The sequence below is a fragment of the Nuphar pumila genome, chromosome 12, assembly GCF_984573655.1.
Source record: "Nuphar pumila chromosome 12, dmNupPumi1.hap1.1, whole genome shotgun sequence".
Taxonomy (NCBI): domain Eukaryota; kingdom Viridiplantae; phylum Streptophyta; class Magnoliopsida; order Nymphaeales; family Nymphaeaceae; genus Nuphar; species Nuphar pumila.
The window spans coordinates 4,182,464-4,254,552 of NC_143260.1; the positions used below are offsets into that span (position 1 = coordinate 4,182,464).

Consider the following 72,089-nt stretch of genomic DNA (forward strand, 5'->3'; position numbering starts at 1 on the left):
TCTTTTTTTAACTGTTTCATTGATTCTATCCTTTATGCTAAATCAGGTTATCTAACTAGTGTTTGGTAAGTCTACAGGAGGATCAAGGGCTTCAATTCCTGAAGTAGAAGCATTCTGTCATGAATATATCAAGTGGTCGATACATGCCTTGCTTCTCGAATCTTTCAACTGCTCTGTGCCCTCTTCTTATATACCACTGTCATTCCCCCACATTTTAAAAAACATGGTTGGTCAACATGGAGAACTGTTTGCCAACACCACAGCTGTTTCCTCAATACCTATGGCAGTGAAACTGCGTTCGAGCAACGCTATCCTACCATTCATAGAGAGAAGACTTATTGATCTTTGAAGACATGGGATTGCAAGAGGATCCTTGGGGTGCCAGGTGATTCAGAGTTGGGGCTTCCAGAGGGATGAATTAGAAGATGTGTCTGAATCCATGTCAAAGACGGTGCAGCAACTAGATGGTGTTTCAAAAGGATCGTCTGATTCAGACTGGCTGTTGTATATTTGATTATAGAAGTTTTTAAATTGAGTGAAAGCCATGATGCACGTTCCCTGTGTTCTCCATTAGCACGGTGTTCATGCCTGGTATGCGGATTGCCTTGCTGTCTAATTGTAGTTGGAAACAAGCCTGTGGAACACTTTCGCTAGGAAGAGTGAACGAGAATGAATTCCATCGACATTCACTAACCAAACATGAGAGAATGAGTGGCAAGGAACCAACCCTCGTTTGCAAAGGTGACCGAGTTTTCTCATGAGAATAAGAATCACAAGGGTCCTCCTGTGGTTGTGATTCATATGACTACAAATGAGTCACGTGGCCCAGCAAACCGAACTTTAGTCTAAGCTTTAACTGCTAATCTATGATTAGCATATTCCCTCCATGAACACACATGTTTAAGGTGCATTGAATTGATATTATATAGTTAAAAACAGTGCAAACATAGTTAAACTTGATAAACATCTGTGTTACAGGATTTAATCAAACCAGGTTGGGTTCAAGTCCAGGCTTGGTCCATCCATGTTACAGGCAAAGTGCAGGTTCCAAAGACGACCAAAGCTCAATGGACATTAAAATTCAATGAAGAACCGTCTGAGGATTTCTTCTGTTTTCTTTTCTCTGGACCTGTGCAGCATAAATTGTTCCTAAAGAACACAACAAATAAAAGGAAGATATTGAATAAGCATAAATATGGATTCAGGAAAAATGTTCCTGCCCATCTTCTGCCAACAGATGCAACATTTTGTGCTATTTCTGTGCGACACTCAAGTTGGATTAATCAGCTCTCAGGAAAAAGAAAAACACAGGCATGCACCCATCCATTGCCATGAGGCGATCTCAATTCTCAATCTGCAAGGACATGCTTGGGTACATCTGCCAACCATTGACCATTGTCATGACCTGCACCAAATGCATCCACGAGTGCAACCTGCGTGTTTTCATCAATCATTATGATGGATGGCACACCACTGAAGTACATGATAACTCCTCATCAATCACCCACAAGCCCAAATCCTTGAGATGACCTTTGACGACATTCACATTCACATCAGGAGACCAAAATATCATCTTCCCTTCAGCTCCCAAATTGGTTTGGTTTTCACGATTGTGGGTTATTTGATAAGAAAAATTCGAAACATCAATACCTTGCATTGTTAGACCATTTTCCTTCCAGAATCTAGCAGCCAAGTACCCAAAATGTTGTTTGTTTGGAGGTAGCTCACCACCTATCAAAGAATCTGGCAATGTTGACAGCTTATGGACAAATTTCTCACCCAAGATTTTCATGATCGACGCTGAGCTCTCAAAAAATGATAGCTCCAGGTCATTTGCAGTAGCAAATTCGTGCACATTACGAGTGTAGTTGGAAAACAGATTGTTAATAGGAAACATATTTCCAGTGATCAACCAAGCACTGTAACCAGTCTCAACAGACTTCCTGATCGCATAGGTTGTAACCAGAGCCTTTTTTCTTTGTCCTGATATTGAACTCCAAGATCCTGGCAAAACATGCTTTTTGACATCTTGAATCAGTTTCTTAGTATTAACCACAGGATGTCCCCTTCTTGCGAGATCATTTAGAAACTTGTAATCGTCACCTAATATGATGTAGTTTTGAATATTCAGACTTTCAAACTGGCACAATAAGTTCCTTGAGATTTCTGGTGCAACATTGTACAAACTCAAGAAAATAATGGTCCTGCCCCTCTGCACAGAGTGAAGAAGAGAACCCAATTCATCAAGGGTCTTTACAGTTCTCCCTGGAAGTACTTCTCTGAAGCAAAAATCAAACCGCTTGAGAGATCTCACAGGCCTCATGTCCCATAGGTCGATGTCCAGGCTGCTGCCATTTATCAAGTTTGAGTCAGGTCCAACCTTTCTTCCATAATTTACACCAGCTTCTCTGTGGGAGATGCTCAGGGCTCTTTCCTGCAAAAGGTTGGTATATAAATTGTAGTAACCACGAGTGTGGATGAATTTTATGAACCATGGAGTCCATATTCTTTCACCGATCCTCTTATACCATCCTGTTGTTACCATGCCCATCAGAATTGGCTGGATATTTTTCACCTTGTGAATATCATACCATAGACGGAACTCTTTCCATGGTTTAGGGAAGAGAAGCTGACCCCAGGTTCCAACCATCTGATATAAGAATATGTGAGTGCCGTCATCCAACTGCAGTTTGTTCCCATGTTTTCCTGATCTCAGTGAAGTAATAGAAGGTTGGCAGGCATGCAACAAGGTAATTCATATACCATGCAAAAGATAAAACCTTGTATAACAATGGGGATCAGCTAAATAGCAATATAGAACAGTAAGAAATTCTATGTTCACTACGAATTTTGACATACAGCTTTACTGTTAAAGAAATGGACTTTCATCAGAAGTACAGAAAAGGACATGCATTAGAAAGAAAGGAGTTAAAAACAAAAGGCTTTTTGCAAAACGGTCCCTGTCTTATTGGCCTTTTGCAAAAAGGTCCCTCCCTTGTACGTTTTGGCAAAAACATCCTTCACTTTCTGTTAACCCTTGCAACAACGTCCCTAAGGTTAACAGCAGTCTGGTTCCCTGATGGTAACCGTTAAAGGTAGAGAAAATGATGGTCCTGCCTCATAGAAGGACCATTTTGAAAACAACTAACAAAACAGGAACTAATTTAGAAACACTTGAAAATGGCTGTATAATGCAGCAAAATAACTGTTCTCAATTGGTTCTCAGGTCTTAAATCCCTGGTAGCTTCAACCGTTAGAGGATCTATATCATGCTGAAGTTAACCTACCAAAATCAAAAAAGAAAAAATAGAAGTCCTATGAATAAATTCTTCAAAGTGCTAAATTTTAAAATTCTAACTGAAAAAATATAAAAGAGAAAAGTCGGTTCATGTAAGTCATTACCCAAACACAAACCATAAAGAGAAAAGTACTCAATTTGTAAATTTCTATAGCACAATATCCACCTGCTTCACGTGCACCTTATCAAACACAATCTAAAGAGAGTTTTCAAGCTCTCAGATCTTCATCCAATCAATGGACCAAATTTCCACACAACATGGCAAACAGTGGGAGAAATATTCCATTCCTCATATTGGCCGTAACTACCAGTCAAGCGAAACCAGTACCCTAGCATTGGAGACACCATTGCAATGTCGATAAGAAAACCCCATACTAAAGCATTTCTTCTCTACTAGCTTCTGGTATTGCAGAAACGAACAACCCCTAATTTAAAAACCTAAACCCCATTGAAAAACCAAAAGCAGCTATGATAATATTCCAATTTGTAGAGAATCCACGCCTCTTTGATGTGAGAGAGAGACGGGAGGTGTTAGGCTTTCTCACTTCATGAGAGAGAGCTGACGAGAAGCCACCGAAGAATGCTGGGTTAGAGAGAGGGTTATTGGTAGAAGATGCCACTGTCGGATTTGGGGATTCTAATTCATGAGGATATAATAGTATTTTAGCATAGCCATCTAACCATGGTCAATGTCTGACCATTGTTAGTCTAACAGAAGGACCAACTTGCACTAATGGTGACAAAGGCAGGGATGTTTTTGCAAAAAGTCAATTAGGCAGGGACCATTTTGCAGAAGAAAACCCAAAAAAAAAAGTCCAAGAAAGATATGCTGTTTATAAAGGACCCAAGATTCTATTACAACACCAAACAAGTAAAGCTACATTTGACTCATCCACGCCTTCAATTTGACAAGGAAACAAGGATGGGTTGGTCAAAGCCGTGTTGGCTGACTTGCAAAGATGGAGCCCAAATACAATGTATAACCAGGCAACATAGCGTGACATGTATGCACCTCAGTACACACAAAACATATTAAGATCAAGTGGAAGCGGGAAACGATACGGGCAGCGGAAGCAATAAGTGAGAAGCAATGCATTTTAAAATGTACAGGAAGCGGAAAGCGAGGAATAAAACAAAAAATCAATATAAGATTTGAAATGGAACACAAATAAAAACTAAAATAAAAGTGACTATTCTTAAATTTCATGATTTTTTAGTGTAAGAATTAAATTTTTAACAAAATCTATAAATGATAACTGCCAATTTAGAGAAAGCACATGGAAGTGAGTGAGAAGAGTGGGAGGAAACACATAAAAGACATGAAAAGTAGAATGAGAGAACATATAAGAAGAACAAATAAAGCGTGTGGAAAGCATAGGAGAAGTGTGGGGGAATCAAGATTCTCATCAAGTTTCAGAAGTGACGAGTATCGTGCTTCCGAAGGGAGTTTTCGGAAAGCGGACTTCCCACCTATCTAAGAAGCTTCCGGTAACTCTGGTTAAGATAAGGTGATGAGGGCACCTGTATGCAAGCTAGCACCTTATGGCATGACCAAGATGAGTTGGTGAGTGACTAAGGATGAGTAGCAAAAGCCAAGCAAATCACGGAGATAACTGACAGCTTATTGGAAATGGACAAAAATTGTGCATACAGGGCCCTCCATTAAATCAGCACATTCATGACACTATTGATCCTGCCAACCTAGATATGGCTGTCCTGGTATTTTCATCTTAACTTTGTTTCGCACAGGACACATACCATGCATGACCACTGCCAAGTTTTTGTACATCAAAATCTTACATGGCTGCCTCTGACTTCCTTTCTCCTAGATATATAGATTAGTGGTGCAAATTATTATAGTTTTTTAAAACCCAAAGACTTGTGACACGACCCAGCATAGGTTTACTCATGACTTTGCCAGGTCAAGACAATATTTTATATAAAATATGTATATACTATGTGTTTTATATTGTATTACTAATATATTATACATAATATGCATTGTAATATACAGTTAGACACATGTATACAAGGTGATTTTTTATAATATGTTTATTATATAACATTGTTTAACAGATGTGTGTGTGCGCTTTTATCTATCTATCTATCTATCTATATATATATATATATAGAGAGAGAGAGAGAGAGATAGATAGATAGAGAGAGAGAGAGAGAGTTTTAGGGGTTCACGGGTCATTAACTGGGCTAACACAGTAAGGAAATGAGTCGGGCTGAGTCAACTGAGCATCAGATTGAATTGGCAAAGTTTTCAAACACTTCAAATTATCATTTCTTCAGCTCAGTCTTAGGCAGTTCCCTTCAATTTCTAGAACTCACAACAATGGCAACATAATACAGTGATAACAGGATTTAAAAAGTGATTAAGGGTGTGCCTGCCTGTCTGGACTGGGATAGCACGAAATTCAACTGTTTAGGAGTTGAATGACGATCAACATACAGACCAGCATACCTACAACAATACGGTCAGAACTTGGTGACTTCAACTCACTAAGATTCAGGCGTCTCAACACAACCTTCAAGAAAAAATTCAATGCCATGCAAAACAAATGGGATGTTTGAATCCCTATGAAACCCACAACAAACAACAACCTACTTCATGTGGGCCTAGCGTTGAATGTTTTGGACTTGGACACAACCATGGTGTTGGTGCAAGGTGTTCACCTACATCACTCTTGGCATGTCCCGTTCTGAGGCATACCATGGTCACCCTGTAGTCTGTCTTGCCACACACCAGTGGCAAACAGATCATCCAAAGCTCTGACGGAGCTGGCTCCAGCTTGAACCCAGTTCAGGAAAAGATAAAGGCTCTGTAAATCCCAGGCACAGTAACAAAACTTGTCTTAAACATAGTGGCATTCTTCTACCACAATTTTCAATAAAATCAAAATATTAATCCGATTTGTCTATGCTCTGATAAAAAAAACAGATAAAGTTCTTATCTAAATTCAGTTAATTTATTCAACTAAATCTCCACTTTTTCAATTAATCTAGTCAACTAAATCGCCAATTTAGATAACTCTCATGGTAACACCATGACAAAAGATGTGGAACAACATTGTTGATTGAATTCTCAAAGCAGCATTTTCTTAACAGACAAATCACAAAGCGAGTAACAAATTTCACAGGAACTAAACAAAAAAATGCAATTGAATCATATGAACCACCAAATGATAATTTTCTTCAACTAAATCTCCAGTTGTTAAAGTAAAAGTTTGTCTAGAGCATTTTTCAAACAACGTCTATTGGATTAATGGAAACAGCGCCGAAATAAAAACAAATCTGTCAATCAAACAATTCCCAGATGGAATTGCAATAAAAACGATCTAAAACTCGTAAAAGCTAAGTTGTGGAAAGAAAAAGAGAGAATCACGTAATGAACGAACTCATAATCGTAAAAACTGAATATCAGAAAATAAAAAGGGAAGGGGAAAAAATATGTGCTCACCAGCAACGAACCTCGGGCGTTGCAGAGACGCACCATAGATCGAAGGATCGAAATTCGACGGATCGTAATAGTAAGTAGTGATCAGCCCCCTGAGGTACCTGTAGTAGACCGGCGAGAGCTCCAGATCGTCCTCAACAACGAAGGCAAACTCGTCGTCGGAGCTCGGCCACCACGCCTCGAGCCACTGCGCTTGGAGCCCGACATTCGCGGTCCGGTAGTGGACCAGTTTGTCCCCGAACCTCCACTCAAACCCATCGACGAACCCGAGCATCCGACTGGCATCCTCGAGCCTCTGATCCAAGACCCTAGAGTCGTTCCCCGCGTCGGAGGCCCTGAAATGGTCGACGAAGACGTGGAGATCGACTCGATCTCCGCCATAGTCGGCGTTCGCGAGCGATCGGAGGCAACGAGCGAGGGAATCGAGCCGGTCGTAGGCGAGCACCTTCACGACGAGTCTGAAATTAGGCTTAGAATTAGAATTAGGGCTTTGGGTTTGATCGGAGCTGGGGTTTGGGGAGATTAGTGTTTTCTGGTTAGGGTTTGGGGGTCGGAGGAGGAGGAGGCGGAGGTCCGGGCGGGGCAGAGAGAAGAGGGAGATGGCGACGAGGAGGAGGAGGAGTAGGAGAGGGAGGGAGATTCTCAGCGAAGGCATGCCCTTGGAGGAGGCAGAGCGGCGGAGCATCGCTCGGTCTGCGAGAGCCAGGGAGTGGGAGATCGACAGTAAGGGGATATGGTTTACTGTGCTGGATCCAGCATCGGAGTGCCTGGTATTCCGTGAAGGATCGCGAAAGCCGAAATGATCGCATGATTTCTTGTTGTATTTGCCAAAAACAGCCCTGAATTTAATCTGCAGCCACGTTTGAAGAAGAAATTTGGCAAAGCATAGAGCAGGTGCTGGGCTGCGTGTGCCTTTTGGAAGGTTCCGGGATATATATATATATATATATATATATATATAACACTTGCCTAAGTTTCTGTTTTGTAAGACAAAATGATAAGAAATCCCAATTGAAATAATTAATCTTAATTTAATATTTTTTCTTTTGATTGATCAGCCATTTGACCATAAATTCATCATCTGTGACATCTACTCATCTCGTGATTACGTGATTACAAACAAATAAATTAATTGAACTGGTATAGTAACACCAACTCTGTATTGTAACTTCATTCATAGATGAAATTCTCTTTCATGGAAAACTATGTGACATATAGAAAGAAGAATTGGATTTTGAAATCAATCCAACTTGGATCATTACTTTTCCTTTTCAATTTAATTCATTTTGGAACGAAAAACAATGACTCTTTCTTATTTTTACTTAATATAATATATCTCAAAAGAAGAAAAAAAAAGTACCCCACAACTTCTCAAAGCAAAGAAATAAAAATTGTTATTTCATATACGACTCAATTTCAAGATTATTAATTCTTGTTATTTGTATTTGTATTTGTATTTGTATTTGTATTTGTATTTGTTATGGATTCCACATTTTTTTGCCTTTTCACATGATGTAGTCTTTTTGTAGGTGGGAACCTTTGGATTGAACCTAATGAAACAACAGTTCAGTTCGATTTATTATACAAACACGACTCCTTGACATCCCTACTCAGATCTAACCTATTAGGATGTTCCCATCTCCAAATCAAATTCAATTGAATATGTATTCAACTCTAATCCAATTAATTTTATGTGCAGAGATTTATGCATGAAATATGGTCATTTTAAGACAATTTCTTGTGATTTTTGTTCTTGAATATAAAGAGAATACAAAGAAAAATCTCAAAATTTTGAATAATGTAAAAAACACATGATAGAAAAATAGCTTCGAGTATCACCTTTTTTCTAATAATAATCTAGAAAAGTGCTTCATTATTTAGAAAATAAGCAAAAATAAACTATCTAAACCACATAGATGGATTACAAAAAGGGGGCGGCTCTCAACTCTTGCTTTGTGAGCCCCCCTACCCCCCTTTGCTCCCCACTTGGCTGTTAGCCTAGCCCACTAGCGGTTAATAAAATAGCAAACATAGCATGATATTCACAAAAAGTTGGTTTGTTGCCGCTTGTCTGGTAGGAGCAGCTAGTGCACGTCACCTGTGTTGGGACGTTGCAAGTTCAAATCCCAATGGTATAGTTGTATAAATGTTAAGGGTCTACTTACCTTTCAAAAAAAAAAAGATGACATTTTCAGCACCGCTTGATGCTACCTCTCCCTTTGGCATCCGTACATGGCAATCCTCCCCAGCACGTACATTCGGGCTCCTGGACCTTCCCATGAGCTAAGCGGTTCCCATGGTTCCTCTTACATGATTGAGCCCCAACACATGATAAACTAGGCTTCTATCATAGTCACAAATGTGTTCTTGGCAATGAAATATCTTGGGAAATTTTCAAAATTCTTGATTTTCTTGAAAAAATATTGGTTGTTAAAAATTATTGTAAATAATATATAAGAAGAGAATATTAGTAAAAAATTATAATAAATACATGTGGATTGGTGAAACATTACCTTAATGTCAATAAAATATGCTTAGTATGAAGTTATGTGGATTAGTGAAATATCATCTTAATGTAAATAAGATAAACTTTAGTATGAAGTTAAGAGGATAAATAAAAAAAACAACAAGAAATAGTCGGTTTCAGCCTCTATTTAGGAGGTTATACCCCTTCTGTTCCTCACTCATTTAGAAAAAAACATGCCAATGTGGATAGCTGCATGCTCATTCACATACCCTTTTTTTGGTAAAGCAACAACTTTTAAATATTGTTTTGAAAAGTGGGCTCAACCCCTTCTTTTCTTATTTTTTAAAATGTCTTCTTGACATATAAGTCGTGATAATATTACAATATATTGAAAATAGGAGAGATTTTGAAAATCTTACAATAATATCATGATTATTGTGTTTTATAAATAATTTGCAATCAGAGATTTTCAAAAACTGGACTATATTTGTGATTATGATTTCTATTTGGCCTGTAAATGCTACATGTGCAGTTCTCACATGGAATCTGGTTCTCACTTTTTTTGAAGTTGCACCTTCTTCAAATCATTAGAAGAAAACTGACAAGCTAAAATAGTACCAATATATGGTGTTGCTGGTAAAGGCTTTACTGGCGCGGCCTTTTAGTGCTAGAAAAAGTATTTTTTTTGTCATTGAACAACCAGAAAGCTCTTTTCTAATGTTATTTTAGCACCAAAAAAAGCTTATTTTTGACATTTTTAGCATAAAAAATATTTTTAAATTTGTTGCTAATTTAATTTTTCTCATATAACTTGTTCATTCATTTCATTCATTCATAAATGAATATGCTCATACATATATTCATTTTTTGAATTCAACAGTAACCAACTCTTTCATTCATTCATTTATCACAAAATGAATATGTTTATATATACATTCATTCAAAAATGAATTTTCCCATACACACATTCAATCAATTCATTTAAAATGAACATGCTCATTCATTTCATCAATTCATAAATATATATGCTTACACATACATTCATTTTTTGCATTCAATGTGCACCAACTCTTATAATCGTTTATTCATTCATCACCAAATGAACATTGTATGCGTACATTCATAAATAAATATACTCATACATATATTTATTTTATTCATTCATAAGTGCATAAGCTCATACATATATATATTTTTTTACATTTAGTATAAACAAACTCTTATAATCATTCATTCATACATTCATTAAAAATTGATCCTGCTCATACATGCATACACAACTATATATATTTCTTTGTTCAATCATCCATAACTCAAATATTCACATTTGAGAATCTGCAAGAAACATAACATTTAAATGATACATACACACAAGTATATATATTTCTTCATTCAACTCTCTATAACTCAAACATTCATATTTTAAGACCCGCAAAAAATCAAAAAATATAACATTCAAAGCATACACACACACAACTATATATATATATATTCATTTAACCGTTCATAACTCCAATATTTATATTTGAAGTCCTGCATGAAACACAATATTTAAAGCATACATATACATAGTTATATATATATATTTTTCGTCAACTCTCCATAACCTTAATATTCACATTTGAAGCCCTATAAGAAATAGAACATTGTAAGCATACATACATACACAACTATATATATTTCTTCATTCAACCATCCATAACTCAAACATTAATATTTGAGCTTAAAAACTTAGTATGTTAGAGAAAAATCATAAATTCACATGTTAGGCAATGTCAACTAACAAAAAAAAAGTTTTATTTTAAATATGTATAAACAATTTTATAGTTCATAAAATAAGAAAACGATGGCATCTCATAACCCGAAGTTTTGTAGTTGAAAGTAATGCATCAATTGTAACCTTTGATGAGAAGAGATGTAAGGTGAACGTGTTGTCAAGCGCTCATTGAGAATACTACATTACTTGAAGATCTTCCTAAGCTTGCACCTTTAGTTTTTTTAATATTTTATGTATTCCTTCAATACCCATGCTTTCATTATATCAAGAATGTCAAACTTTTTATGCAATAACAATATATGTATCTTGCCTATAATTGAATGAATAAATTTTAAATTTTTAAAAAATATATATATAAATATATATATATATATATATATATATAAGTCTAATCATCCAACTTGTAAGAATCTAGTAATACATGTCAGGAAAAAAATATAAAGGTATGTGGTCAGGATCTTGAGCAATTGTTTCTATGAAGATACTTGGCACTTGTGCCTCTCGCCTTATGGGTTAGCTATACGTATTAATGTCAACCTTATGCTTTTGTTTATGCATCAATGCTTCTAATAAAACACGACTAAGAAACATATGTTAAAAACTTAACAATAAGTTAATAATATTTATGATAAAATAAACATTTAAAGTAAGCATGCATTCAATAATATATTACAAAAATATGGATATCACAACAAACCACAAACATATCATTAAATAAATAAAAACTTATCACAATCATGTAGACATTCTTTTATGAGTATGTCAATTGGGTTTTTAATGTTTGTTTCAGAGATATTTATCAGAATCCAATCTATATCAACATCGTCATTTACACTTTAGACAACTTGAATAGCACGTGGTTCACCAGCCCAATATGATTTTAGCTTATCGTCATCGTGTCATGCAATTAACCTAAATGTTTGTTGCACATATCAAATAAATCCTGATGTTTTATTTTAATGACAATATGTTAATATGTAGTAGTAGGATTTTGCACATAAAAGAATTGTTCTACTTGAGATGCAAACACATAGGGTTCATCTTTCATACAATGCAAATTTATGTTGACAAATGTGAAACCAAATTCGTCCAACTTTATCTTTTTTGAACAAGGACTGAGGGCATCATACTATTGACACTTGAATAAAATAAATCAAATATTTTTAGGATATTCAACTTTAATGATATCAGCAACATATCCATAATAGATGATATCACCAAATGTCAGGTTTTTATCTCTTGCACTTGAATAACTTGAAATTTGAGCATTGACAACGAAACACTATTTTGGGTCTTCTTTCTTTGTTCGTGTCATTTTTTATGAAACCAGAAACCATTTATGACAAAATCTAGATATCTTCTTACAACTTTTTTATGATACTGAGAAAGTCATATTATCTCGTTTTCGTACTTTATCATTGGTAACTTCATCATATAGTTGATGAATCTATTACATTAAAAATGCAATTACACATCTTATTTCATGGACATAATAAAGAATATGCATGAAAGGATAATGTAATAGCTTCTTACGTAATCCTGAAACTAATCTGCAAATTTTGCCATATGAATGAGCTCAAGTTTACACTAACCCCTCGAGAGCGGACTCTGAAGCAATATTAAGTGTTGCCTACAAGTCTAAAATTTTGCTAAAACATTATAAACTTATTTTTTAAAATTATAAATAAAAAATAAATAATCTAGTTGGAATCTTGCAATGATGTGATTACCATGCATGATACGGTGGGAAAGGAGGTTTGGATCATATTTTTTGATAAAAAAAATTGTTTTCTTGAGTTGAAAAAAATGAGTGCATTTACTACTGTCCATTTTTCCATAACAAAAAAAAGCCATATTCAAGTTGGATGATGGCCAATCAAAAGATGGTTCTCACTAAAACAACATGTAGATCACATTCATTTGCACAAAGTAATGTGTATGTATGAAATGATACTTGATTTTATAGGGATCAATTCTTGAAGTGTTCAATTATGACTCATGGGTGGGTTTTTAGAATGTTCAAGAAATCAATGGTCTAAAATCTCTGTAAATTTTTGAAGCACCAAAATTCATTTTTTTTTCATCCAAAACACATGATCCAGGTGTGCTTTCCTCATAAATCGACCATGCGCACCGCATTTATGAGGTCAGAACTGCAAAAAAGAATACCGAAAAGCCAAAAAAAAACCATTTAACACGTATCACTTGGCAAGTATTAATTTCGCAGCTACCCATTTCTCCTTTGCACATACAATTAAATGCAGCAAACTTTAACCCTTCATTAAATTATCAAACATAATGACGGTTTCCTTTTATTTTCCTTTTGCTTTATTCTTATCATTGGTTTCTTGTGTCCTTCTACAATACTTGCCATATCCTTAGTCAATCAAGGAACACTCACCACTGCTACAAAATTACAGAATTGCCCTTATAAAAAAAATTCCTGGGTTTTCTTTATTATATCTTCAGAAACAATATGGACAAAGGCGTAGCTAGGGGGGGCAGGACTGGGCTGTAGCCCAGTCCTGCCTCCCGAAACAGTTAATTTTTTTTGTTTTTTTTTTTAAAAGCCCAGTCCTAGCCCAGCCCTGATTCCATATGAAATAGATTTTTATCCATTTTTGTAGCCCAGTCCAGTCCTAGCCCAGCCCTGACTGCAGCAAATAGTTTGATTTGTCCATATGAAATAGATTTTTATTAATAATTGTAGCCCTTTTTATTTTATCTAAAAAAAAAAAATTTCTGGGGCGCTGCCCCCGAACCCCCAACTATCGCACAAATAATTTTTTTTTTGCTACACCCCTGTTTGCCCCCCCTCACATGAATCCTAGATGGGTAACTGGAATATGTAAGCCAGCAAAATATGTAAACTGGCTGAGATTTTTATAGTTTTTTTTTTCTAAAATTTCACCATACAGATGCAATGTAGATGTTTGGTTTTATAAAAACAAACTCTTAGATCATCCCATTACTGTGTATAAGAAGAATCTTTTAAGGCTTCAAAATATATATAGATCAAAATTTAGTAAATATTTAAGCATACAAAATCACATTTCTTGATCCGCTCACAATCATCCAATAGTCAGTTCCAAGCAACGTTAGATTTGCAAAAAAACCTATGGAAATCTTGGTTCATACTAGTTTACATATTTTGCTAGTTTACAGATTTCAGTTTTCAACATTCTCAAAAGTTTTCAAGATGTTATGATTTATCATGACATTAACACAATTCTTTGTGTTCAACATTCTCAAAAGTTTGGAGATTATGTTCTTGTACTTTTTCTTAGTTCTTAAGCTTGGACACTCTGATATTTCCCTGTAATTTTCTCGAAAAAGACAATTTATGAAACTGTCATGATTTTCCCTTGTTGAGAAAATCTCAACAACGATATCTGTGACATTATTCAGCAGAGATGAGATTTGAATCTCTGTTAGATTAACAATATTGAGGTTTGTTATTCCCTTGATAAAGTTTCTTTTTAAGTCAAGAAACATGTAAATTCATGGATTGACTCAATCATTCAGTTTTAAACCACTTTGAGCATTGGAAACCTTCTTCATAGCGATGTGCCAATTTGAGAAGCATCCAAAGCTTGTGTTGAACTGAATTTGTTTAGCAACACCAGGTCAGACAAAACGAATATAGGCAAGATCTCCTAGCCATTGGCCTCATCAATACAATCATAACTAAGAAAACTGTTGCAGTTAGAAACCAACAAAACTTGACCTATCAATACATTGGATGCCTTATATTTGCAAGACAATAAAATAAAAGACTAATGGATTTATGTTTGCATGGCTAAACCCATGGGCGCTAGGCAGGTGTGGTATAGGTTTGAATCCCATGGGTGTCACCCCTAGTGCAAGCCGAAGCATGCCGACTTCCTGGGACAAGGGGTAAACCCACTGAGTTTTACGCTGCCAGGACAGCGATTATAGGCAGGTAAAGCCAGCACAACTAGGTTTCTGATTCTGAAGGTAGTTTCTTTGTGTAAATATATATATATATATATAAGAGGCAATAAAATAGAAAACACAAACTAAACATCTTTCTATGTAAGGCGTGTTAAACAAACCTATCTCAAAGCCAAGAAAGTTTTAACTCATTAGCAGGTTATAAATGTTAGAAGAAAACAAAAAATTGCATCTCATTTACAATGGCTTCATTTGGAACCAAGTAATAGGTGTTTGTCTTTATTAAAAACCTATTGTTAAGTGTTAAGTCAGCTATTTCTCAAGGGTAATTTTCAAATGCCCACCAAATTTTTATTATCAAAATTAATATACCCACCACGATTTTCACATTTTTCAAATATCACTCAAAGTTCTCTCACCAAAGACAAGTTACAGTTGGAGAAAAATGGGCTTTCGTTATTTCTGCAAGGGTAATTTAGCATTTTCATTATATAAGTTCAGTGTTAGTTTCCTTGTGTTGCTTAACCCAAGTTATTTTTTTTTAGGCTATTTGGAAAATGAAAAAAGTTGGATGAATATAACAAGTAGAATTAAGGTTTGGTGTTTATTTGAAAATTACCCATTTCCCAAATATTACAAAAACACCACTCTCTTGGTCCAATTTGATGAACAAATAATGTAAGGAGCACGTGATGACTCTCCTGATCAACTAAAAAAGTTCCATCCTATGCGATCCCTGAACCATCTGGACAGATAGGATCAGTCTACATCAGGTGAAAATGTGGACCAATTCTACACTTTGATTGGATGGCTAAGATTGAATGTAGAATGAAACCCATCTTTTGTGAATTTATGGGATCCTAACTCTGATCAATTGACCAGAAGTCACGAGTTCGAAACCCACAAGTGTGTCCTTTATCGCGAGGCTCAGGATGGGACAAGGGTTATTAGCTGGGTTTTATACCAATGAACTCGCTTGAGGGAAACTGCTTGTTTGTTTGATGTTTTTTTTTTTTGTGTGTGTTTATAAAACAAGGAGGTGATGATAGGAAAGGATATGAATGCTTTGAACCTCACAAAGGACATGGCATTGGATAGAAATGATTGGAGGAGAAGGATTCATGTGGAAGACCCATAATGATTTTCTTTTTTGGTTCATATCGCCAACCCCAATTATTTTGGGATGAAGGCATAGTTGTAGTTGTTGTTGTTGTTTATAAAACAAAGAGGCTAGGTTAGCATCCAACAATCCATAGTCATCATTTAGGCTATGTTTGAGAGCCTTGCAATGGGATGGAAACACACTTTCAGTGTGTTTTAATGTGTGATGTGGAGAGGAGTTGCCAAAAAATCCTCTCATGAAAGGCTGGGCCTGCCAAAACTAGTCTGCATTGTTTCCTCAACGCCACTGCTCCCAAACAGTAAGTGGGTTGTTAGTCCCAACACAACCTTCAATTCAACTTTCCCAAACATAGCCTTACTCATGCAACGCTAGCCCTACCATCTATTTTTTGGATGTAATCTTTCACGGGTTGTTAGTCCCAGCATCTTTAGTGGTGGACCTGATGGCTTCATAATTTCTATTAAGCGGCTTGTCAAGTGCATGGAGGTCGAATGAGATAACTAGATGGTTAGGTCACATCATCATAACTAAGGAGGGTTTTGGTTGGAATTCAAAGGAGTTTATCCTGCTACATCTTGTCTTAAAGTGCACAAATGTCAGTTGTCATATGGGGAGGGACGTTACTTTGCACAAACCAAACACCAACACTAAAAAACAAATGTTTGTCAAGATAGTACTAAGCTAAACAGTTTACCCATGATCAAACAGATATATAATTCAGTTTTTTCACTAATTGATAGGCATGTCTTACTAGTTAACTGACAAAGTAATACTTTTGGGGTCTCACCTAATTGATATTGAGATGAGAATCCTCATTTTGCCCTCCATCCCATCTCTATTGATTTCTCTTGATTTACAGAAAATTGATGAATGAATAAAGTAATTATAATTGTTGAAATTGTAAGGCCTGTTACTTTTCAACTTCTTTAGCATTCCACTCATTTAAGAATTCACATTTACCTTTCATGAAAAAATGGAATTCACATTTACATAGTCAACACTAAATCCAAACTGCCCCTTAAGATTCTTTGAAACGAACTAATCTGCTTAAAATCAGAATGGATCTCGTTAGACCATAGAATGCACTCACTTGACCAAGTACCATTTTTTTTTTGGGGTTTTTTCCATTCAAATACAATGAAAAGATAAACCAAGTTTGTTTCATTCAAATACTAAACTGTTCCAAGTCATCAACAAAAACAGCATAAAAAACTGAAGAAACATCTCCCACCACAAATCTCAAACCTCATTACCAAACCCAACAACTGTTCACATCTCTGAAGTCATGGTACTGTTTGTCTATGTGGGGGCAAATTACAGCAATGCATGTCCAACGCTGCCCAACGGCCCTCATGTGCACTCATGGCCCATAGACCCGACAATAATACACCACAAGACCCCTCCATGATCCTGAGTGTTCCTCATCACCAGGGATGTAAACGGTATGGCTTTGGGCCCGACATCCGAACCGTACCGGAATGGGTTAGAATGATCAGACCCAATTATTTAATCGCGTCGGTTTTAGCTATATCTAACTCCGATTGCACTCAAATTTTGATCCGAGCAAACTACATAGCTAACCTGATCTGAGTTCTTCGCTAATGCATTTCACCATTCCACTTCGAATTGGATTTGGGTGCAGTCCATTTTATCCGACCCGTTTAGATAACGAAAAACCAGACACCAGAAAAAAAAACACTGAAGTGGCATAATCGTAATACAATAAGAGAGAGAGAGAGAGAGCTTTCGGCGCTGGCGGCCCCTCATCCAACGATGGCTCGACGTCAGGAAGATAGACATAGGAGGTGGGGCCCACCTCGAGAGTTTTGTTCGTAAAGGATTCCTTGACTTCTACTTGAGTTTTGAAAACAAGGTCTATAAAGTACTGAGGCCACGTGCAATTTTTTAATCCTCCCCCAAAAAGCCCACTTCACTTTTTTAAAAAGAACGGTTCCGACCTGTGTTGGATATCTGACTTGTTTGGGATCTATTTAGTGGGATTCAGTAGAAAAGATAAGCAACTTCCAGACAAGTATCCAATCAGGATCTGGTATTAGAGTTTGCAATCCAAATTTGAAATGGAGTCCGGATCCAATAACTAGATATTTAATCTAGTTGGGTTCAGAATTTCAGATCAAATTACTAGTTTTTTTCATCCAACTCCGGATCCGATAGGACGATATCCACTTAAGTCGGATTTAGTAACTCTCACATCCGAGCACTGAAGGATGACGTCAGTTCTATCAGTATGCACTGCCGTGTACAAATGGCAGTACGATATACGAAGCCTTGATTTTAGAGTTTTACCTGTGTTACCATTTTAAGAACGTGGGCCCCAATTGGTGTGGGGTTAGCTCGAAGCGCGCCAGGGTGGGTTTGGGTGAATCGATTCAATTTCCTTTTCTGCCCCCAAATTCTCTCTCTCTCTCTCTCTCTCCTTTTTCTTTTCTTTTTCCCACTCGCGCTATTTAAACTCTTTCCTCATCCTCTCTCTCTCCTTCGTCGCGATTACGACGAGGGAATCTGACGACGCGTCGGGCAGCTCTCCGGGAGGTGTGAAAATTCGTCGGTAAACCCTACTACTTCGCTGGTTTCTTCCCCTCTTCCTGAAGTTTTCTGATCGGAGTTTGGTGTTCGCTCTCTGCGCCCTTTCAGATCTAGGGTTTCTCTTTTCGCCTCTTCCATCCCGAGTGTTTTCTTTTTCCCTCCTCCATATTCGTTCCTACTTCCTGTTTTCGTAGTTTAAAATTGGGGTTCAGTTCTGCTATCTCTTGTAGTGGTAGTAGTAGTGGTGCTAGTGGCGGTCTTTGTTCTTTGAGCAACTAAGTCCTCCCGCCCTTCGCGCATCCCAAGATTGGAGCAATCGTCAGTGGAGAGGTGAGGAATTGTCGAATGCTGCTTTCTTTTTCTCTAAAATTTAAACAGATTTTCTGTTTGTTTGTTTGTTTGTTTTGGTGATGAATGAGATTCTTATGGTTGATGATATTTTCTAGTTTAGGAACATGTTTTCAGAGTGTTAATTTAGTTGGGGTTTCTTCGGGGAGAAGGTTGTGTATTTCGGTTGCTTAGTTTGGGTATGTCGTTCCTGTTGTTGAATGCTTACTGAATGACCAATCTGCCCCTTGAGCCTAATCTCCTTGGTGCTCAAAAACATAAATTTTGAGTCTTAAAGAATTCATGGAGGCTAGCAGATTTTGGTTTCAAGGATGGATGTTCCCTGGGAAAGAGAAAAAAAAGTGGTGGGAGCTTTGAGCATATGTGCGTGGTTTAGGGAAAATCGGAAACGTTTGAGTATCTAAGATTAAACGAACATATTTTGGATTTTCTTTGCCTTGGTGGTGATTTGGGACTGAAGCTTTTGAATATGTAAGATACTAGCATGCATGGAATCTCATTTCGTTTAGTTCTTATTGGTTTGATTTAGGAGGGAGTAACGATATCGATTACAGAATGAGGTTAAACGGGGTGGAGGATTCTAAGCAGAATGAGCCGGTTCAGTCGGTCTCAGCTGATGTGAATTTTGCCACCAACCGATTCCCAAATTACAGAATTGAAGCGAATGATCGGATCGTAGACCCAAAAGAAAGCCCGGATATACCATCCATGAAAGAGATTGTTGCTCGGGAGACTGCCCAGCTGCTGGAGCAGCAGAAAAGGTTGTCAGTGAAGGATCTAGCGAGCAAATTCGAGAAGGGCCTAGCTGCGGCTGCCAAGTTGTCTTCTGAGGTTTGCTTGTTCTCCTTCTTGTAGAATACTCAGTAATGTTTTAGTTGTTACTTTGCAAAATAGACGTTCGTTGATTTTCTTGAAGCGTACTGTTCATCTTAAAACTAACAATTTGATCTTTAAAACCAAAAGAAACAAAAACTATTTTAACTTTATTGGCATGATTCTTTTTTATGCATGATGCAGAACCTCATACTTGCATATTTTTACGTTGCATCTCCACATCCAAACGTACATGTCAGGCTATGCATCTATGAGTAGGATTCTGGAATGGAAATAATAATAATTTGCTTTCATCTACAATCAGGCAAACACAAAATAGAGGTTAGTTTCGATTTAGTTTCCAGTGGGGTTAAGTATGAAGTAACTGGAATTTGTGTGTGTGTGTGTGTGTGTGTGTGTGTGTGTGTGTGTGTGTGTGTGTGTGTGTGTGTGTGTGTGCGCGCGTGCGCGTGCGCGTGCGCGTGCGCGCGCATGCGCGTGTGTGTGTGTGTGTGTGTGTGTGTGTGTGTGTGTGTGTGTGTGTGTGTGTGTGTGTGTGTGTGTGTGTGTGTGTGTGTGTGTGACCTCTCATTTTGTAGAAAATCCTCTTTTCTCCTGTTTTAAATGCCAATATGCTCCATGTTTTTATGTCAAAAACTTCAAAGGTTTTACATAGTCATAAACATGAAGTCCACCCACTGCATCTTGTATTCAGGGGTATTGGGGAAGGGCAGACTTTAGACAGTCCTAATCTTCTGCATTTTACATTTAGTGGCTGCTCTTTGGGCTTGACCCCACGTTTTCATAATTACGGCTCAGTACTTTACTGTTGCACCTGGTGATGACCCTCATTTGTAAACCTGGAACATGCATGCCCGTATATATCAAATTTATCAATACTATGCGTATACTTTCAGCCTATGCAGGTCAAAATTTGATCTGATGTCAGAATTGAGTTGCTTGATCAAATTTGGTTTTACAATGCCAGAGTTGGTTTGTGTTGTTTTTGTGGGTATTTTCAGGTCGTCCATGCTTGAAAACTTGTTATTGGACTTTTTCCCAGGCAAAGTTTCGTGAGGCAGCTTCACTGGATAGGCAGGTCCTTCTGAAGAAGTTGCGAGATGTTTTAGAATCACTAAGAGGTCGTGTGGCAGGCTGTAATAAGGAAGATGTGGAGGAGGCCATTTCTATGGTTGGTTGATTATCGTTTTTATGTGCTGTTGTTTAATATCTGTATTTATCGAGTCTAAATGCTAAGACACCTTCAATAAATTTCGTAGACATAATTTGATCATGGGTGACAAGGTTTTTACCTATAGAAAGTGTAATTCTGTAGAACCACAAATGCAAACTCAATGATTACATGACACACACACACACATGTCACAGCACTGTACCTAATATATCAGATTTATTTTGTCCGGCTTTTGAAACTTTTGAAAGGAGGTTCAGGAGCAGTGTGGAGATTCTGTACTGATGCGGTAGTATGTTATGGAAGATAAGATGACCATGATTTTAAGTAATGAAAGGATTTTGGAGGCTTATGTGAGATCATTTTTTAGTAAAACCTTGGTTGAGTATTTCATATTTTGAACTTTCTGTTGTTTTCGATTGGGGTTGTATTTTTCACTTTCACAGTTTCTATTCTTTTGATTCGTATCCACCTCTTCAAATCAGGCATTGACTCCTTTTTTTGTGAAGCTGTCTGTTGGTAGTAGTCTCTGTTCAAATGGAAATTCATCATTTAGGTTTTGTCTTGAAGCTTTTTGAGATAATAGCGCTAGTCCAGTGATGGATATGCTCTTGGATAACATCCTGATTATGCTTGTCAACATGTTGGGTTTGGTTTGGACCCAGGTGGAACCAGACTTGGACTAGATTTTTGGGTTTGGTCCGGACCCTGGTCTAATCGGGTCTATTAGAAGAGAAACCATACCGGGACCCAATAAGAACTACATGAACCAGACCGGAACCATACCTGGTAAAATAATATTTGTTTTCATTTTTACATTGAAAATTTGCAGGTCTTAACCGGAACTCGGGTCGGGCCCATGTCTGGTATAACATTTCACAAACTATACTCGGGTCCATGTATTAATCGGACCCGGGTCTTAATCGGGTCTTCTTATTTGTCACCATACCCGGACCCTATAGGGTTTGGTCCGGGTAAACCCAACCCGTGGACATACTCCTGATGAGCCTCATGATTCTATAAGGAAACAAGAGGAAATACAATAATGAAGCCACTAAGGGCTTACAAGGCTAAAGAACGATGTGCAAAATCACAAGTCCACCAAGGGACAATGCAAAAGCCAATTAGTGGTAAATACAAAACCACAAAAAGTGCTTACAATAGCCACTAAGGGCATTCACAAGAGAGCACAACACATAAAAATAAGTCTTTATTCACTAGTGAATGCTTAAGAAAAGCATAATACAAGAGGGGACTTAAACCCCTTTTTATAGACCACATCAGACCCAAAAGAGTCGTTGGGATTAGGGGTGTCAACGGGTCGGGTTTGGTTCAGACCCAGGTGGAACCAGACTTGGACCAGATTTTCGGGTATGGTATTGGGTCCGGACTTGGGTCTAATTAGGTCTACTATAAGAGAATCCATACCCGAAACCGATAAGAACTACATGAACCAGACTCATACCTTGTAAGAAAATATTTTTTATCATTTTTACATTGAAAAATTGCGGGTCTTAATCAGAACTCCGGTCAGGCCTGGGTTTGGTATGAAATTTCACAAACTATACCTGGGTCCATGTATTAATCAGACCTTCGAGTCTGGACCCGGGGCTTCTTATTTGTCACCATACCAGGACCCTATAGGGTTTGGTCTGGGTCGGGTCCGGGTAAACCTGACCCGTTGACACCCCTAGTTGGGATGCTCCCAACGACTATATTGGTCTTTGACCATTATGCCTTCATATAATAAGGAAAAGACAAAGAATAAAAGTAGAAAGAGAAAAAATATAAACAAAGACAAATCTGCCTCTAATGGGCAGTACCTATTACATACGTGTAAAAAGACAGAAATCCCCTACATAGGCAAAACCTATTACAATAAAAAACAGTTATATATATATATATAGGTTAATATACATATGTATATGGATATATATACCAATACATCTTAACAAATTCCGACTGCCTGAGATAGAAAACAGAACATGAGATGAGCAGTTGGATATTTAATAAATTTAGCATATTATGTAGGTAGACTTGAAATGTGACTCCTCTAAATAGCTACATGAGGTGGTATTTATTCGGATGCCATGCCTATGGTTGTATATTACTGATGGTAAAGATAAACTCAAGATACTGTCCCCATTGATGTTTCTTTTGTTACTGTTATTAACTTTCTCAAATTGTGGCATATCATACCTGATAGATGTGCCACAGTGATGCCATTTGTTTTTTAGAATCTTTTGGATGACCACTCTCATGTTTTTGGTTGCATTTCATACTTCATAGTTCACAGTCAATCCCTAGTGTGATAATAACATACTTTTTGTAGTGCTTACAACAAAAATTAGAGCTGTATGCAAATGCCCATTATTCACTGTAAATGATAATGCTCATGAATTTGTTGTATCAATATGGTTCTAATTTGATACTCATTGTTAATCCGTTTTCTGATTCTTTTTTGACTTTTTTATATATTACATCTTTCTTGTGCTAAGATATAGTCCGTTCATGTAGGTGGAGGCATTAGCTGTTCAGTTGACTCAGAGAGAAGGAGAATTACTCCAGGAAAAATCAGAAGTAAAAATGCTTGCTAGTTTTCTTAAGCAGGTGATGCAGAAATTGGAAGGCCACCTTCCCTGTACCCTCTTTTCTGTGTGTGACCAGACTTTGACATATATAAAATTAGGAACACAGTGTGTGTTCACTCTATTATGAGGGAAAAGAATGTTGCATCAATAATATATGAAAAACTCTAGATGTGAAGGTGCGTCAGGACTCAGAACATCAATTTAATTCTCTTATAAAATGGAAAGGATGAGCCTTTCAGTATGTCGATCATCACTATATTGTAAAGGCTGGTCTTTTAGTTGTAGACTATGAAAGTTTTTATGATTTAAAGAAAGTGATGCAATCTTGTATTGTACCACTTTTGAAGTAGTGTGTATGACTCCCTTACAATTTAACTTCTTGTTTTTAGATAACAATTCTCTTTTCTTTTATTGAATAAACTGATCAAGTGCTGCAATTTACCCTGCATGAATAGAGTTTGGTCTAGATTTTTGTTCTAGGACTGCTGTTGAAAGGAGACTTTTTGCCCTATGCTGCTCAGATGCTCCACTTTTACTCCAATACCTATGCCCCTTTGTACAACTGTTAATGGAAAACTTATAGCCATGTCATGTGTTTTACAGACATATCCATATGGTATAGTTTTGCTTGGGGATTTCTAGGCAGAGTTTAGCTTCTTAAACTATGATTTATGTGGGCTCAAACATCAATTTGTGAGCTAACTCATTTAGTAAGGAAACAGGAGGATAAATCTCAGTGCCCAGAAATAGTCTAGAGCATATTCTAGTGGGATTCGATAAAGTTTTGACAGTATAGCCTGAAAGCACAAATATCTTGTACTACTTTTGGACAAAGACATATTCAATTTTGCTGTGTTTTGTTAGAAGGATTACAAGTTTGCATTTTCTTGTTGCGGAAGTTGGTTTATTGATTTTGCCTTCTCCATTGTTCAGGCTTCAGAGGATGCAAAGAAGTTGGTTGAAGAGGCAAGAGCAGTTGCTCAAGCTGAAATAGAAGGTGCTAGAGAAGCAGTGCGTAGAGTTGAACAAGCCTTTCTGGAACAGGAAAAGATGTTAAAAGCTTCTGAGAAGCAAGTTAGTCCTCTTTAACCCATCTGTTGCGAGTGTTTTCTGCAATACATTTTTACCTTCTCCTAGTCATTTATAGTAGCTGTTGATTAGTTAAGGTTGATATTCTGAACACAATTCTTGTAAAAAAGGTTTTTATTATAATCTATTTTTTGTTGGTAGGTGTAATCATGACTTTTTGCTTTTGTCTTCCTTTCTGGTTTCATTCTTGTTGATAACCCACATTTGTGTTTATAATATTGAAATGTTTACAAATTCATGGATTGTGCTGACATGTCCAACTGTTTCTCAGTGATACATGTTTTCATTTATTCAAAATTTTAAAGCCTTCTATTGTTTGTCTTATTATTTTACTGTTGACGTTATGATTACGGTCTTACCTCCCTTTCATGTTCTTGATGGGGCCTTACTATCAAAATTGCCTTATTTCTATTGCGAGGGTTTATGGGGTTTGAATCTGTCACAACATTTGCGTGTTTCAAACATTAATGCACATTCTTGTGGGACTTAAACTTGATCTCTGTCTTGAACTCTGATGGCACATTCAACGAAACTGGTTGCTTATGTTGTTTTTATGTTGTTTATGGTGCAATATTCCCCCTTGAATTTGATTGGCAATGTAATCGTGATTGTAACCGGATGTCCTTTATTAGCTCATAGTGAGGCTCATGAGAGTGTGAAAGTGAATACGGATCTTGATGAGACTCCATAGTGCTGGTGTTTTGTAGGTTTTGAGTTTCCCCACAGGTGGTTTGTTATTCCTGATGTATCCATTGAAGATCTTTAAGGTGTATGATGCAGTTAACTTTCCCATCTTATCTGACTATTAGACATGTAAGTTGGTATTAGGGTCCAAGTGGATGTTAGGCATCTCAATTTCTGTTGAATTTTTCTTATATGAAAATTTGTCATCTCTGCAACCTCTAGTGGGTATAAAAATGCAAAGTCAGACTGAGGATGAGTGGGAATAGATGGGCATAGTGTAATGTAAAGGTTTGTATGTATGGTATTCAAATGGTTATGTTGTTCAGGGCGACAGTATGATTAACTTTGTGGATTTCTAAATGCTATGCAGGATCATGCTGCTACTGACCAAAAATAACAAAAAATTCATAGTGCTCTTTTTTCTGCTCAAAGTTATGGAATTGAATTGTGTGGGTAGTTATTTGATACTCTCTTTGCATTGATATTGACTGAAAATGCTACGGGTTAAATTTCAGATTTCATGTGGATTTTATCGGTGTTAAATGCCTATGCTTTTAAGTTAATGCCATTGCCAAACTGTTTCATGCTTACAATTGCAGGACTTGGAAGAGTTGATGAAAGAGGTACAAGAGGCTAGAAGAATTAAAATGTTGCATCAGCCAAGTAAGGTATGGTGCATGTTGTTGTTGATTTGTCTTGTATTATTAAGGCTTGATATAAACCCTATCAAAAGGTTATTTTGATGCATATCTTTAGTATAACTTATGTGGCTTCACATTAGTTGATGAGTGCAGCCACTCCCAGCCCTGACAGTAAAAATGATCTCTGTGGGTTTTTTTTTCCAATGTTTTTTCTTTGAAATGAATTGTCAGTGTTTCTTTCTTGTTAGTAATTTTAGACTCTATAAGCTTTGTGAGTTTTGTAATTTGTAGATGTCTTGACTTCTATACACTTTCACGAAATTGCCACTGCATCTGCCCAGTAAAATTATATTAGTGAAGGTTTTCCCTATTAATCTTAAGTTATAATTGTGGCCTATTTTGTCTTGGAGTTTTTAGTAGTTCTGTTTGAGTCCATTTATTCTGATGCTTATGTTGGAGTTTTTGTTTTTCCATTATTTTGTTTTAAATTTGAATTCTTGGTTAAGGAAGTGTTCGACTCTTGGAGAATCTGGAGATTTTGGCCGTTGGCTACCTTTGTTACGAGTCATAGCTTTAAGGCTTTGTTGGAGGCAAACAAATTAAAGGACATTTTCGGTGAGGTCAAGTTCTAATATTCACACATCATGAGAAACCCACTCTCTTGGCCCCTTGTTTGATAATTGCTAGTAGTCACGGGCTTATTCTTTGGTACAAGCCATGTGAACATCTCAAGCAGTGGTTCCCTGAGGCTAAATCGGCTTTTCACACATTTGGGTTATAGAACTGGACAGACAATGATATCATCTTGTGATGCAACAGCTATTGATTCTCCTTTCCAGCGTAGTTCTCTCGTTATTGAGCAGCTCAAATGAATGTCCTTAACGGAGTCTCAAAAGTTCCATTTAATCATGGACTTGCATACCCATCAAAGCTTGGGTCATCTCAAGTTGTGGAAACAGAGGCAAAATAGATGACAATTCTTTCTTTATTTCCAGCTAAATACCAAGTGGTCCTTCAATAGTCTTGGCCAATTGAATTTTGCATCTCCATGCCGTTGACAATCTTTGCATATTCTTCTTTACAACCCAATGATTTGGCTGAATGTTTGGAAGCTCCAAAGGTTGAACCCTTCCTTTCATTCGTCATTGCATCTATATTCATGCCAGTCCAAAGATCTCATATTTGCTTCAATGATTTTTTTCTGCCACTGCTTATCTTAAATATTTAGTTGTACCTATCATCTAGTGACCAAAACAATATTAAGTCCAATTCCATCAGCACCAATTTCCAGGCATCTACATTTCGTGTGAAAGATATGACTTTGAAAAAAGAAAACTTTAAATTTGAATTTTGGATTTATGGACTGAAATGATGCATGCACAACACTGGTGAAGAATAAAAAACAGAGGTTCCTGGTAACATAGTTTTATGGTAGACTGTTCTTATTTGAGGAGATAAGACTGCTAACTGATATTTACTCCTTGAACAATTAGGTAATGGACATGGAGCACGAGCTTCAGGCCTTGCGGGTTCAACTAGCAGAAAAGTCCATGCATTCCTTACAACTTCGTAAAGAGGTTTGGCTTCCCTTTTCTTTTGTTCTCTTTTTCTTGGCATTAATTCGTTGTTTTATTCATGTCTTAAATTCTTTGATTCTAATATGTAATCTGCTTATTGTTGTTTCTCCATTTGATGTATGATGCATAGCTTTTTGAAGGCCATTTATGCACTATATGCTTGTCAGAGTGTATGTGTTGATAAAAATTTGAAGTTGAGAAAGATCGACTTACCGGATTATGCAAAATCCTTTTTGAGAGATGTGGGGACGCCGTATGCTTGTCTCGACCGGCCTTTGCCCGAAGGAAAGGTAAAGCCTAGACAAGTTTCTTGATTTTCGGAGTTAGGATCGTACCGTCACAAATTTGGCTATGCAAACAAATATAAAAAATGTGTATAAGCACCAATCAAAAAAATTGAAATAAATGAAGTAAAAATATGAAAAGTACCCTTTTCGGACTCGGGGGGTCCATTTAGTTCTTTTTAGGCTCCTTTTGGTTCGTCAACACCTCCACGTAGGTACGAGAGCTCTTTAATAGCTTCAGGACAGAGTGCAGGTAGTGATGTTGTAGGCTTGTTCTTTAGGGCCAACACTTAGGTACCCAATTTCCTGATGCCCAGACTTTAAGGGAAGTGTTTTATTTGTAGGTTTTTGGACAGGATATAGACTACTGGATTCTCCGATCTAGATCCAACCCAAATGGGTTCAGGCCTATCCCCAAATGGGGATAAGGCCTATCCGGAACAGTCTCCCGTTTCTAAGAAACGCGTAAGAGAAGGTGAAACGGTTGTGGACAAGATAAGGATAAGCCAAATGGCTTATCTGCACATTTGGCGTAGCAGACGACAAAAGGATTTTGTTGTCCGAAGACTGGACGACAAAGCCTTTTGCCGTCCCCAAAGCTGGATGAGTTGGACAAGACTGGACAAGAGAGACATTTTGCCGTCCCCAATATCGGCCGACAATACTTACCGGATGACAATCCTATCGGATGACATTCCTATTGGACGACAATCCTTAAAATTTGGGGATTTTGTTATATTTTTTTGGGTATTTTTTGATAATTTTGTGGGATTTTTCTAGAATTCTAAGGGTTATTTATACCTAACTTTTTTGGTTTTTTTCCTAAACTAGGGTAAGAAATGACTCGTTTGTGGGATTTCCGCCTTAGGACCTGGAAAAGCACTTTATAGCAAATGCTATTATTTAGGCATTTTGGAAAAATTGGGTGTCTACAATATGTTTTGGTTCTTTTTTTGTATTTTTGCCGTTTCTAAGTAATGACACTGCTCTGATCATTCACAAGATTTGATCTACTCTGTATATAGGTTACTACACTTATTGTTAGTTAATAAGTGATTTTCTTTGTGGCTGATATCGTTTTTTTCTTCCCCTTTCATGCATCCGAGTTTTGATTTATATTTCTATTATTAAGTGTGCATTTGGTCTAATCATAACAAGTGTTTAGATCATAGTTATCGGAAGCTTCTTGGTACACGAGGAAACTTACTTCCCTGGAAGCTCTCTCTTTGGAAGTGGGAAACTCCCCCCTTCCTCGAAAGGAGGGGAAGCTTTGGGAAACCTACTTTCGAAACATGGGAAACTCGATTCCCTTTAGTGGGAAGCTTGTCCTCTTCGTTTCCCAAATCGATTCCTTTTCACTTTTTTAATGTTTCCCTCTCGCTTCTTGTCACTTCCTACTTGCGTTCCCTTCACTTATATTTTTCATATTAAAAAATTATAATTTTGTATAACAAGCTTGCCTGTTGGTTTTATATTTGTGTTCATGTCATTTATTATTTACTTCCACACTTCATATTGCTTTCTATGTGTTTTCTTTTCATTTTTGTGCACTTGCATAATCGCTTCATAGCTATATCTTGCTTCTTGCTTCATACTACATTTTTATCACTCGCTTCTCCGCTTCTGCTTCACGCATCACTTCCCGTATCCATTTTGTTTCCTGGTAACTATGGTTTAAACTTTAAAACTATCAATCTTTCCAGGAAAGCTATTAATGGTTGAAGATCTTCACCTGCATTATTTTAGGTATAAGGGAATGCAAAACCTTATGTGATAAGCTTGCAAATAAGACATGTCACATATAAAATGATTTTTATTGTACTGTAGTGTCAAATTTTGTGATAAGTTACTGGTTTTCTATAAACGATTAAAGCAATTGTTGGTGCATCTGGTCCTGTGGTTTGCTGAGGTCTTTACACTGGATGATTTTTCCCCCCAAAGAAGTGAAGCTGGGGTGTAGTGCTTTGCCAAAGAGAACTTTAGTCTTAATAGGAACTAAGCCGTCAATATGTTCAAAAGTAGTTGTTGATAGTATATAATAAAGTTAGAAGTGTCTATGGTTGTAACTAAATAATGAAGGTTCATCCAACATGAGGTGGATGGCATGCCCAAGTGAAGATAATGAAAATAGAAAGAAAAGAAATGTATGGTCCTCTATCTACTGTGTTATGGATATTTTGTCCTTGGGTTTCTTTGGTAACAAAGATTTTTATGGCCTAGATTTTTGTGCTGTGTGTGCATCCCTGGGTATGCTTGTCAACGTTGTGTTTGTTGAGAAATGTGACATCAGGACCAGTATGGTAATTCTGCTGTGGTGGGGAGGGGGGGGGCAGTTTGGTATTTACCTATGTTTTGTATTGATTATTGGATTCTAAGTTATTTTCTTGTTGCAAGTTTTGTGCTATTGTTTTGTTATTTGTACATTTTTATTTACCTTTTTTAGTGTCTTATTATAAATAAGATTAACGGACCAGGCCCCTCGCCATTGGATAAATGTTAGTTGCATGGCTGCAGTGTTCCTTATTATCCTTGATATCCTCCTCAGATACAACTGATTTCTGTCCTGATTCACAATGTTAGGAGTCCCTTTATCTCTTGCATTTGATAATTTCAATACTTCTCTATGTAGATCTGTTGTTATTAATATTATTACTCAATTATTTTTATCCTTCTATTATTGCCATTGTCATTTGTAAATAGTAGGCTGTAATCTTAATCAGAAAATAAGTTGTAAGCAATCATTTTTTCCCTGTATAGGATTATGTAAAAATCTTATGTGATTGATTTGCACTCTTTCTGATGTTATCTTTTGCAGTTAGCAGTGAGCAAAATACTTGGGGAGCACAAATCTCATTTATATGAGTTAGATGGTTCTGAATCTTTAGGTTCATGTTTACGGATTATGCGTCGTGTGGACAGTGCTCCGGATCCATCGGAATGTGATGTTCAATGGTATCAGGTTTCAGCTGAAGATGGTAAAAAAGAAATGATTTCAGGTGTGGAATTTAGTTTCTGCTTACTTTCTTGAAAAGTTTTGAAAAATAGTATAATTTTTTCATCAAGATTTTTCACGACAATAATATCCTAATGTTGTCCTTGTAATTTTCAGAAAATCATTGGTTTTGAATTTATCATAATTAGTGAAATTATTAATTGGTGTGATGAAAATTACCTTTTTCTTATTTATCATAAAAATCCATGAAATTTTCCTCAAAATACAGTGTTCCTGTAAATCATCCACGATGTTTGCTTTTAACATTTTCCTGAGAAGAATATTTATCTCATAGGTACACACATACACTCATTCATGTCCTTTCTTATGGCTGCAAATTACTTTCAATCTCAAGCATCATGTTACATATCATTAGAGAAATTTTTAGAGGTTATTTATTGGTTGCTAGCTTAATGGATTATGAGAATGTCTGTGGAAGTCAGCCCTGTAAAAATGCAATGTTTAAAATAGAATCTGATCCAAATAACCTATGTGTATGGCATTTTGATGACATAAGGACTGCTTTGCCTTTAGATTTATCTAAAATTGATTTTGTTCGAGGACATAATATGTGTAAACAATAAACGAAATGGCTATAGCAATATTAACATTTGGGAGGTGAATCTTTTGGGAAGATTCACAGCTGGTAGAAACTAGAAATTACATAATTGCTGAACCTAAAGCCACTTAATCCCTAAACTCTGCTCATTTAGTACCATATGCAGCCTCATCGAGGAATGTACTGATTGGCTCCTGGCTCTGCTTATCTCTATACTCTAAAAGAGATGCGGTTCTCTAAATATCTAGATTATTAACATTAAACGGTATAACTTGTAAGGGGATGAAATTAACATTCTGTATGTGTGGTGTTCTTGTATTCATATTCTGGCCTCAACGGCAGTTAGATAATTTGTTCTTGTTACCCTTGAGGGCATGTATTGTGTGGTAAAAAGTCAGTTGCAGATATTATTTATTCTACCAGACCCTGTATAATTGTTTTCTATGGTTTGGTTGGTAAAATATATACTATGGATCTAATTGTTTTGATGTACAAATTGATTTATTCTGGTATTCATATTCTGGCCTCAACGGCAGTTAGATAATTTGTTCTTGTTACCCTTGAGGGCATGTATTGTGTGGTAAAAAGTCAGTTGCAGATATTATTTATTCTACCAGACCCTGTATAATTGTTTTCTATGGTTTGGTTGGTAAAATATATACTATGGATCTAATTGTTTTGATGTACAAATTGATTTATTGTTATAAAATTTTGTACCTAGTGGGACATCGATTCTTAGATTCATTGAAAACACTTGTACACAAAAAAATTCTCTTAATTTAATCAATGTTCTCCCACTAAAAAGACTCTGACCTGTACGGTCAGATCGACAAAATATTTGTTTCAAACATTAGAGAATCAATGGGACTATTAATTTTATCTTTCTTTGATCTTGTTTTATGATATTTATAACAAACTTCAGAGCTTTGAGATGAACATGATTATTTTGTCATGCAAGCTTGAAAATGTCAAATGGCTAATTGTTTTTGGAAAATTACTGAACCTGATCTCTGATTGGTAATGAAAGCTATATAGTTTTGAATTGGTTGTTTTGCTATTTGTCACATGCACACACACATACACACGCATAGTGTTTCAGATTAATTTCATGCTTCCAACAAATGTAGGTGCTACGAAATCTGTCTACGCTCCGGAGCCTTTTGATGTTGGGCGGTACTTGCAAGCAGAAATTGTTTTGCCAGGTGAAAGAGTTGCAGTAACAACTATTGGCACTATAGATCCTGGTCTGTATCTGAATTCTTGTATATCCATTTACATCATTGACAATATTTCAATTCAACCACAGGTTATTGATGTTTATAGGTTAACCACATTATTCACGTTATATGAAGATACTCATGTTGATCTACATCCCATGTATCGTGTTGTATAGCTGAGGAATATGACTGAATCCTTTTTTGGTTTTTACTTGGAGAGTGTTTGATTACTTCAGATCTTAGATCCGAGGTTTTCTAACTAGAGATCCTGGATCACTAGTCCAAACTCCCATCAGACTTGAAATCTGAGGTTTTTGGGGTCTTTTGGCCTAAATTGGGGATCTCAAAACCCCGGTTTTGAGATCCTCCGTTTTCAAGGAGATTGGATGAAGGCCACTCCTATCCACGAAACCTCAGTTCTCAGAGATCTGAGGTCATCAAACACACCTTTAGTGTTATTAATATGGTTTCTTTGAACTATGTAATTCAGATATAATAGGTAGGTTCCTATTAGCATTTTCATAGTGGAAATTGTTAAAATACATTGTGTATGTATATACATATTTATACCTGATATACATATATTTATACAATATACATATACCAGGGGCATTTTGGTCATTTTATATGTTGTAATAAACACAGTCCAATAGGAACAATATTGTCCTTTAATTTTCTTTTATTTCTTTTTTATTTTTTTAATGTAATCATTGGACTGCTTCCCAACGGTCATATTTCTGACCGCTGGAGGCAGTCCAACTGCCTCCCTTCCTCCTCCTTTTTGGCTGCACGTTCAGCTCTATAAATAGAGCTCCTTGTATATTGCTTAATAATGCTTTTAAAGTATATTTGTTGAGAATATAAATAATATTTATTTTTTACATGGTGTTCTTGTGAAGTTTATATTTTTATCTCTTTTATGAGATTGTATTCGGTCCATTAGAGACCATATTGTGATTGTGCACTTGTGTAGCCCTTTGTTGGCATTTGTGATTGTGCACTTCTTGTTCCATTTCATGGTATCTGAGCCTTGTGCTCTTGTAGTGTTGAAAATTGTCTTGGGTGTGCTCTCTACGTGGTGGTGGTCTTCAAGCTTTGTTCGTCAACCACAAGCCAATTTCTTCAGCATGTGTGAAAGAGAATCTGCCTCCGTTGTCTCCTACAAGGTCAACAAAAGCAACTACTTGATGTGGGATATCACAATGGAAAACCATATCAAGGGGAAAAAGCTTTGGGGTTTTGTTAGTGAAACTACTAATGAACCCCAACTAAAGCTAACGATAAGAAAAGATATCAAATCAAAATCCTCTTCGAAGAAGAAAATGAGAAGGCTTTGCAAGAATATCAAGAGGATTGAGAGGCTAACAACGCTCAAATACTCATGGTTTATGAATACCATGGAATTCAAGATTGCAACTAACATCGTCAAGTTCAAAAAAGCATGTGATGCATGGATCTTCTTAAATTACACATTCATCCAAAAATATATGGCTAGATTATATTATCTCATAAATAAGGTAGGTATTACCAAACAAGGGTATAAGAGTGTAAGAGATTTTTATTGTCTATTTCCTATTTAGGATGAGTTGGCTATGTTGGAACCAAAATGGGAAGGTTCGGCTATTGAAATGAGAAAACAAGTTAAAAGTGAAAATATTTTCTCTTTCCTATATTGTCTTCGACTAGAATTTGTGCAAGTTAGGTCATTTTTACTTCATTAGGACCTCAACTCCTTCTATAAGTTAGGCTCTTGCTCAAATAAGTAAAGATAAACTAGACTTAGAATGCACAAGTCTAGTGATGAGGTGCTTGTTGTCTCAAGACCCGGAAGTTTTGTAAAAACTTATAAACCTTCTTACTTTGAGAAAAAAAATCAATGGAGGAGGATATAATGGAGGACATAATGGGGGATGATATAAGGGCGATAAAATTACTTGTCAAAGTTATAAAGAACCGGGACACATAAGACTAGATTGTCCCAAACTCAAAAGGTGGATGCGGTAAGTGAAGAGCCTCAAGAATCAAAGAAAAAGAACAACTTTAATGATTTGACAATTGCTCAAATTGCGGAAGCCATTTCACAAATACTAAACGCCACTCCCTCTACATCTGGTGCCGTTGTCTCTTCTTTTTTTCCTTCGGGTAAGTTATTTTGGATTCGGGAGCTTCTTTTTATATGACTCATAATGAGTCTCTATTATCCGATTGCACTAATTCATATTTTTCATGTGTGTCAACCACCGATTATACTTCTTTAAAGGTTAAAAATATAGAAAATCTTAACAATGATATAAAAAAATTCATTGTTCCAAATGTTAGGGTTATTCCAAAACCTTATTTAAACCTTTTTTTAGTTTCTCAAATTTTTGATTATGTGTAAAGTATTCTTCTCATCCATGGCTTGTTGGGTGCAAGATCTTGCGGATTAGGCAAGGCCATAGATGATGAGATATTTACTATATGGACTTTTTGTATCTACTTAAAGATTCTTTTTGTAACCATATCAAAGAAAATAATTTGGATCTTTGGCATAAAAGATTAGGACAACAAAGTATATCGAAACTATCTCTTTTTCTTTTTTTGAATTTTTTTTGTAAGGAGAATGAATTTGTACGTGAAGATTGTATACTTGGAAAACTGCAAATGATACCTTTTGGATCTAGAACTTCTTTGATTAATGAAAATTTTGAATTAGTGCATTTGGATGTATGGGGTCCTGCTCTCGTTATGTCAAAGGGTGGTTATTCATACTATGTTATGTTCACAGATGATTTTAGTAGTCGGACTTGGATCTACTTAGACTCAAATGCGAAGTTCTTTCCTGTTTTAAAAATTTTCATAATCTTGTTAAAAACTAATTTAAAACAAATATTAAGATCTTCCGCTTAGACTCGGGGGAAGAGTTTCTTTCAAATGTTTTCCAATCCTAACTAAAAACCTATAGTATTTTGCACTAAAAATCTTGTTCGAATACCCCCCAACAAAATAAAATTTTCGAAAGAAAACATCGTCATATTATTGAAACTACTAGGACTCTACTTATTTCAAAAGGAGTTTTCAGCCGAAGCCGCCCTCATCATGATTTATTTAATAGAATGCCTTCTCAAATTTTAGAAAACAAATCTCTAATTGAAACTCTTTAAGATTTCACCCGATTTGAAAAGATTAAGGGCTTTCAGATGTAAATGTTTTGTGCTTCTCGAAAAGTACAACAAACTCTCTCCTAAAGCTATTGAATGTGTGTTTTTTTAATATGCCAAAAATAAAAAAGGCTATGGATGCTATGATTCTAAAAATAACAAACTTTATTTATCTAAAAATATGACATTTCTTGAAAAAGAAAAGAGATTTGATCTTAAAAACCCAAGGAAGAATTTGAATATGCCTTCTTGTTTGACTTATTGCCTAAGTCCAACATTGAAAATGATAATGATGATAGTGATAATGTTGAGTTAAATCGTGAACCAAGTGAATAAAGCGAACCAACTCATAACCTTATACAATACTCCAGACGAGATAATGGGGAGCATCTATGTGCTTTTGAAAAGTATAGTCAACCACCAAATATAGAAAAATCCTGTGTTAGAAGATCTGAACGAATGCCTAGACCTCTAAATAGGTTTGTCTCTTATGAATTTTTCTCTTCAAACTATAGGGTATACCTTCTAGCGATCCACTCGTATAATGAACCATCTAACTATAGAAAAACTAAAGATATAAAAAAATGGCGTAGTTGTTGTATAAAAAAATAGATAGAAGCTATGAAAATAGAATTAGATGCTCTGCATAAGGCACATACTTGGGAAGTCCAACATCTTCGTAAGGAAAAAATAACAATATAATTTAAGGTCAAAACAAAGAGTGGTGGATCTCTAGAAAGATATAAGGCAAGATTAATTACAAAAGGGTATTGTCAGGAATATGGTGTAGATTATGTGAAAACCTTTGCCCCAACAGCCTGCATGACCACCGTTAGGACTATAGTTGGAGTAGCATCTATTAGGAAATGACCTATATATCAGTTATATGTTAAGAATGCTTTCTTAAATAAAAATTTAAATGAAAAAGTTTACATGGATTCTCTCCCTGGTTTGACTATTGAAAATGGTATGATTCTTCATCTTCAAAAGGCTTTATATGGGTTTAAACAAGCCCTTAAAACTTGGTGTGATCAGTTTAGTGAAACTATGATAAATTTTGGATTTAAATCGTGTTATACTGACACTACTCTTTTTGTAAGATCTACAGGCACTTCGTTTTAGAAAATGGTATTCTACCATTCAATCACAAGAAGAGGCATAGAAAGGAGAGAGAGAGATGCTGGTGGCTGCAGAAAAACCCAATTAGGGTACGTGGTATTGGCTTCTCATTAAGTATATGTTGGTACAATTATTAGGGTACAAAAATACCCATTACACAAGTTAAAATTACAATGTGCCATTAATGAACATGTGCTTAAATAAAAAGGAGAGAGAGACGGTGGTTGTAGAAAAACCCAATTAGGGTCTGCGGTATTGGCTTCTCATTAAGTATATGCTGGTACAATTATTAAGGTACGAAAATACCCGTTACAGAACAAGTTAAAATTACAATGTGCCATTAATGAACATGTGCTTAAATAAAACTCGAGTTGGGTCTGAATTCGAGATCCAAACCCAATCGTGAATGACGACTTCTTTTCATCCTCCCTCAAGTTGTACATGGTTTTGAACAATGAACAACTTGCTTTTTAACGTCCAAAATATGTCCTTGATAAGCCCTTTTGTAAACAAGTCAACAACTTGATCAACAGTTCAAACGAATTCTGGTTCAATTTCCTTCTCTTCGACCTTCTGTCTTACAAAATGTTGATCAATTTCAATATGCTTGGCACGACTCTGGTAGATAGGATTAAATGACATGTTGATGACACTTTGATTGTCACATAAGAGAATACATTTAGATATCGATTCTCCTACTTCTGTCAACAGGTGTCTAATCCATGTTACTTCGGCTGTAGCAGCTGCCATTGATCTATATTCAGCTTCTGTGCTCGACCTGACAATGGCCTTTTGTTTCCTACTGCTCCAAGAGAAAAGATTTAGGCCAATGAAAACACAGTATCTTGAGACTGACCTGCGCTCATCTGGATTTCTTGCCCAGTCTGCATCTGTGTAAGCAATAAGTTCATGCATGTGATGTCCATTCATACTCTGTCTGTACAGAAGACCATCCCCAATAGTTTTCTTCAAATATCGAAAAATGCGTTTAACAACTTTCATATGCCCAATATGCGGTTCATGCATGAACTGAGATACCTGATTGATTGAATAGACGATATCAGAGCGAGTGAAGGTGAGATATTGAAGCATCCTTACTATCCTGCGATATCCTGTAGGGTCTTCATACAAATCTCCATCTTGAAGATTTGTATGAAGACCCTACAAGATATCAACCTCCACACCAACCCACGTCCACAACAGATCAGATCTGCAGAGCAATCCACGTTGATCGCCAACACCACAACAACATTAACGACAACTCACGTCCACCACAAATCAGATATGATTTGCAACATTAACAGATCTGCAATGAAGACAGATCTGATCCACGCCATGTGACAGACTCTAAATCACCAACTGCAACGACATAGTGCACATCAACGCCAAGATATCAACCTGCTGCCTCCAACTTGCCAAATCACGACAATCCATCTTCAACAGATTTTAGGGGTTTTATCACCACGACGAGCAACAACAAGATCTGACTTCAGATCCAAGTTTCGTCACCAGATCATATCCTTTTCATGGTGACAAACCAAACTAAGGATCTGAGGCCAGACCGACGGCGAGCTCCTGTGTTTGAGGCCCGAACAGTGAGGCTAGATCTAATATAGGTCTCCTTTGTCCACGTCCACCAGAACCAGTCGATATGCTAGCTTTGAGATGTCAACCAGATCGATTTTAGGATGAAGACGAAGACGCACGAGACTCAGGCATACAGAATCGAGAAGAGCTTTGATACCATGTTGCATGAGGCGTGAAGAGCAATATGATGCCCGAAAAAATCAATTAACATTAGGTCTAATCTTCTTTAAATAGAGATTAGCCAAAAGAAATCTAATTACAATAAAGACCCAGAAATAATAGGAATTAACAAACTACCCCTTACTACTTTTTAAAATAACGTAGTCACACGCCTAATATTCCTCAACATTCACTAGAGTTTTTTGTAATGATAATGTCATCTACATATATCAATAACAGAGTAACTGTATCTTTGTATCTGAATATGAAAAGAGAATGATCATGAAGAGACCGACGAAATCCATATTTGTCTACTTCAAGAGAAAAACTGTCAAACCAAGATCGAGATGCATGTTTCAAACCATATACTCTTTAACCTGCACACATATTCTTTGGAGTTCCCTTCTGCGTACCCAGTGGACTGCTCCATGTACACATCCTCCTTCAGAGTTTCATGTAAAAATGCATTTTTTACATCGAGTTGATTGATAGTTCACTGATGCTCAATAGCCAATGATAGTATGATTCAGATAATGCCCATTTTCACAACCAGACTGAAAGTCTCATCATAGTCTTATTCTTGCTCCTATGTGAAGCCCTTTGCAACCAGTCTAGCCTTATATCGCTATATAGTACCATCCGACTTATACTTTATTTTATACACCCACTTTGACCCAACCACATTTCGATCGTGTGACCTGGGAACAATATTCCAAGTGCCACATTCATGAAGAGCCCCCATTTCCTCATTCATAGCTTCAATCCATCTCATAGAATTTACTGCTTGATAAAATGTTGGGGGTAAATCTTCCTTACCTAAAGAGGTTAAGAAGAGTTGGAAATTCATCGTGAAATTCTCATAACTAACCCACTTATCAATAGGATGTCGAGAGCGAGTAGGTCTTCTGGGACCAGAGGATGGAACAAACACATAAGAAGAATGCATCTCCTGATCAGAGTTGGTGAGGGTCTCGTTCTCACGTCGAGAATAAACAATGCCTTTATACCTTTCGGGAGCCAAGAGTGGTTCTGAAATCATACTTTCCTAAATCTTTTGTGTATCATCATATATGTTTCCCTCATCTCTTTGATTACAATGAAAAGGACAAACATCATCAACACTAGAAAAGAGATCAGAATTCAACCAGGGGTGATAAACTTCAATTTCAGGAGTGTTAGCATGTTGGTCAAAATTTAATTCATCAAATACAACATTTCTGGATATTTTGATTCGCTTACTCACGAGATCATAACATATGTACCCTTTATAATCATCAGTGTACCCCATAAATCTGCCGCATTGAACTGTCAACATGAACATAGCATACACACCCGAATACACGTAAATCATGATAATTTGGATGAACACCATGTAAAGAAAAATAAGGTGATTTGTTTTTCAAGATATTCATGGGCAATCGGTTTATAATATGAACCGTTGAATGTAAAGCTTCTGCCCAAAAGGTAATTGGAAGGTTACTATCATGTATCATGCTTATTGCACTCTCGACAATATGACGATGCTTCCGGTCAGCAATCCCATTCTATTGAGGTGTATGAGGGCAAGACACCCACCTACTTATTCCATTTGTCTAGAGAAAATTATTAAAGTCATTTGAAGAGAATTCACCCCCTCCATCACATTGAAAACAAAGGATATTATCAGAGAATTGATTCTGAACAAAAGAATGAAAATTCTGAAATAACTTTAAGGTTTCAGATTTACATTTCATAAAGAAGATCCATGTACACCGAGAGTAGCTATCAACAAAAATGGGATAATATCTGATTCCAGACATGGAAGGAACTGGAGCTAGACCCCAAACATCAGAAGAGATAATTTCAAACGGTCTTGAAGCTCTTTTATTAATAGAATGAAAAGGAAGAACATGACTCTTACACTGAAGACAACTAGAACATTTTTTATCATTGTCACTTGAACTTAGACTTGACTTGGGAATGGGACGACTTGAAACAAGCTTTTCAATAAAACTACTACTACAATGACCTAGGCGACCATGCCTAACATTTGGCTCAATACATTGAGAAAGACTAAAAATACTCTCGGGAGAAACTGAAAAAGATGATGATGTGAGCTTCAAGGTGGAATCAACAGACTGAACACAAGTGGAAGGATTCTCTTGGAACACGTACATATTCCCTTGTCGTTTTCCTTCAGCGAACGTTTCCTTCGTGTGAAGGTCCTTGACACGAACAAGAAAAATGAGTAAATTCAACGGAAGCATTAATGTCATCCACAAGCTTAGAGACTGAAACAATATTTTTCTGAATATTAGGAGCATGAATGACATTTGAAAGAACAAGCGAAGAAATGGACATAGGGATGACAAAGTTTCAAATGTGAGAAATATAGTGATGAGACCCATCTTCAATGACTATACTATTTCTATCAACATAAGGAACAAGATGTAGGAGCTTACCAGCATCACCAGTAACATGAGTAGCTGCTCCGGAATCAACATACCAAGTGCCTTGATTATTCTGTTTCAGATTCAATTCAGCTAAGACAGATAATAACAACTCTTTGACTTCTCCACTATCATTCAATTTATATGGTTCCTTTCTTGTCTCTGATTGCTTTCCTCTATTTTGAGGATTAAACCAACAATTAGCTTTGATGTGCTCCTTTTTTTTTTATATAGAAAGCATGTGGGTATTGTCCTTTGACTCTGCAAATTAGGAGGAATATTGGGTGTAGGTAATATTCCATGAGCTCCTTGTCTGTTCCTCTCTTGACCTCCCCTTTCCCGAGTTTCATGTCTGCAACGTCCTCGTCCATAAGTAACTCTTGTGGCAAGAACGTCTTGTGCTCCAATGTGAGTGTGAGTATCTTGATAGAATCCCTTCAAAATCATCTCATACTGTAAGAGTTTAGCACGAAGATATTCAAATGTAGGTAAGTTTGGCAAACACAATAAGGAAGTAACCATCATATGATAATCGGGTCCCAGCCCGCTTAAAGTTTGCTGCACCATATCTTTGTCATTGACCGCACAACTCACGATGGCTAACTGATCTGTAATAGTCTTCATTTTGTTTAAGTACTCCATGATAGTCATGGAATCCTTCCTTAGCATTTGAAACTCTTTCTTTAAAAACAGAACTCTAACCTGAGAAACTTGAGAATACGTCTGAACAAGTCGGTGCCATAACTGCATGGCTGAGCAGTAATCTGGGATTGCCACAAGCACCTCCTGTGATAGAGTGGAAGTGATGTAGGCAACCAAAGACTGATCACGCTTCATCCAGGATATGTACTCTGGATTTCTAACAAAGGTAATAGAAGTGTCACCCTCCCCATTCTTTCTTTCTTGTGATATGAACTCTGGAGGAACAAGAACATAGTCATCCAGATGTCCAGAAAGATCCTGACTTCTTGTGAGGGTGGTGATTTGTCTCTTCTAGGTTAGGAAATTAGAATTGTTCAGTTTCTCATATACAAGTTGACTAAGGAAGTTGAAAGAAAGACCAGATTGAGAAGAAGAAAATGAATTCATAGTCGATTGAAGGTGAAAACAAGATAGAATTAGAAACAAGAGAGAAGCAAAGCAAGAAGGAGTAAAGGACCAGAAGGTTCACTTTAGATCCAACAAATAAAATTCAGAAATAATATTTTAATTTCAGAGAACTCGACTGCCTTTTTTTTTAAATATCTGCAGACCCGAGACATAAACCTAGACTATGCAGAAAACTGCTCTGAATGAAGATCAGACAATAAGAAATATGTTATTTGAATGTAACGTGTTTTTCTTTTCGAAAAATGCAAAGAAGAAGAGAAGAAAAGGAATTCAAGACGAAAGAGAATAATGCAGAGATAATATTAGCTAATAAAAAACAGATCTGAATCTGATCTAACGTTAATCTAAAGAAAATAGCGAAGGAAAAAGATGGACGTGATATCAACTTATGAAATCACGCAAAAGATCAAATTTGATCTTGCGTGATTATAAAAAAAAAGTGTTGGGTGAGATCACGTCCAACGGTATTAAAAGAAGAACAAGAAAGATAAAGGGAGAGAGGAAAAATCCAAGATTCAGATTTTAGAAATAAGAAAACACGTTTGCTTAAATGGATTCAAAAGGAATAAAGAAAATAGAAGAATAGGTAAGATCTGATTGAGAGATACCTTAGAAGAAAACACCGGTGAGGCTCATAAGAAGGATATGATCTTCAAAATTGGATCTTCAACTTTGATACCATGTTAGAAAATGGTATTCTACCATTCAATCACAAGAAGAGGCATAGAAAGGAGAGAGAGATGCTGGTGGCTGCAGAAAAACCCAATTAGGGTCTGCGGTATTAGCTTCTCATTAAGTATATGCTGGTATAATTATTAGGGTATGAAAATACTCATTACACAACAAGTTAAAATTACAATGTGCGATTAATGAACGTGTGCTTAAATAAAACTCAAGTTGGGTCTGGATTCGAGATCCAAACCCAGTCGTGAATGACGACTTCTTTTCACTTCGCTTATCATTTTGCTCTTGTATGTTGATGATATAATCATCGTTAAGAATAATCAAAAGAAAATTGAAGAAATTAAAATTATACTTAAGAAATCTTTTGATGACCTTGGTCTTTTGAGATATTTTCTAAGTATTGAAGTAGTACATTCGCTAAGAGGATACATTTTGTCTCAAATAAAGTTTGCAGCTAATATAGTTACGCGTTCATGAATTACATGTGACACTCTCTTGAAGTAATAAATGCTAAAATGAGAGCTAAAGACGAAGTTTTACTAGATGATCCAACTCTTTATATGCAACTTCTCATATCACTAATGTACTTATCTATTACCAAACCATATATTACGCATATAGTACATATTGCAAGTCAATTCTAACATGTGCCTACATCAGTTCACATGAGTGCCGTGTTAAGAATAGTTTAATACATCAAGAAGACTATATCTAAAGGCTTATTCTTATCCTCTTCGTCATCTTTAAATCTCATTGCTTATACTGATTCTGATTAGGTAGGAGATCTCAATAACCGACACTCAATAGGTGATTCTCTCATTTCTTGGAGATGTATAAAGCAACTGAAAGTGTCATTGTCTTTCACGGAAGCTGAATATAGGGCAATGACTACAACATCCGAGGTCGTGTAGATGGGATCCTTACTTTTATATATGGGTGTTGATGTTTCAGAACCTTCAAAGTTATGCTACGATAACAAAAGTGCCATATATATAGCCAACAACCACACATTTCATGAAAGAACAAAGCTTATCGAGATCGATTGCCACTATGTTCGAGAAGAAAACTTAAATGGGATAATTACTTTACCATATGTTCAGTCCGAATTTCAGATTGCTGAACTCTTCACCAATGCTCTTTCTTTACTACAATTTTTGTTTCTTCTTAACAAACTTTCAGTGATCTCAGTGTAAGTTTGAGGGAGGAGTGTTAAAATACATTGTATATATACATATATATACACCTGATATATGTATATATATATATATATATATATATCAGGGGTATTTTGGTCATTTTATATGTTGTAATAAATACAGTTAGACTATATTGTCCTTTAGTTTTCTTTTATTTCTTTTTATGTAATCTGTTTTGGACTGTTGGGAAGCAATCCAACTAGTCGTTGGACTGCTCCCAAGTGTCATATTTCTGACTGTTGGACTGCCTCCCTTCTCCTTTTTGGCTGCATATTCAGCTCTATAAATAGAGCACCTTGTAAATTGCTTAAGAATGCTTTTGAAGCATATTTGTTGAGAATATAAAGTAACATTTATTTTTTACATTGTGTTGTGAAGTTTGCGTTTTTATTTCTTTTATGAGATTGTATTATGTCCATTAGAGACCATATTGTGATTGTGCACTTGTGTAGCCCTTTGTTGGCATTGTGATTGTGCACTTCTTGTTCCATTTCAGAAATAATCATTAAATGTTAGGTCTTTTGTTGTAACAGCTGCTGGATTGGGAAACTATGTGGAGGCACTTGTAAGAAAAGCTGAAGCAGAATTCAATGTATGACAAGACATCTTTTATTTTGTCCTTGGTCTTTTTAAATAAGTCATAGATCCTTTCTGCCTTTAGAATATGCATTTCAAACATGGCATTGTATAGAATAGCTTTAAATGGAAAGGATTTGTTACTCATAATTCGATGGTTTCTGTGAAGCCCTTTTGGAGTAATTTTAACTGTTACAACCTGGTGTTAGTAGTGGCTTAACCAATTGAGAAACTGTAGGTGGCACACAGCCATACATGGAGGGGCAGAAAAGAGCCACATATAGCAATTATATTTCAAATCTGAGCTCTTAAAATAATGAGTTTCACATATTTGCTTTATTCTCTGCATGTACATGCTCACATTGTACTAATTGTATGTATTGCACACAGGTTTATGTAGATCATCCTCTTCTTAATTGTATTTTAATGTGTCTCATTGCAGGTTGTTATCATCCAGATGAATAGGCATGAACAGTCTTCACATTCAATTCATGTCTTTCATATAGGAAAGATGAGAATAAAACTTTATAAAGGAAGAACTACAAAGGCAAAGGGGTCTTATTCTGCTTCAATGCAGGTATTTTTTCAAAACTCAAGATGCATGGTTTCATTCTTTTTGAGGATCCCAATTTGGCAAAGGTGGAGAAACATTCTTGACTAGCCTTTCTGGCTTTGCCTGCCGTACTTACGGTTGCTGTCCTGGCAGCGTAAAACTCCGTGGGCTTACCCATTACCCGAGGTAGTTTCCATGCTTCGGCTTGCACAAGGGGTGACACCCATGAGATTTGAACATAGACCACCTGCCTAGCAGCCTTGGTCTCATCCGACTACGCCAAACCCTTTTGGGGCGACTGATCCTGCTCTTGCTACAACATTTGCACATTTAGATGTTACTACCGTACTATCAAGAGGATTAGCTGCCAAAAGTGTATATTCAGCAGTAGACCCTTTAGATTCAATGCGAACTATGCTCCAACCTTAGATCATTGGTGAAGAACATTACGAAACTGCACACAGAGTTAGGCAAACTAGTAGCTCATGGGAGAGGTTGAAAAATCTGAAATGAAACTAAACTGGAAAGGAATTCTGTAATTCCTATGTTATTGATATAGTATAGAATCCTTCTTGGGGTAAACTTGATTGTTGCTCTTACATGAAAGTGGGCGCCTTCTGAATGATGCATGAATTTCCCAGACACTCCATGCATCTTTGTCTTATATGTGCACAGGTGCGTGCTCATAATGTTAGAATCTATGTCACATGGGTGCGGGTGCGGGTGCGGGTGCGACACGGGTGCGGCGCAATTTTAAAATTTTTGGACACGGGGACTCGGCTATATATATATATTATTTTATTTTATTTTTTTTAAAAAGATAATATTTTATTTTATTTAAAAAGTGCACAGTCACAGCACTGTGCACAGTCACAGCACTGTGCACAGTCACAGCACTGTGCACAGGCACAGCACTGTGCGCACTGTGCATGTGCACAGCACTGTGCATGTGCACAGCAATGTGCATGTGCACAGCACTGTGCATGTGCACAACACTGTGCACTGTGCACAGGCACAGTAAACAGGCACTGTGCACTGTCTCTTTTTATATAAAAAAATCGTTTTTTTAGTTTTTTCAATAGACATTTTTGGACTCGGTCAAAGTTGACTGAGTCCAAAATGTGGACGGACTCGGCCTTGACTCGTTGACCGAGTCCGACTCGGCGTTGACCGAGTCCAAGCCGAGTCCGAAGCCGCACCCGTGTCCGCACCCGTGTCGGGGCGTGTCGACTCGGGTGCGGCACCTCCCTAGCCGAGTCCGTGTGACAGGTTAGAATAGTCATTGTATAAAGGCATTTAAATCTTTTGTACATTAAAGGTTTATGTTGTGTTTGTTTATCATGTAGAGGGTATTTTTATAATAGCTCACACAATTCTAATGAATATAAATTTGACCTAGAGAGAACACGACCCTTGAGTTGCCTCCCATCTGTTTTCTTTCTTCTTCCTCATGCAAGATGCAGTGCATGCAATCCAAGACAGATTCTTGTTTCCCTTGAACCAAAGGCCACTGATTCCTTTTCATTTTCTTTGCTTCTATATCAGTCTTTTTCTTGTCTTCTCAAATCTGTTCTTATTTTCTTCATTTCTTGCATCTTTCTTCTATACCTTGCTTTTCTTCTTCTGCTTTAAATTCAAGCCATCATTCAAATTGTGTTCCCCTCATATTCAGATCTGGGTCGCTGTAACACCAGAACGTCATCCCTATCATTGTCTTCCAAAAAAAAGGAAAAGAAAAGAAGACCTATCTGATTCTTCAATCAGTTTTCTGTCTTTTCTATTCAGTTGAATCCCTTATTGCTTGATTCTTGTTTCCTTTTTATATATCTACATTTCTTCTTGCTCTCATTCCTGTCCTTGTTAAAAAAAAATTATTATTCTGCTGCGTCTCTCATGCATTCTCTAATATCATAAGTTTTTCGTTTCTAAGTCAGTTGGTCACTGACAAAGTGAGTCCAATTTTATTACCTATAAGAAACAAATCATCCTTTTCATCAGCAACCACGATTTGATGGGGCACCTTGATGGGTTTGAGTCTTTGAGACCGTGCCTTCGGAATGCATGTTTGTGGTTGAAGAAGAAAGTAAGGATGAGACATCTACCAAGACCAAGACCCTAAAGAATCCTGATTATGTCACCTGGTGCAAAAATGATCAGGTTGTGGTTACTTTTATCACAACTACTCTCTCCCAAGAAGTATCATATCTCAACTAAAGTGTCGGCATGAGATCTTTGGGAAATATTGCATAATTGCTTTGAGAAGATTTCCACTCCAAAGGTTTACCACTTAAAGTTTGTGTTTGGTGCCCTGTAGAGAGGAACTTCTAGTCCTCTGGAATTCTTGAACAAAATTAAGTATGTTTTTGATCATCTGGTTGCCATTGGGAGTTCAATATCTGATGAAGACATCTGCACTCAGACTCTTAAAGGCTTGGGTTTGGAGTATAACATGTTTGTTGCGGTATTTATGAGCCAGTCGTGAAGACCCAAGTTTGATAAACTTAGATCTATGCTGCTGCAATTTGAATCTTTGTTCAATTTGTCATCTAATAAGGAAGATCAGTAGGTACAACATGATCTGTGTCACATGGGTGCGGGTGCGGTACTTTAAAAAAACATGGGTGTGGGGGTGCGGCAAAAAATAAAATAAAATCAGACCCGGGTTGGATTTGGATCCAACCCAGATCCAAACCCGATAAAACATATGTTAAAATGTATTCCTATTGTGTATATATATAGATGCATATACATATATACTATATATATATGTGTTTACGTATCTCTATGTATATATATATAGATATAGATATCATTTACTTAGTTTATAAAACCCGATAAGGGTAATTTAGACTTTTCACATTTTACGCATATTCCAATAGGAATATGTTTGTATTTTTATTTTCCTTTTTCTTCTTTATTCTTTTCTTTTATTCTTTTTTCTTTTTTAATCATTGTACTATCCTTGGGGGGCCCAATGTAATCGTTGGGCCCCTCCAACGACTACATTGGATCCCCTCCAAGGTCACCCTTTAGTGCTTATAAATAAGGGGACTTCCCTTTGTATTTCCCACAAGCTTGAGAGCTCAAGCTCCTTTACTTTTTCAATATAAAGATATATTTTTTATGCCTTTGTGCATGTGTGTGCTATTTTATGCCTTTGTGCATAATTATTCAAGTGTTCTTTGGGTGCCTTTGTGCACATCTCTTGTGAAGAATTAGTGTTTGTATGCATATTGTCTTTTTGAAGATATTTTTACATGGTATCAAAGCTTGGTTATTGTAGAAGTGAATAGTGTCACTTCATTTCATTGAGCGTCTCAAAATTCATGCACTCATCTCTCTCTTGGATCCTGATTTTTGAAATCCCTGGAACACCAAGCTTTTTTGTCCGAGCTATTCTGGACACAGGCGCTACAACATGTTGTATAGATGAAAAGTCTATACCAACGACGGCCCTAGAAGATAATACCTTCACGGTACAGTTTACGGGCGTCAACTCTAAGCAAAGCGCCAACAAAAAACTGAAGTATGGAAGGATGATTATTGGTGAAAATAACTTCAAGATTCCATACATTTATGCATTCCCGATGCAGTTAGGAGGTGAAATACAAATGATCATCGGATGCAACTTTATCAGAGCCATGCAAGGTTCTTTAAGGATAGAAGGCGACACTATTACCTTCTACAAAGGAGTAACCACCATACAAACGCAACAAACTGCTCAGATATCAGCGTTTGTGCAAGAAGTGGATGATCTAGAATACATCCAGTTACAGGAAGCAGTCCTGTATGCCGCAGGTCCTACTCTGGAGAACTTTCAGAAAAAGTTCTCCCCCTTGATCAAAAAATTAACAGATGCGGGATTTATCGGTGAAGATCCGCTTCGGCATTGGAGTAAGAACAAAGTAACCTGCCAAATAGTCCTCAAAAATCCAGATTTCATCATTGAGGACAGACCTCTGAAACAAATAACATCGCAAATGAAAGAAACATTTGCGAAACATGTTGTTGCTCTTTTACAACTCAAGGTGATTCGTCCATCTCAGAGCAAGCACAGGACCACTGCAATCATAGTTCATTCGGGAACAACTCAGGACCCGAAAACAGGAGCAGTAAAGAAGGGAAAAGAGCGAATGGTCTTTAATTTCAAGCGTCTAAATGATAATACTGAAAAAGACCAATACTCGCTACCAGGTATTAATTCCATTATTAAAAAGGTAGCAGAGAGTAATATTTACTCCAAGTTTGATTTGAAGAGTGGATTCCATCAAGTAATGATGGATCCTGATTCAATTTCCTTAACAGCCTTCTGGGTACCCCAAGGCCTGTTTGAATGGCTTGTAATGCCATTCGGTTTAAAGAACGCACCTGCCATTTTTCAAAGGAAAATGAACAACTGCTTCAAGGGCACCGAAGAATTCATTGCTGTCTATATTGACAATATACTGGTGTTCTCACAAAGTGAAGATGCACATGCAAAACATCTTCGCATCTTACTAGACAGGTGCCAACAGCATGGGCTTATTCTCAGCCCAACCAAAATGACTATCGGGCAAAAGAAGATTGAATTCCTGGGAGCAATCATCGGGGAAGGAGATATTCATCTCCAACCCAACATAATCCAGAAGATTCTTGAGAAGACGGATGCAAAACTGATCACAAAAACAAGTTTAAGATCGTGGCTTGGCATCCTCAACTATGCCCGCAACTTCATTCCCAATCTGGGAAAACTTCTGTCACCTCTGTATGGCAAAACAAGCCCTACATGTGAGAAAAGAATGAACGAGCAAGATTGGAAGCTCGTCAGGCAGATCAAGGAGCAGGTCAAAAACCTGCCACCACTATCCATTCCACCACCAGGATGTTTTATGGTGTTGGAAACAGATGGATGCATGGAAGGGTGGGGAGGAGTTTGCAAATGGAAACCCCACAAGTATGATTCAAGATCAATGGAAAAACCATGTGCATATGCAAGTGGCAAATTTGAGCCACCAAAATCCTCCATTGATGCAGAAATTTATGCAGTCATGAATAGCTTGGAGAGCCTCAAGCTATACTACTTGGAGCAGAAGGAACTGCTGATCCGCACAGACTGACCATCATTAGCTTCTTCAACAAAACAAACGTTAACAAACCATCAAGGGTTCGATGGATAGCGTTTGTGGATTTCATTACAGGCCTCAGCATCAATATAATTTTTGAGCATATTGATGGGAAAAATAATGTATTAGCAGATACATTATCAAGGATGATAACTATACTAACGAATGAACAAGATGAATTATCTGAGGAAAAGGTAAATTTAATTAACTTGTTTGTTCAATTTTCTCAGGAATGGAAAGCAAAGTCGTCATCATCCCAGAAATTTCAGAAGGAAGTGCACAACTTGTGCAGCCATGTGACAGCCTCGTTAGCAGGTACAGGGCAACTGCAAGAAAACGTCACCCTGAATACCTCCATGGTAAAACCACGGCAATGTCACTCAAAGAATTTGAGTCCCTCGGCAACAATCTACACCACCTAGAAATGGCCGTATGCAAAAGGATCGAGAAAGATCTCCAATGCCTAGTGGAGATCCAGAGGATGAAAAATCACATCTGTATTTCATCCTCCACCAAAGACAATTATTGGGCTGATATCAAAGGCACGGTTCAACGAGCCTTAGCAAAATTACAGGAGTTCATAGTTTCAATAGGCAAAACCATTGAAGAAATTCAAAATACAAAGGTTTAAAGAAGTGGACCCATCCAAGAACTCGTCATCAACTTTTAATATTTGTCATCTTGTAATAATTCGCCTAGTGGCGAATCTTTTGTCATTTTGTAATAATTCGCCTTAGTGGCGAATCTTTTGCTTTTTGCTTTCGGCGCATTATTGCGCATCATTGTACGACGTGTCAGCGCACTTGTCGGCGCTTTACTTTTTATTTCTGTTGTTTTGTAATTATTCGCACAGGCGAATATTGTACTTTTGTCGCTAGTGCAGTACACGCACTATGCTTTGTACTACAAGCGCACTACACTATGTAGTACGCCTTGTCTTTATTGCAGTACCAGTACTGCAAGGTAGTACATCTCGAGGGCTATAAAAACCCTCGAGCTCTCATAAGAGAAGGCATCAGAGTTCTCCATTCGAGCGCATCTCTCTGCCTTCAATAGTCCTATCAAGTTTGTTTGTAAGTTTTTATGTTCTACTATTTTCAATAAAGTGTTCCTGAATTTCCATTACTCTGTTCTTCCGCAAAAATTTTCATTCTCGCATTCCAGTTCCTTATTCTTTTTTTTTAGGATCTTCATCAAACTTTTGAGTAATCTCGTCGATTATGTCGTCTTCCTTGGACTGAGTTTTAGTATCGAGATCTTTTAGCTCAGCAATCTTAGCTGAACTAAAAGATCTCCAAGACTGGTTAGCAAAGCCAATCCAGTCAATCTTAGCTGGATTGGCTTTGCTAACCAGCTAAGATAGATTGGTTGGCAAAGCCAATCCAATCTGGTTAGCAAAGATCCCGGAAGAACACACAGTGCCAATAATTTCTGTTGCAAATTTGGATTGAGACAACAAGAATATGCAACCTTAATCCCCAAGAAAAATCTGAGAAAACCAAGGTCAGTCATTTCAAAACTTTGCTTAAGAATAAATTTAACTTGATCTATTAACTGCTTATCTGCTCTAGTAATGATCATATCATCAACATAAAGTAATAAAATAACAATACCTAAAACGAAATTCTTAACAAACAAGGCGATGCCAGTATAACAGGAAGTATATCCAAGCTTAAGCATAACATAACTAAAATGATCATACCAAGCTCTTGGAGCTTGCTTAAGATCATACAAAGCTTTTCTAAGGCGCAAAACTTTTCCTTTAGGAACATTATATCCAGGGGTTGATCCATGTATACTTCTTTTAAATCACCATATAAAAATGCATTTTTAGCATCCATTTGATAAATTGACCACTTCTTAGCATACTCTATGGCTATGAGAATTCTATCAGTAGTCATTCGTGCTATCGGAGCAAATGTTTCATCATAGTCAATACCATATTCTTGAGGCGACCAACCTAGCTTTATCTCTCTCTAGAGATCCATTACTTTTAGTTTTGACTTTAAATACCCACCTACATCCTATTGATTTTATTTTGGTTGGTATATCAGATAATTCCCAAGTTTAGGATTTCTCTAAGGCTCTAATTTCTTCATTCATAGCATTTTATCATTCAGGATAGTCCTTTGCTTGATTATATGTAGAAGGTTCAAAGTATGAGTAAATTTAAATTTTTGCTAAACAGGCTCTATAATGAGGTACAAAAGATTCATATGGCACAAATCTATCTTAGACTCTTCCTGGTCGCTTTGAATGTCTAATTCTTGTGTTTTCTTCTTCTTCTGTGTTGAATATTTTTTCAAAGCACTTAGTTGTTCATTATCTTTTCTTCGTTGATATTGAAGGACATTTGGATGATCTTGAGGTTCATTAGATTGAGATTCGTAGCTATTTATCTCATTATAGTCTTCATTTTGGTGAACATTGTTTTCAAGGAATATTTCTAAAAACTTGTATTCACTTTCATCTTTGGATGTGATAGTATCAAAACTATTTTTTTGTTCTAAGAATGTGACATTCTTATAAGTATATAACTTATTACTTTTAGTATCATAACACCTAAACCCTTTTTGGCTTTCTCCGAATTCTAAGAATATACATGAGATCACTTTAGGAGATAATTTATCATTCTTGTGGGTGAGTACTACACATCTACACTCAAAGGACCCTTGTCTAGTATAATCAGGGGAGACATTATAAATTTTTTCATATAATGAAGGATTTTGAATTTTTGAAAAAGGCAACTTATTTATAAGGTATACTGCATTAAGAGTTGTTTCAGCCCAAAAATGTTTGAGAACATGTTTAGATATGAGAAGAGTTTTAGTAGTTTCTATTATGTGTCGATGCTTTCTTTCAGCCAAATTATTTTGCTGTGGTATATTAGCACATGACCTTTGATGAAGTATCTCATTTTCTCTTAAATATTATTGAAAATCATTCGACATGTATTCACCCATTGAATCAGAACAAAAGATAGATATATTGGTTTTCAAAAGGTCTGTTACTAGTGAAAAATTTTAAAATTCTCAAATACTTCATATTTATGTTTGAGAAAATATATCCATGTATAGCGGGAGTAATCATCTACAAAGATAGCATAATAAGTATATCCTCCCTTGAAGGATTTGGAACAAATCTTATTTGAGGAATACTAAAGCGAGGACATTTTTCAAAATTTTCAATTCTACTAGTTCCAAGAGAGGTTCCATTGACATTGAAAACATTTCTTTTACTAGTAGAATTACTGTAATTGAAAAGTATATATTTATCATATGTCATATGAAATGATGCACCCGAGTCTAAAAGCCAAGAAGTCATACCTTGAGGAGAAGAGGAGGAGACGACGACATCGGTCACAGATTGTCCTTTAAGAAAAGGTTGCAATGCTTCCACGAGTTGAGAAAAAAACATGTTTGAGATCTACTTGCTTGAAGAGTCTTGATTAACTTGTGAAGTACTAACCTAAAGAACCTTTTTTTCATCTTTGTTCTTGAATTCCAGACAAAATGGTTTAATATGACCCGGTTCAACACAATTATGACATAAAATACCTCCTCTTCTCCTTCGATCTCCTTTACCCTCGTATACACAATTCTTCCCATAGTTATTGTTCTTGTAAAAATAATAGATATTATTGGGAAATAATCCCTTGGATAAGTGATGCAATGGATGGGAGCTAACCCCATATTTATACACAAAGAAGAGGCTCAAAAGAGCCGTTGGGACCACCCAACAACTAGAAATGTAACCATTGGGTAGAGTCTGACGACTCCTTTGGGGGATTCCCAATAAGCGCTTAAGGCTGAGAATAATTACAACAATAAAAAAATAAAATCAGAAAAACATAAAAAGGAAAAAATACATATAGATTTTGTACATATGAAAAGACTAAAATGCCCCTAGGATATGTATGTACAAAAATACGTATGTATGTATATATATACATACATTTGCATTTAACAAGCTCTTCCCACAGCTTAAGGTCATTAGGTACCCCGAGTTCTTGCATCCAGAGACTCCCATCCTCTTTAAGTCTAAAAGAGGCATGTTCTTTCTGAGCAAGTGCCTTAAGCTTCTCATACTGAGAGTCCTTTTGTTCCTCGACTATTCGTGGTCATGACAGACCCATGTACAGTTTGAGAGGGTGTGTTAGAATAGTCCTTGTATAAGGGCATTTAAGTCTTTTGTACATTAAAGGTTTATGTTGTATTTCTTTATCATGTAGAGGATATTTTTGTAGTAGCTCACATAATGCTAATGATTATAAAGAAAGGGACATGGCCTAGATAGAACACAGCCCTTGAGTTGGCTCCCATCTTCTGTATTCTTTCTTTTTCTTCAAGCAAACTGCTGCAGTGCACACAATCCAAGACAGATTTTGACAGGTAATACATAGAAATACATTTGAATATCCAAAATTGATGCAGATCAGGTGATCCTTTGGATTCAATTTTCTGTGCTTTGATCATTTGGAATTGTACTTGGATATTGTGTTTATATATGATCCATATTTAGAGGTAGTGTTTTTAGGGTTCTTTCTTTATAAGTAGAGGATTGGAGAGAGCACTTTGGAGAGATTGAATTGAATTATAGAGTAGAGTGTAGGTGTTTAATGGATTTTTCTGCTCTTCCGGTGTTTTTTCTGCAGTTCCAACCCCATAAATGTGTTGGGCATGGTCGATTTACGAAGAATCCACACCTGGATCATGTGTTCGATGAAAAAATTGATATTTAGAGCTTAAAAAATGTACCAAGATTTTGCTGTTGATTTTTCGAACCTTATAAAAACCCAGCCATGTGTCGGAATCGAACACTTCAAGAGCTGATCCCTATAAATTCAAGTACATAGAGCAGCACATCTGTATGGTCAGAATTTAAAAATAAAATGAAAAACCCATTAAGCACCTACGCTCTACTCTTGAATTATATATCTAGTTATTTATTTTTTGTCTCTCTTTTGATTTTCAATAAATTGTAATTTAAGTTTGACTAGCATACCGAAGATCATAGTTTGTAGTGTGGATTGTTTGAGATCCCGCTTTGATCCCTGCATCAAAATTTCACTATATTTGGTGCCTGTTTTGACAGTTTAGGGCATAAGTTAGACTAGCATATCATATATCATAGTTTATAGCATGGATCGTTTAAGATCTCAAATTGATCCCTGCATCAAAGGTTCACTATATTTGGTGCCTGTTTTGACAGTTTAGGACTGAGTTATGCAGATTTTTATTTTGATGAGAACTCTGTGTGTGCGCGTGAATGTGTGTGTGCCTTTCAAACAAGGAAAAACATAATATTATCTTTACCCAATTTCCACTTTTTATGGTTCATAGATATGTGGAGTTAGAGGTGGTGGCAATGCTGCAGCTCAGACTTTGTTTTGGCAAGTGAAGAAAGGGCTTTTCTTTACACTAGCATTTGAGTCAGCACGGGAAAGGAATGCAGCAATCATGCTTGCCAGGCGATTTGCCTTCGATTGTAATGTAAGTATTTCATCGTCTTTAATGGGTTAGGAAATGCAGCTCAGCGATTTCAGTAGTTACTCTTGCCAGGAAATTTGACTTTGGCACACCCTTGGCATGAGGCAGTAGTTGAAATAGATCGTGATTTGCTGGAGTTGCTCAACGTTGGCTGTCTAGCCTACTCAATTTGTATTACATTGTGTTGCTGATAAACCTAATAGCAGTTCTCTGTGAGATTGGAATTTGACCTTAGTGTCAAACCTTAGATCTTCATAAACTTTTCTGTTTTTACTTCCATTTCAGTATATTTGATACAATTACCTCATGGCAGATTACGCTTGCTGGGCCTGGGGACCGAGAACCTCAAGGGACGTGACCAGCATGTCTTCTGTAATTGTAATGTTGTAAGTACCCACAGGTCATGCACTGTAGGAGTCCTGCTCTGCTAGAGCTGCCAAGAGGTCATGGCGGTAATGTTGCAGTTGTTGTAGAGGCTTCATGAAATCCAGTTGCCTCGCTAACATCAAGGCATCCTTTTTATTTGCCTTTTTGTGATCAAAAGCAAAATTTAATATATAGCTGTGGGTTGGTTGTTTCAAACCATGTCCACTTTTGTGTATGGAAATTTGAACAATGTATTGAGGCTTTTGCTGAGTGATTGAAGTGTGCTTGATTGTAGCTATAGCCCATCATGTATTGTTTACTGTTATTCTACTTAATGGAAAATTGAGCACAGTTTTGACAAGACATAAATTAGCAATCCATTTTAGAGATGCGTGCACACACACACACACACACACAGGTTATCAATGCTTCTAACAGGGGCTGGCTGGGACAGTTTTCCTCTTTTGGTTGTATGTGGTAGAGATAATCGTGATCCAGCCTTCACAGTTTCCACAAGAAATTCATATGACCACTTACCTGTGAGATTCGGGACAAGAAAGAACTACAAGGAAAATAAGAGTACACAAAAAGGCTAACAGAAATCCTGATGTTTACACGATTTTAAGACTTGTGAAAATGTAGAAAAGAAGTCTCCACTATCTTGTAAGATGATATAAAAACATAGTAGGTAACTCGCAGTGATTTTAGAGTGCTGGGAGATATGGTGGACCTAGGTGGTCCCACAGAACCACGTTAACTTGTGGTGTCTTTCTTTTGTTTTCTGTGGTTTGCATGCTCTTTCATGGCAATGACTCTCTCACGTTGGAACAATTTTATTTGCATGCTCTTTCGTGGTAATGACTCACGTTGGAACAATTTTATGACATGCTAATAATGCAAGAATCACAGGAAATCGGACTCAGCAATAATGATAGTTAGCAAATTTTACCCAATGTCAAATGTATGATGGAAATCAGCCAAACAATAAAAATTCAAGACAGCAAAGAGGAAGAGGCAAGTATAGGGGCAGATCTCAAGGTTGTTGAGATCAATCTGATTAAGGAAGTATCGATTGTCAATATTGTGACAAACCATTCATGTCAATGCTATCAAATCACTAAAACCTTTTTACCGTTTGATCTGTGTATTTTTTTTCTTAATAACCAGTCTTAATCACAGCGCTTTGGGTTTGAAATATAGCGATTTTTTCTTGCATTAGAAAGATAAGATTCTCAACTTTATTTCATATTTTAGGTGTTTTTCTTGAAGTTACATATTTTTTACCCCAAATTTTTTTGAAAAGGTTTTGTTTCTGTTTTAATATAGAAATTTTTGGACAGTTTATATTTTGGGGAGGTTATCTCTGTGTTCCGGTGTCAAAATTATGTGATTTTTGTTTAGTCTCACAGATAAATTATTTTTCTAAATTCTATTTTTGTGAATCTTTTTTGAAAACGATAATTTTTGGGTCTAAATCACTCGAAAAGTTTGTGTCCTGTTTTGTCGCTGGTGATGTGGCAGAACAGGTTCTATTCAGGGAGGTGTTTCTTTCTGCTCTGCTTTTAGATCTTAACAAAATCAGTTTCTTTGAAAGCTGACATCCCAAACTTTCTCTGATCTTTTTTGAGAAAAATCTATAACGACGATTTTCATGGTTAAAAATCTTTGAAAAAATCTGTCATCATTTTAGGGTAGGAAAGCTCGTTAGTGTTTTAACATTTTGAATAGTTTATCTTTGCCCTTTGGAATCCAAATCTCGTGTTTTTTATTTTTCTTTCAGAGATAATATCATCCTCTTTAAGGTTGCTTATTAATGTCTTGCCCTGATGGTTCTTTTTTGAATATCAAATATAAGATTTGCATTAGATACATTATAAGTTTAGCGGTCGTTCTTTGCTTAAGGTGAAAGTTGGGTGTATTCCATGTTGAGCATAAAGAACTCAAGTTTTTACCAACCAGAGACCTACCAATGTGTGATTAAAGATGGGAGGGTTTTTCCTAGGTCTCTTACCTCACGAAACCTCAAACTGAATATTTATGCCATGAAACGGCCCCTTATCCTCGACCACAAACTGAAGGAAAAAAACACATTACATGCGCATGCCTTCTGAAATTTAAATCAATATGGTTTAACTCTTCACCAAACCTCGAACCCCAGACAGGAAGCTGCATGGCAAGTCAATCGCTTTGCCCATGGAAGACTTGACAATCAATTACTGACGAGATGCAGTTGATCAACACTGAGCCAAGTAGTCAATATGCCATTATGACTCAAATAAGCCTTGCCTGCACAATCCATAAGTCGAGTCCAAGATTCCAAGTCTTGGGTTGGGTGAATGAGATTCTTAAGAATAAGGATTAATTTGCAGTCAAAGACTCAGCTGCGATCATGTATGATGCATTTGATGTGCTTAATTCAAACATGATTCAAATGCATCATACATGGTAGCAACATTATTACACCAGAGGACGGGAGAGGCTTGATGAATGCCAAGCTCTTTTAGCAAAAACTAAACCCAAATAAGTTTGGCGACAATTATAGCAACATATATATACTCAGGCTTCAAAATTTGATCGGGCAACTATTTGTTGCTTTTTGGAGCTCCATTAGACAATATTCAGACCAAGAAAGAGCGCATAGCCCCTTGTGGATTTGCGATCGTCAGGGCATCTGGCTCAATCAACATCGAAAAAGGCAGAGAAATGAGACTATTGCTTGGTTGAATAAGGATGTCATAATGAATGGCAAACATGAGGCAAATATAAGGCAATGCATAAGGCAATTCACATAGCAAAGAATTCTCTTCACAGCTGACCAGTGTTCAGTCATGAGGCAATGCATAAATTGGCAAACATTATTAACAACATATGCAATGTCCGGATGGGTAAGAGTCAGATATTATAAGGCTCTATTGAAAGGAAATCTCTTGATTGAGGAAACTAGGGTGTCTTTCTTATTCAAGCGTGAATATCAGAGCTCATAAACATTTTATTCCATGTTTATTGGATTGTGTTGCCATCTCTTGATCTAGATAACTATGGAAACTGTTGATAGTTATTTTCTCCTTTTTATGGCCTGTATATGATCTCCGATTTGGTTCATCATCGTGTTATGTCCCTATGTTGAATAGAATTCTCCCTTGTTTCTGCCTGTGGATGTAGACCTTTCATGATTGAACCACGTTAATCTTTGTCTTATTATTTTTGTTGTCTCACTTATCACTTGCTGCGCAAAGTTCAACATGGTATCAGAGCCTCTCGACGAATAACCCTGTTGGGGTCTTGAGCATCGATCTGTCTGTTCTCATGGCATCAGAGGATAGAGGAGATGCTAAGGGATGTTCTTCTACAACAAATTCAATGATACAACAAAGGATCATAGTGGAGTCAGGTAATCAGATATCAGGATCACAAATATTCCTTTGAATGGTTTGAATTACTTGGCATGGTCCAAGGCGACCTTGTTTCTTAGCGGGAAGTTGAAACTGGGATATATTAATGGGAGAAAAACCAAACCTGTGTTGATGATCCCAAGTATGAGGAGTTGGAGTCTGGGAATCACATGGTGATGTCCTGGCTCCTGAACTCCATGGAGACAAAGATCTCATATGGCTTTATGTTCCTAGAAATTGCTGAAGAGATATGGAATGCTGCTGGGGAACTTTACAGTGAAAAGTATAGTATTGCTCGCTTATATCAACTTTCACATGAAATTCGTGATCTCAAGAAAGGAAATATGTCCTTGAGTGAGTATATTGGCATCCTTAAAGGAAAATGGGACGATATGGACTTCTATTGTCCTCTCACCACTGATTTGATTCGTATAAAAAGGCAAAGAGAACAAGAACGAATATTTCAAGTCATGGCTGGTTTGGGAGCGGATTATGAACAAGCCAGAAGTCAAATTCTCATGACGTCAGATCTTTCCTCACTTGGCACTGTGTGCACTACGCTTATGCGTGAGGAGAGTCGGAGAAAGGCTATGAATCCTAATGAACTCTCTGGTGACAAAAATATTGCTGGAACCACTGAGAAATTTGTATTTATCGCTAATAGAGATCATGGGTCTGATCGGTCCAACCAGGGCCGAAATACCAATGATTCTACCCAGCTATTTAAATGTACTCACTGCAAGAAAACTGGTCATACGCGTGACTGTTGTTGGTTGTTGAATGGTAAACCAAATAGAGATAATCATCAACGTGATGAACAATGCCAAACGTGATGAACATCTAACACAGGTTAATCTTATTGGTCATCAAGATGCAGCTGCAACCTTAGAAAAGATTACTGCTCCTTCAGAGTCTTCAAAAATCTACAGGGATGGCTGCTCACACCACTTCTATTTTAGAACATACAAGGTCAGGTATGAAAACTGTTTCAAATGTTTTATCTTGGGTGATAGATTCGGGTGCAACTGATCATATGGTCAATCAGCCTGATTATCTCTATAATTTTCATCTCAACAATAATTTGGGACCTGTCTCTGCTGCGAATGGGTCTTATATTACTTTAGAAGGTTCTGGTCAAGTTGCCCTACTTGACCCTAGCCGTCGGCATCATGCTCTCTATTTGCCTACTTTGAGTTCAAATCTTCTTTCAGTTGCTAAAATTACTAAGGAATTGAATTGTCAAGTGGTTTTTTCTCCTACTAATGTTGTTCTTCAGGATCTGAACACGAAGAAGAAGATTGGTGAAGGGGCTTTGATCAATGGACTTTACAGAATCAATCAATAGTAAGGTGTTGCTGGCTGCTGAAGAAAAGAGTACTCAATGGCACTATCAGCTGGGCCACTCGGGGAGTCATACTTTGAATCTGATTTTTCCGCATTTACGTTTTGATAATAAAGAGTGTAATATATGTCAGTTTGCTAGGTTAAGTAGATCTAAGTTTGATGAGTCTGAACATGCCTCTAATAAGCCATTTGCCCTTGTTCACACAAATGTGTGGGGTCTGGCCCCCATTGAATCTAAGTTTGGTTTTCGTTACTATGTATTGTTTGTGGATGATTATTCTAAGGCAACTTGGGTTTATTTTTTGAATCATAAAGATGTAGTCTTTGACAATTTTAAAATGTTTCACTCCATGATTCAGACTCAGTTTAATTCTAAGATTCAAGTTTTAAGATCTGATAATGGCACCGAGTATGTGAAATGCATGGCATTATACATCAAACTTCGTGTGTTAATACACCTCAGCAGAATGGGTCAGTTGAGCGTAAAAACTGTCACTTACTTGAGGTTGCTAGAGCATTGATGTTCCAATCAAGCATTCCAAATGTTTTTTGGAATGAGGCCATAGCTACAACATGTCACTTGATTAATCGAATGCCTACTCAAAGATTGGAAAATCTGGCACCATTGGAAGTTCTTCATGGGCGAAAGTTCAGCCTTGAGCACCTGCGTGTAGTCAGATGTATTGTACATGTTTGGCTTGCACCCTCCAAGCGTGACAAACTTAGCTCGAGAGCACTCAAGTGTGTGTTTCTTGGGTACAACACTAAGAGCAAAGGATATCGTTGCTACCATCCGGAAACTGATAAATTCTATGTTTCTCGTGATGTTAACTTTAATGAGAAGGCTTATATTTACAATAAAATGCAGGGATGTGCAGGTCAGGGCGAAAATACACAATTAACTGCTGATATTCTTGATGCATTTTTTCAAATTCAAATACATGATAATCAGTCGACCAATGTCAGAATAGAAAGCCAGGGCTATGATGACTCAATGATTGGGAATGAAGCTCAAGAAGATGATGTACTTCAGCCGGTTCAAAACAAAGAGATCACTGTAAGAAGGTTAGGATGAATATCACATCCTCCTGTTTGACTACAGGACTACATTACTTATAATGCTTTAGCCTATCCCATAGAAAAGTATGTTAATTATTCCCAGGTTTCTTCCAAGTATGCTCTCTTTGTTAAAAGTCTTAGTAAGCATCAGGAGCCAACCTCATATAAAGAAGCCAAAGAGCTAACTCAGTGGAGGCAAGCCATGAGAGAGGAACTGGAGGCCTTAAAAAGGAATCATACATGGGAAGTTTTATTGCTTCCTAAGGGGCAGTGAGCTATAGGGTGTAAATGACACTACAAAATAAAGTACAAAAGTAATGGTGATATCGAGAGATACAAAGCTCGATTGGTTGCAAGGGGATTTACGCAGACACATAGAGTAGATCATTATGAAACCTTTGCCCCCGTGGCAAAGATGAATACCTTGAGGATTGTTCTATCTATTGCATGTAACTTCAAGTGGTCACTTCATCAGCTTGACATAAAAAATGAATTCTTGCAAGGAGAATTGAATGAGAAGGTGTACATGGAGTTGCCTTCAGGTCACCCTGATGAAGGAAATGGGCTTGTTTGTAGACTTAATAAGGCCATCTATTGATTTAAGCAATCTCCAAGAGCCTGGTATGCCAAACTAAGCCAAGCTGTTGAAAAATGGTACTTCATAAGGTGCAAATCAGACAATACTTTATTTGTGAAGAAAGTCGGCAAAGATATTACCATTGTACTTGTCTATGTGGATGACTTAGTGATTACGGGTAATAATTTATATGAAATTGAAAGGTTGGAGAAATATTTGCATGTCACCTTTGATATAAAAGATCTTGGCCGACTGAAATATTTTTTAGGTATAGAGATTGCTCAATCCAATAAAGGACTTTACTTGAGTCAGAGGAAGTATGCTCTCAATTTGTTAAAGGAGACAAGAAAATTGGCCTCTAAACTAGTTGAAACTCCTCTTGAAGCTAACTATAAAGTTGATACTTCAAAAGAGGATTCTGAGGTTGATAAAGGCAGGTTCCAAAGGTTAGTGGGAAAACTTATACATCTTACTGTTACCTGTCCTGATATTTCTTTCATTGTTAGTTTGGTAAATAGATACATGAATGAGCCCAGGGAATCCCATTTGAATATGGTGAATCCAATTCTTAGATATATCAAGGGCCATCCTGGTCAAGGAATGTGGTTTAAAAGTCATGGAAATGTCAAAATTGAAGGATATTGTGATGTTGATTGGGCTGGGGATATTAGTGATAGAAGATCTACATCAAGATTTTGTATATTTGTAGGAGGAAATCTTGTGGCTTGAAAAAGTAAGAAGCAGGGCGTTATGGCCCAATCCAATGCTGAGGCTGAGTATAAGGCCATGGCTGCTATAGTCAGTGAATTGATATGGACTAGAAGTGTGCTTTGTGTGTTGGGCTTTGAGTCTCAAAATGCCATTAATCTTCATTATGATAATAAAGCTGCAATATATATCACTGCCAATCCTGTATTTCACGAGAGGACAAAACATATAGAGATTGATCTTCATTATGTTAGAGAGAAGGTCACAACCGGTGAAATTTGCACTCCTTACATCAAAAGCGATAATCAAATAGCTGACGGGTTCACAAAGGGTATCTCCAGAACTCAACTACAATAATCTCTATCCAAGTGGGGATGTCTAGATCTTTATACCCCACTTGAGGGGGAGTGTTGAAAGGAAACCTCTTGATTGAGGAAACTTGGGTGTCTTTCTTATTCAAGCCTGAATATCGGTGCTCATAAACATTTTATTCCATGTTTATTGGATTGTGTTGCCATCTCTCGATCTGGATAACTATGAAAACTGTTGATAGTTATCTTCTCCTTTCTATGGCATGTATATGATCTCCGCTTTGGTTGATCATCGTGCTATATTCCTATGTTGAGTAGAACTCTCCCTTGTTTTTGCCCGTGGATGTAGACCTTTCATGGTTTAACCACGTTAATCTTTGCCTTATTATTTTTGTTGTCTCACTTATCTCCAACTATGCTGCGGTATTGTGTTGGATTATGATAAGGAGTCCCAGTGCTAGCACAAAGTGGTGGAGCTAGAGGTAAAGGTAAAGAGGTGCACACAGGTTTAGCTCCAACCATATATGCATGATAAAGGAAATCTAAAGCATACTTCTTTTGTGATAGATACAGACCAATTGAAGTCCAAACATCTTCCACTGCAAAGACAATACTAAGATGATAAACTAATTCATTAAGGTATCAAGAAGAATTGCTAGTAACAAAGATGTCATCTACATAAATGAGAATGAAAAAAAGCAATGACCCTTTCTTGAGAATAAAAAGTGAGGTGTGTGAGAACCAACAAATCCCAAGTTAAGTAAAACAATGCTGAGACATTTGAACTATGCTTTGGGGGCCTGCTTGAGGCCAAAAAGAGCTTAATGTAGATGACAAACATAAGTGGGATGATTGGGGTCTTCAAACCCCTGTGGTTGTTTTATATAAACCACTTCATGCAGATCTCCGTGCAACAAGGTGTTTTGCACATTAAGTTGTTTAACAGGCCATTGATAAGTGACAACAATAGTGAGAATAATGTGAATAATAGTCGGTTTAACTACAACTGAAGGTTTCAAAGTAGTCAACACCTTCCCCTTGATCATATCCTTTCACCACAAGGCATGCCTTATACTGTTCAAGAGTTCCATCAGCACGCCGTTTAACTTTGAACACCCATTTGTACCCAACAACATTTTGATGGGAGTGAGGAGGTTCTAGATTCCAAGTGTGATATTTTATAAGTCCTGAAATTCTTTTGGACATAGCATCACGCCAGTGTAAATGTAGATTAGCTTGATGAAACGTTTTGGGCTCATGATCTTGAGTAAATTGGGTGAGAAGAGCAACCGGTAGTGGATAAAGCATAGCAAAAAAGATTTTAGGAATTCGAGTCTTGTCCTGTGACCGAGTAATCATAAGATGAAAACAAAGAGAATCTGGTGGAGGTGGTGGTGGAGGTTGAGGCAATTGAAGGGAAATCGTAGGTAATGGTGAAGAACTGCTTTGAGGAGCTGCAAGTGATGGCAACATAAAAGACATTGGGGAGTTCGGTGATGCTAGTAATGGTGAAGAAATACCGTGAGGAGCTGCAGCTGCATGCGACTACAACAAAGAGGATGCTGGGGAGTTAGGTACGATTGGAGGTTCAGACTGTGGTGGAGCAGGAGGCTCATAGGTAGTTGAACTCGGATGTATGATAGGAATGGGAACAAACTTGGCCAAGGTTTTAGGATTAGTTTTGAACTTGAAAGGGACAAGAGACTCATCAAAAACCACATGTGATACAATAATTTTTTGGGTTTTAAGATTTAAGCACCGATTCCACGATGAATATTGCTATAACCAAGAAACACATGTTCTGATTTATAGTCCAACTTATCCTGACACAGGTAACAAGAACATCCCAAAACCTTTAGAAAATTGTAATTTGGTTTCTCTAACAAGATTTCAAAGGGAGATTTTTTTTCCAATAATAGAGGATGAACCTCTATTTATTAGATAAACTGCACTGTTAAAAGCATATGTCCAATATTTCTTTGAAATTTCAGCCCAACTCGTCAAACAAAGACCTGGATCAATGAGGACAAAACACTATATATCCAATTCTACAAGCTTTCAAAAAAGGGTCAAGGGTTTGATATTCCCCTCATCCATCTGTTTGCAAAAACTTTATTTTCTTGCTAAAAACATCTCAGCATTTGCCTTAAATGTTTGAAAAAACCCCATGACATCATATATTTGTGAGTGAACATATATATCCATGTAAACCATGAAAAGGCATAAACAAAATGAACATAATACCAATAATAATACATACTAACGATGGGACAAGTCCCCACACATCAGAATAAATCAATTCTAAAGGTTCAATAACTTTATGCAATGAAAAAGCAAACGATAATGCATGATTTTTAACTTTTTGTCAAGCATCACATATATGAGAACTAAAACTGAAATAAGAAGGATGTCCAAAATGCTGAACTATTTGATGAACAACCCAGAATGCAGGGTGGCCGTGTCTCTGGTGCTATTTATCAATCATAGATCTTTCTCCTAAAAAATTTTCTTTATTTATAGCACACCTTTGCCTATTTGAGGTTCCTGTCATCTTCACTTGATATATAGCCCATTACTGGTCATCCCTCGAATAAGTTCTTTCCTGGACACCTGATCCTTTGCACATCAATGTTTAGGATAAAATTCAAATGCATCATTATTGTCACGAGAAAACTTGTTTACTGAAATAAGATTTTGAGTGATGTGTGGGACATGTAAAATATCTTTAAGAGCAAATTTAACACCATGAACATGAATTTCAAAGGTGCGTGAATTTATGTCATGGGTGACATGATGTTGGGTACCCATTCCCTTCATCCATACCATGTGTAGAGACATTGTAAGCATATGAGGGAGAATTTCTTGGACTACTCGATCGGGTCTCAATCTGTGTAAAAAAATTTGTTTGGAAGAAAGATTTTGAGCAAAAAAAGGTCCATTGGTTTTTAGCATGCCTTGCGGTTTTAGTCTTTTAGTATTGACAAGGGGAGTTCCTGAGTTATATTGAAACTGCATCTAGTGACCGGTTCACTTGATGCCCCATTTGTTGGCTAAGCTATAACCAAGGCCAAGACAATCCCAAATCCCATATGGGGTCTGTCTTTACATCTAGCACTCAGACCAAACCAGGTTTGCAAGCTGCCTGAAAGACTGCCAGGTGATGTCTTGGCCCTAACCCACTAAGGTTGGTTGTGACTTGAGAGTCTTAGATAAATTTGGACTTATAAAAGGCAATGTCTACATGAACTAGACAAATACATTAGAGACCACACTGCTGATTTCCTAGCCAATTGCCTAATTGGTTGATCCAACTCAAGTCTTGAAGGCTTTTGTTACACTCCTACTCAGCCGAAGCCTCTTTCCTTTGAAAGGGCCACTTTGGAGTTCCCCAAAGAGGGAGGTATGAACCTAGAAAATATGTCTTTTCATATTTATTATGTGGGTCCCACCATATAGTTCTCATAGACATGTTTGTTTCACTCTTTGCAGTAAAGAGACCATATTTTCTATGAAAAGGAGCCTCTTGGGTAAGGAAGAACATGAAACAAAGGCCACCTTAGGCTATGCTTGATGGCTTGTCCAGGATTGGACGAAATGAACAAAAAAGACAGAACAAAACACTAGTTATGTTCGTTCCGTAACAACTGTACCAAGTTCAATGTTTGTTTGGACCATACCCAGATGTTGTGTTTTAAATGTCCGTAGTTTGATGACGATGTGCAGACAACTTGGACAATCATGGATAATGGGTCAGATTACTTCGTTTTGGATCGTATGACCCAATCCCCTCAACTATACGAGTGTTACCCGATCCCCTCAACTATACGAGTGTTTTAACAAGTTTATTATAAATTTTAACTTCAGATATAGATATCAAATTAGATCTAAAAACATAAAATTGTTTAAAATATAGGTAATTAAAAAATATATAAATTGATGTTTTTTTATATATGCTTTAATCAATGTTATATTAGATCTAATTATGAAAGTTTATCAAACATTTATGGATTGTAGCTTTAAATATAGATCTCAAGCTGGATCCAAGTATGAAAAAATGTTTAAACTTTGGGTAATTTAAGAAAAAATATGAATTCATATTTTTTATATATAAATACAAAAATCATAAATAAATTGAAAAACCCTAAAATGCAAAAAAATAAATCATAAATAAACCAAAAAATCCTTAACTACAAGAAAAATAAACCATAAATAAATTATAAAATTAAATATAAAAAACCCCAATTCAAACCCTAATGAAAGAAGATCAAACAAAAACAACCCTAATCAAATTATGCATAAGAAGCCCTAATTAAAAAAAAATGATTCAAAACCAACTTAAAGAAAATAAGAAAAGATCTAACCTAATCAACAAAGATCAAAGAAAAAAAAGCCCAAATCAATGAAAATTAAAGAAAAAAGCCCTAATCAATAAAAAACCCGTAATCAATGAAAACAAAAAAAAACTTAATTATTTAGAAGATCTAACCGGACCAACAAAAATAAAAAAAAACCTAATCAATGAAAAAAGCCCTAATCAATAAAAATCAAAGAAAAACTCCTTAATCAATCAAAATCAAAGAAAAAACCCTAATTATTTAGAAGATCTAACCTAATCAACGAAAGTCAAAGAAAAAAATACCCTAATCAAGAAGAAGAATAAAGAAGAGAGAGAGAGAGAGAGAGAGAGAGAGAGAGAGAGAGAGAGAGAGAGAGAGAGAGAGTCGGCCCCCTTTCTGCCCGTTTCTTTTTTAATTTGTTCCCCATCCTTGTTCTCTTCGTAACAGGGGGTGGAACAAAAAGTTTACGTTATTATGGGCATGACGGACAATGTTTTGCAGATCCGTCCAATGTTAGTTAAAATTGTCGTTCTTTTTGTAATTTTCACTTTATGGCACGTTTGTTACACAGGGGACACATGAGTGCATTTTGTGCCAAACACATTCTCTTGCAGGAAAGTGCTTCCCCATGTGAGTGAGACACCATTTTCATATGAACCGGGCTTTAATATGCAAAAGATGGGCCCTACCGGCTATTTCCTCAAGGGGCATTCATTTTAGCTCCCATGGGAAAGAGACCCTTTTTTCATATGAAGATGGGCCTTTTTCCTAAGTTTTGGGGGTGAAACAAACTTCCCCTTAATTGTATATCACTAGATTTTTCTGAAATTTTGTACTCATGGCAACGCCGCCAGTGTTGGCTTTACCGTTCAAGACAAAAGTTCATAGGGCCCATCATCTCCTGGTCTTTTCAGATCTTCCTGGGAGCATTTTGATCATTTTATTCTACAACAGACAAAACTTCAAACCACTAAACGAGAAGCAACAAGATTCAGTGCACTTTTGTAAACAACCTCCAATCGAAGGTATTTTGGTCATTTTAAGTGAGCGAACACCCTATTTACCGTTCAAAAGAGGAATCCCCAACGGCTATGATGAACAAAGTAGAATGAATTTGGACCGTTGGGGACCCAAAAGGAGGAAAAAAATCGACCGTTGGACGCGTCCCTAATTTCAAACTTCCTATAAAGGGTTCCCTTGTTCCTTCCATTATATTGAAGCCACAGAGAAGAACAGGAGAGATCAAAAAACAGGAACAGGAAAGAGAAAAAGAGAAGACGAAGGAGAACAAGAAAAAGAAGAAAGAAGGGGAAGGGTCGTCTTCTTCCCCCCTCTTGCCGACTGGTTGGATCTTTACAACGGCGGGATTCAGTTCTGATCAGGAGACACAGGGCCGTCTCCATTGCTTATTTTCTTCGGTTTTTTCTACCATCGGAGCCGCGGTATTCGGGCAATACGCTATGGCTCCAAACGCTTCAGTTGCACAACCGAGAGGTTTGGGCCTTGTGTCTTGTTGGTGGCTTCTCTCGGTCTTCTTTTGGTGTCTTCTTTTTTTGTTCTCATTTCTTCTGTCTTGTTGGTTTGATCTGCCATCACCATCTTCTTTTGGTGATGTCGAGTTCTGAACCAGATATTTTTCTTTCATCAACGTTTTTCTTTTAATGGCTGTGATGTTTTACTTTGATGGATATTGTTGGTGTGATTCCGATATCACCATCTTCTTTTTGGTGGTTCTTTTAATGGTTGTTAACTGTTTGTTTTATCTCCAATGGGTGTTTACGGATGTTCAGCCTCTGTGTTCCTTTTCTATGATTAGTTCTTAGATTCATCCCATATAGGGCAACTTGAAATTTTCAATGAAGATTTTGGGCTTATGCTGGAATTTCATGGTTTCTTTGAAATCCTTCACTGTGAGAAGATCATACTTTAGTGGAGTGTCATCACGGTGTTTCTTGTGCAACTCTTGTTTACGTTTATTCTCTTCCTAGGATTTGGTTCTTATTGTTTCCGATTTCCCAACCTCTTTTTGTATTCTTTGCGGTCACTGTTGTCCTTCCCATCATCGTTTCTCATTTGATTTCTTTACCATCTCATAATTGTTGTCCTCTGCAATCTTTCTTTAGATATCTTTGTTCTTTCCCTATCTTTGTCAACATGTTTCTCCTGGAGTTTTAATTACTTTATTGAATTTTAAACCATTTTCTTATTGGGATTGGTTTTCTGGTGGGAATGCTTGCAGGTGACCCAGTAGTTGCTGGTAAGAAGGCAACCATTGCAGATGGAAACAATCGCCGTGCTCTATTGGACATTGGGAACAGAGTTGATGCTCGTTGCGTCGAAGGGTATACAATATCCTACTTGAAAATTTTGCAATCTCCTTTTCATAATAGGAATTTTAATGCCAACTGGTCTTTCCTTTTCTTTCTAACAGAAAACCTCAGCCACAGATCTCACGCCCTATCACAAGGTCTGTTCTGCATCTCATCAGAAGTTCTGTGTATCTCTCTTCTTCCCTTCTTGTTAGATTGCAATCAGTGGATGTTTTGTGATTCTTTTTGATCTTTTTTGTTAGGAGCTTTGGTGCCCAACTTCTTGCAAATGCACAGGCTGCAGCAGCAATCAAGGTATAAGGGGAATCTTTTTCCTTGGAAGAATTCATATATCTGATACTTGCACAAGAATGATAAAATATTTGTTGGTTCTTGGCAGAAAAACTTGCCTGCTGCAGCACCAGTAGCTGATAGAGGAGCAAAGGCGGTGGTTCACAAGAAGGTTACTGCAAAAGTGAAAGTGGAAACAGTAATTGAAATCAGCCCAGATACTAATGAGCAATGCAAAGAGAAATCAACAAACAAGAATGCTTCTTCAAGACAGGGTTCGTCAAGGAAGAGAGTTCCCACTCTTACTTCCATCCTCACTGACAGAAGCAAGGTGAATTTTCCACATTGATCTTTGTTTTTGAACTGAAAATGTACACTATGATTCAATATCTTCTTACATTGTTACCATACTTTATTTGAAACAGTACGCTTGTGGGGTGAATGAAAAACCAAAGAAAAATGATCATGACATCGATTCTGTGGATGCCGATGATCAGTTGGCTGTTGTAGAGTATGTTGAAGATATATACAAATTTTATCGCCTAGCGGAGGTTGGTTGCTACTATTCCTGGTTGGTTCAATTTAATGTGATTGTTTGTATCAGCTGAGTGAATGTTGTATTCTGACAGACTTCAACTCAAGTTCATGACTATATGGATTCGCAAACTGAAATAAATGCAAAGATGAGAGCTATCCTCGCAGATTGGCTTATTGAAGTGCACTTGAGATTTGAGCTAATGCCTGAAACACTCTACCTGACAATGCACATTGTAGATCGATACCTTTCGATGAGAGTTGTTCACCGAAGAGATCTTCAGCTAGTTGGAGTGACGGCTATGCTTATAGCCTGTAAATATGAAGAGATTTGGGCTCCTGAGGTGATGACTTTTCTTCTTCTTTTTAATTAATACTCGTATGCTATTAACGGTAGTTTCCATTACTCACTTCCAGCAATATTTTCTTTCCATTTTTCATTTACTACTGAGCTACCAAATTATTTGATCTTTTGCAAAGTGGGTTTTGTTCAATTTCTTATGTAAAGGATTCTGACATGGGTAAATGTTTTAATCCACTAAATTTTGGCTCCGAAAGTATTTTCCTTTGTGGGTTCTGTGTGGCTTTTTGGGCACTGAAGCACTTTCCCTAGTGGCTCATCTATCAAACAACTGAACACCACAGACATTGCCTTCTTCGATTGCAGGTCAATGATTTTGTGTGCATATCCGATAGAGCATATACAAGAGAACAGATCTTGGTGATGGAAAAGACTATCTTGAATTACTTAGAGTGGAGCCTAACAGTTCCTACATCATATGTGTTCTTGCTCCGGTTCTTGAAGGCCTCTGCTTCGGATAAACAGGCTAGGATTACTACATTAAATCTTCTGTTCATTTATTTTCCTTCTTTGCTTGTTACTTACATGTTCTTGTCCTTGTCTCTAATTTGTTGGTTGATGAATGATACACAGATGGAGAATCTGGTGTTCTTTTTTGCTGAGCTGAGCTTGATTCAGTACTCCATGGTAACGTACTGCCCATCCATGCTAGCTGCTTCTGCTGTGTACGCTGCTAGATGCACGATGAACATTAGTCCTTCTTGGACAGATGCTCTAAAGAAGCATACCTGCTACTCGGAACAGCAAGTAAAGTATGTGATCCACTGGCTCCGGCTTTG

General features: G+C 36.9%; 3 protein-coding genes across 5 annotated transcripts in view; 2 read left to right on the top strand and 1 right to left on the bottom strand.

The window, feature by feature from the left end:
* Nucleotides 1–926: 926 nt before the first annotated feature.
* Nucleotides 927–7,702, bottom strand: LOC149819710 (uncharacterized). Its single transcript, XM_089983373.1, has 2 exons — nucleotides 6,765–7,702; nucleotides 927–2,706 (listed from the first exon to the last, which is right to left on the bottom strand). The coding sequence occupies exons 1-2, from the start codon at nucleotides 7,444–7,446 to the stop codon at nucleotides 1,454–1,456; spliced, it is 1,935 nt and encodes a 644-aa protein (XP_089839499.1). The 5' UTR covers nucleotides 7,447–7,702; the 3' UTR covers nucleotides 927–1,453.
* A 10,848-nt stretch (nucleotides 7,703–18,550) lies between these two features.
* On the top strand, nucleotides 18,551–56,456 carry LOC149819711 (stomatal closure-related actin-binding protein 1-like). 3 transcript variants are annotated; one of them, XM_089981706.1, is made up of 13 exons: nucleotides 18,551–18,920; nucleotides 19,468–19,769; nucleotides 20,815–20,943; nucleotides 23,461–23,553; nucleotides 24,468–24,608; nucleotides 25,907–25,975; nucleotides 27,442–27,525; nucleotides 30,625–30,805; nucleotides 32,488–32,604; nucleotides 44,535–44,593; nucleotides 45,020–45,154; nucleotides 55,575–55,724; nucleotides 55,794–56,456. In XM_089981706.1, exons 2-13 carry the CDS (start codon nucleotides 19,494–19,496, stop codon nucleotides 55,800–55,802), a joined length of 1,443 nt encoding a protein of 480 aa, XP_089837832.1. In that variant the 5' UTR covers nucleotides 18,551–18,920; nucleotides 19,468–19,493; the 3' UTR covers nucleotides 55,803–56,456. The 3 variants fall into 3 exon arrangements, with proteins under 3 accessions (XP_089837832.1, XP_089837831.1, XP_089837833.1); XM_089981705.1 differs by having other exon boundaries at nucleotides 56,035–56,456; XM_089981707.1 differs by lacking the exon at nucleotides 24,468–24,608 and having other exon boundaries at nucleotides 56,035–56,456.
* Nucleotides 56,457–59,676: 3,220 nt separating this feature from the next.
* Nucleotides 59,677–72,089, top strand: part of LOC149819712 (cyclin-B1-1-like) — a 14,029-nt gene continuing 1,616 nt past the window's right edge. Inside the window, exons 1-9 of the mRNA XM_089983471.1 lie at nucleotides 59,677–60,208; nucleotides 70,055–70,157; nucleotides 70,247–70,282; nucleotides 70,388–70,439; nucleotides 70,525–70,746; nucleotides 70,841–70,966; nucleotides 71,045–71,293; nucleotides 71,617–71,775; nucleotides 71,884–72,062. Coding sequence (XP_089839597.1) covers nucleotides 59,677–60,208; nucleotides 70,055–70,157; nucleotides 70,247–70,282; nucleotides 70,388–70,439; nucleotides 70,525–70,746; nucleotides 70,841–70,966; nucleotides 71,045–71,293; nucleotides 71,617–71,775; nucleotides 71,884–72,062 — 1,658 coding nt within the window. The remainder of the gene's footprint in view (nucleotides 60,209–70,054; nucleotides 70,158–70,246; nucleotides 70,283–70,387; nucleotides 70,440–70,524; nucleotides 70,747–70,840; nucleotides 70,967–71,044; nucleotides 71,294–71,616; nucleotides 71,776–71,883; nucleotides 72,063–72,089) is intronic.

Bases quoted from the DNA above. Each gene is read 5' to 3' on its own strand.
- LOC149819710 (XM_089983373.1), bottom strand. From the start codon at position 7,446: ATGCTCCGCCGCTCTGCCTCCTCCAAGGGCATGCCTTCGCTGAGAATC. The intron at 2,707-6,764 runs GTGAGCACATAT...CACTGAGATCAG, and splicing joins ACGCCCGAGGTTCGTTGCTG to GAAAACATGGGAACAAACTG.
- LOC149819711 (XM_089981705.1), top strand. From the start codon at position 19,494: ATGAGGTTAAACGGGGTGGAGGATTCTAAGCAGAATGAGCCGGTTCAG. The intron at 30,806-32,487 runs GTGTGGAATTTA...CAACAAATGTAG, and splicing joins TAAAAAAGAAATGATTTCAG to GTGCTACGAAATCTGTCTAC. The intron at 55,725-56,034 runs GTAAGTATTTCA...ACCTCATGGCAG, and splicing joins GATTTGCCTTCGATTGTAAT to ATTACGCTTGCTGGGCCTGG.